This window comes from Oncorhynchus nerka, linkage group LG25, assembly GCF_034236695.1.
Source record: "Oncorhynchus nerka isolate Pitt River linkage group LG25, Oner_Uvic_2.0, whole genome shotgun sequence".
Taxonomy (NCBI): domain Eukaryota; kingdom Metazoa; phylum Chordata; class Actinopteri; order Salmoniformes; family Salmonidae; genus Oncorhynchus; species Oncorhynchus nerka.
The window spans coordinates 53551567-53623655 of NC_088420.1; the positions used below are offsets into that span (position 1 = coordinate 53551567).

The window sequence follows — 72089 nt, forward strand, 5'->3', positions numbered from 1 at the left end:
GCCAAAGTCAGGCTGGGACAGGATGTGGACTGCATCCTGCGTTTTTGGGCACCATCTTTTGGACACCTTGTGGTGGGGAAGAGTTTATCCTCTTGGATTAACTTCCTATTTGAGTCGATGAGGATGGCCACCTCAGTGAGTTTTACCAGAGGGACTGGGTACACAGGGTGGGGCGTGTGGGGCTATGTCGGGGAGGCTAGACAGCTTCTCTCTGTAGTAGGTGTCCCCATGTGAACCTCCTTGTTGACTGGGGGTGTGGATAAAGGGTGGTCGGTATGGGGGGGTAGTGGGTGAGGGTGGGTCAGTGGGGAGGGGGGGTCGTGGTGAGGGGCTGCAGCTTCTCTCTAGGAGTCTCTACAGTCTGTTCTCTATACTGCAGCACCCTCTTGATGACAGACAACTCCTTTGCCATCTCCTCCTTTACCTGCACTAGCTCTCTCCTCATGGTGGCCTTTACCTCCTCAAGTGCTGTGGCAACTCATTCAGCTGTGGCTTCTCATTCAGCTCAATAACCCATACCTCTAACAGAGCCTGCCTGTCTCTCAGCAGGCTGATGGTGGTGTGGTCATGGCTCTGGAGGTCGTAGGCAGGCAGAGGGGAGGGTAAACCTGTTGCGTGCCTGGGCTCCTGTTATTGGAGTGCCTGAGGTGAGGGGAGAGGTCGGGGTGCTGTCCTTGCCCTTTTTGGTATATTCCCTAGGGTGGGGAAGTCCTGCACAAAAGAGCGAAAATGGATTCTTTCCTTCTCTGATTTGATTTCTGCTGGGGGCAGTCTCTGTTGCTGCTGGTGCTGCTGGCGCTGCCTCAGTGGCCATGTTGCTATGGTTACCGCTATGGTTACCACAAGTAAATAGTTGGAGCTAATACATTTGAATTTAGCTTGCTAGCACAAGTCAGGAGCTGTTCGTCTGTGTGACTGCCTTTCTCTCTCTCTCTCTCTCTCTCTCTCTCTCTCTCTCTCTCTCTCTCTCTCGCTCTCGCTCTCTCTCGCTCTCTCTCTCTCTCTCTCTCTCTCTCTCTCTCTCTCTCTCTCTCTCTCTCTCTCTCTCTCTCTCGCTCTCTCTCTCTCGCGCTCTCGATCTCGCTCTCGCTCTCTCGATCTCGCTCTCTCTCTCGCTCTCTCGCTTTCTCTCACTCTCTCTCGCTCTCTCTGCAAGTTGATGGTACAGTAGGGGGCCAACAGCACAGACAGCAACCTACTGTACCACTCCAACAATATACACTTTCTTCATGACATTTCTGATGACAAAGGAAAGGAACCATTCCCACATGGAGAAAGTCCAGTGCTTGTAGTCCTTCTCTCTGAGAAGATTCCAGAGCGGCCCACACAGTTTTCCCACACCCATTCCTTGGGGCTCTCAGAACTTAAGAACATTAGAACTTCTGCCACCTTGTTCAGTGATTCAATGGATAACATTGTGTCCTCGCCTTTTTGTGTTCGGACTCGGAGGCAATTGAGTCCTACTCTCATGATTTGCCAGAATTAAAGAACAGCACCAATGGCTAAATGGCAACAGATGAGACATATTCATATTCCCTCAAAAGATCAACACCAAATTCTGTAGACCCAACCCCCCAAATAATATGACAACACCGTCTATATGTATACTGCATGCACTCTGAAATGTCAACAAACAGTGACACCGCCAAACGTATCTGTTTGTATACGTGCTTTGCAAAGGTCACTACAGGTCACGGCACCACTTCACAGTCCCAGCCTTTGACAGGGAGGGTTTTCAGCAGGTCCTGTTGTTGAAGTCAAACTGCCTGTCCCTCTTTTCCATCAGGTCCCCCTAAGAAGCATTGATCAATATTAATTGCTCAAAAAGACCCCATCAGCAAGCCTTGTCCACTCTGATTAGGCACCGGCAACGTGCACCCCTTTGTCAGTGGAGCAAGGTGTCCAGCGCTTTTGTCTGGGAGCACAGAACCCAGACAGAAACCAGACAAGCCCAAGCTGCAGATTTACACAGCAGATTACGCCTGTCAATGGCGGCTCCGGCCCAAATGGAGCGCCGGTTTGGATAGTTTGGATAGTCGCTGTGTGTTTACTCTGTCCAGGGTTTTCTGTTACTCGTCTGTAGCCATTATCTGAGCCTCTGGGTCCCAGCCGGGCACTTTAAGCCTATCATTTCCATGTGGGGAGAGGGGACTGCTGGGAGAAATGAAAAACGTGACAACAAAGTTCTCACGCATTGTATCTCTGGTGCTTCTCATACTGTTCATTCGATTAGACAAAGTGTGTGAGATGCAACCAATAAAAAATGTTGTCTCACAATACCTAGACTAGGGATGTACTGTATTCATTGTAGAATAGGTAGGTGGCCTAGAGGTAAGAGAGGCAGCCCTGTATAGCCAGAGTGTTGCCAGTTTGAATCCCAGTCCAGGCACTTAAAGAATGGGAGGCTGAACATTCAGCTGGAGGACTGCCGGTTTATGATCTCCTACCCTTATGCTTTGGAGCAAGGAACTTAACATAAAACTACAGTACCTCTAGGGCAGTGCAGTGTACCAATGCTGGCCCTGTGCTCCTATGGAACGGAGGATGATAAGAGGTTACTTCTGGCTAGTGGTCATTTAAAGATATTCGACTCACGTGAGAGGCAAATATTTGACACAGATAATCCCTGTTGGAAGGCACTGGATGTACATTTGAAGCATAATCACTCTTAAATTGCATTCTTGTGCTTCACGGCCATCACATTTGATTCACACACAACACATTCCACTTCTGGGTCACTCCCTGTTGAGCCTCAAAATGAGCCCTCCCAAATCTCCACGAGTCACCTACTGTAAGTCTTTAAGGGGAAAGTTCAGATATGAGATGATTATTATTATCCATTCCTAATGTAATACTAACAACAGTGGGTTGTAAGAGATGAGACATTCCCGAAAGTGAGATTTGGGTTGGCTTTCAAAGTTATGATTATGACCTTACCATTTCAAGGGTTTGTTCATTATGGGGTTATCTTCTAAAAGTCTAAACCGTGGTACTAAGATAACATATGGAATTGTTTCAAAGTGGTTTGAAAAAAATATTGAATTTGGCCTTTACTACTAAAGAAACGCATTGAAAAACACATTCAAAAATGGAAAAAAGACAGTTACAAAATAAATCATAAGGAATAACGTTTGGAAGTGTCTGTTCTATATCTAGGATAAATATTTAATTGAGAAATATTATCAGGAAATATTTTTGGGACACATATTTAATCCCTTATTTTTGTTGGAACAAATCTACCTCCATACTTCTGTTTGTTTGTATGGGTTACCTTCAGACGAGTCCCGCAGTGGTGGAGCAAAACTCCGAATTTGAGGGGTCATAATAGTTTGTACACTACAGACATTTTCGTGAGAAGACCAATTTTCAGGAAGTCTCATGGTCTGACAAACACAGCTGCAGCTCTGCCACCTTCCACCGCAGATGCGGAAGGCCACCGTCGGCAGATGTGGTGGATTGAGACTCAGCCCATGCAAAAAAAAAAGAAGATATCTCTAGTTTAAACTGAGCGTGAGGTTAGAATGGGCCTCCAGGATGCTGATGTCATCGAGGAAATATAATGTGGTGGTGATCAGAACAATGTGCCGAACAAGGGACGGTAAGGATAACAATGTATCTGTATGACAATATTATGACACTGTTATGACGTAGGGCCTATCTTACAGTTCAAATAATGTGCTACCCAATGTTCTTATGGCAATGCATTGGCGCCATACAGTCGATTTCATCCCTTTAAATACAGTCGATTTCAGCCCTTCAAAGTCGAAGAAGAAAATAAAGACGAAGATGGATGGATGATAGATGGATGGATGGTCTTTGTCTGACTATTCAGCAAATTCCACTGGTGCAGTGTATTGTAACTACTACGATATTTCCATTACAAATAGGTCAGCTACAGCTGAAGGGAACTATCTGGCTCTCTGCTTCCAGGAGCTGTCGGAATCCCTCAAAGAATCCCAGCTCTGAGTCTGTACACCCTGGATCCCATGACTTGGATGAGCCCCGTGACACAGGGCAGTTCCCAGTGAAAGGAGGCTTTAATAAGTCCTACACTGTAATTAATCCTCTCTTTGTCAAAGAAACATTCATTTAAAATAACTTGTCGGCAATTCACTAGTCCATCCCCCACATTAGTCCCATTATCTATTTCTAAATCAACTGTGTAGGAGGAGGGTGGAATGGGGTGGGGGGGTGGGGAGAATGGGTTTAAAGAAAATTGCGTGTGTGTGTGCGCATGCGTGCGTGCGTGTGTGTGCAGGGACATCATGCACCCGGAAAATCTGAGGCACAAAGTACATGAGAATGGCTGGGAGTGGTCCAGAGGCCTTGTCCCTAAATTGGAGAATTGTGCATTTTTTTCAAACACCCCGAAACACATTTTTTTCCTGCAATCTAGAGCCATAATAATTATGCTTAATTCTATGTAAGAAATATATGTTTATTTTCTACATATCTAAGCATACCTCTTGAGCTGTCTGTATCATCCTGACTGGGGGTTAGGGGGACTGTAGGCAGCAGTCACATGTTTTTAAACTGTGATGAACATCAGAACATTAGACATACTGCGGTGAGGGGATTTAAAAGGCACGTGACTCCATTGATCTCATGTGGGTATCAGAATTAGGACCAGAGAGGAAGTCAATCTGTAATCTTAACCTTAACCCTAACCCATAATTCAGTGTTTTGCATTGATTCATCAAAAATGTTATTTCTTTAATGGGCGATCTATGATTTATTCATTCAGTTTGTCACTATAGTTCACACATTGTCCACTCTATGGGATTTACATTTACATTACATTTAAGTCATTTAGCAGACGCTCTTATCCAGAGCGACTTACAAATTGGTGCATTCACCTTATGACATCCAGTGGAACAGCCACTTTACAATAGTGCATCTAAATCTTTTAAGGGGGGGGGTGAGAAGGATTACTTTATCCTATCCTAGGTATTCCTTAAAGAGGTGGGGTTTCAGGTGTCTCCGGAAGGTGGTGATTGACTCCGCTGTCCTGGCGTCGTGAGGGAGTTTGTTCCACCATTGGGGGGCCAGAGCAGCGAACAGTTTTGACTGGGCTGAGCGGGAACTGTACTTCCTCAGTGGTAGGGAGGCGAGCAGGCCAGAGGTGGATGAACGCAGTGCCCTTGTTTGGGTGTAGGGCCTGATCAGAGCCTGGAGGTACTGAGGTGCCGTTCCCCTCACAGCTCCGTAGGCAAGCACCATGGTCTTGTAGCGGATGCGAGCTTCAACTGGAAGCCAGTGGAGAGAGCGGAGGAGCGGGGTGAGTGAGAGAACTTGGGAAGGTTGAACACCAGACGGGCTGCGGCGTTCTGGATGAGTTGTAGGGGTTTAATGGCACAGGCAGGGAGCCCAGCCAACAGCGAGTTGCAGTAATCCAGACGGGAGATGACAAGTGCCTGGATTAGGACCTGCGCCGCTTCCTGTGTGAGGCAGGGTCGTACTCTGCGGATGTTGTAGAGCATGAACCTACAGGAACGGGCCACCGCCTTGATGTTATTTGAGAACGACAGGGTGTTGTCCAGGATCACGCCAAGGTTCTTAGCGCTCTGGGAGGAGGACACAATGGAGTTGTCAACCGTGATGGCGAGATCATGGAACGGGCAGTCCTTCCCCGGGAGGAAGAGCAGCTCCGTCTTGCCGAGGTTCAGCTTGAGGTGGTGATCCGTCATCCACACTGATATGTCCAACCAATCACTTGGCTCAATGGAACAGAATGTAAAGCGAGGACACATGATCAGAAGGGCAAGCAACAGATGGGTTGTGTCCCAATTATCTCTCCTTCCTCCCAAAGTTTGCCCTCGTTCACTTCACTTCCCTTCACTGATTTGAAAGGAAATGACTGGTATAAGAAATATGGTGGAAACTCCCACTAGGAGATATTATTGTCCAGCAATGAACTCTATTAACATCATCTGAGGTTAGAAGGGCCAGATTCCTGGATGTACATTATCTCCAGTAATGAACACTGTGACGTAAGGAGCGAGACACAACATGATTTGCAGACACGCATAATGCTCCCTCGAGAGTCAACATGTCTTCTCAAGTCCCAAATATTATAATTGTTTCTGTTCCAAAAAAAATTGGTGTCAAGGCTGAGCAGGCTAACGTCATCGTTTTAACAGTTGAGTGTGTTCTTTTACTGTTTTATCTCAACACGTTTGAACTGCATGTGGCCTAGGGAGGCTTGCGACCTGACTGGGCGTACAAAGGGTTAGTGTTCGTTAAAGTACAGTGGGTACCAACTGTTTTGCTCCAGGAAAGAGTCGGAAGAATGGCTTTTGTATAGGCTTTTTTTCAATTCAGTTTCTGACCTATAATGGAAGTCAAATGTAAAAGATTACGAATGTGATTGATGATAGATAGTACAATGTGGGGAAAACTGACTGTCTAAGAGTAACCTATTCACATGATTAATTTATCGTTGTTGCTTTTCTTCTCAATGAGAATGCTACTAAGGTAAACAAAAGAGCATGTGGGTTATGAAAATGACATTGTGAAAGCCAATGCCTAAACTTTCCAATGGCTGTCGGGCATTCACACTCGTGACGGCCTCATGGAATCGGGTTCCTTTGTTAGGTTAATTAGTTATCCCATGAAGAATTCAACAGGTAAGGTTCACGGCAAACCACCAACTGTGACCGGCCCTGTGTTTACCATCCCAAGATCACAATAGATCAGTTTAGAGAAAGGTGTATAGGTGATGTTATAAAGTCATCAGATAAATGGGTAATATTTTACTTAAAGACAACAGGTGTGATCCATTCTGATCTGGTTATGATGCATTGTAAGAAAATGCCATAAGAATAAAGCCTATGAGCCCTTTTTAATGTATGATCTCCAGTGTAGACCTGTCATTCAGGGCAAGTGGGGCAAAAAAATGTTTTTGCAAAATGTAGAGCCCCACATTTTTTGGGGGGGTGGGGGGCTTGCCTGTTTTGCATGTTATTTTGACATTAATATTTGTAACATATCAGTTTGCAAACAATGTAAAATAAAAAAAATAATAAAAAAAGATATATATCATTGAGTTAATAATAAAGCCGCATGCAAACATGGTCTCTAAAACAGCAACTCCCAAACGCAGGTGTTTCAGCCTAGCTCAGTGCTTTCTGTCGTGGTGGGGCAAGCCAGCAGAAAATACTGAGCTTTGCGTCGTGATTGGCTCAGTGTTCTGACACTACGTCACCTCCAAGTCTAAGGGTAGACTTTGAAAATTCGAGCCCTTTGGGTGCTGCCATAGAGTTACATTAGAAGAGCCCATCCAAGAAGGCTCAAGGTCATTAGCCAGAGATAAAATGATGTCAAATCACATTATATCTACAGATGCTTTGATTGGACTGATAATGTCGACATCATACTTTCAAAATCGTAGCTAGCAGTCGTCATCATGAACAAAGTCGACAATCTACTGGCAAATCCTTTTTAATCCTTGTCATATGAAGAGAAATAATGAAGAAAATTATAGATAAAATGTATCGGTGCTCATGAGTTCAACAATGAGTGGTTTGGAAGAAATCAGTGACAGTGGCTGTGTGGTCCCAAATCTGGGATTAAAGGGCTCTTTTCCAAGTTTAAAATGATAAACATTCAAAATTGGCCACGCTGTCAATGAAGCATGATTTGTGCCGCGCTCAAAACAACTGTTAACTCGTAACTGCGAAAACTTGACTTCAGTGAGTTCAAGACAACTGGGAAGTCGGGAATAAATTGGCTCCGACTGGGAAAATACGTTTTGAACGGTCCTCCAACACGCAATTGTAAAATCGGCCTTTTTCTAGAGCTACGACCTGAAGATCAATGTTTTTGTTTTTTTCAGAGTTCCCAGTTGTTTTGAAAGCACCAGAAATCCAGAGAATGCCAGACTTTGACAAAATTTGCCCACCAAGGACCGCCACCTTCCTGTTCAAATGAGCACAGCACAACAAGGTGAGTCCGAAAATGTCTTTTATGCTGCTGCATAAATGATCTAATATGCCAGGGAGATATATATACTGTAGCTAAGAAAGTAATACTAAGTGTATGTTGTGTAGTAAGATGTTAGTAGCCCATGTGCCTCACCCTTATAATTTGGCCTATTTACTCTTCTTAATTTTGCCTACTGTTCTGACTTGGTGGTGCACATGTAGCCTATAACCTGTAATCATCGAATATTGTAAGAGCTTTCATTGTCTGCTTATACGCCCCCTTTATTTATCCTACGGTTCTGACTTGGTGTACAGGGAGAACACTGTAAGAACGGTCCATATTCTGAATTCTGTCGTTGTACATTTCAAAAGTGCTAAACAAACAGTTATATTGACTACATCCAACCTAGCTCGCTCATTAATGTCTTAATCAAAATTATGGACTGCCTCTCATCTGCCTGTTGTCCCCTTATGCCATAGTTTGTACATCTCAATTGTAATTATAAACCACATTTGTTTAAGCAAGTCAGCCATATGAGGTATGTTTTTTTAAAGGCTGTGAATGAGGCTGATAATATCAGTTAAATTGGTACAGCACTCTCACCGCACACAGGTGTAACAAATATGGTAGTATTGCCCCAGTTATTAAATGTGCATAGGGGACAGATAGGAGTGGCAGAAAGCTGCAAACCTTTAATGGCTGAGAATTTGCTAGTGATGGAGAAAGGAGGCTTGTGACTACTTTATTTATGAGAATCTTCAGGGGTGTCAATAATTTTGACCCCTACCTTTTTAAGAAAAAAAAGTATTACTTGTTAATCAAAATCACTTTCATACAATATAGGTCAGTATTTTTGTTATTTATTTTATACAGTATAGAAGGTTGCCAGGTGACTTATGACCCCTCCTGGCGGCCATGTTGGAAAACCACTGCATCAATTCTTAAGACAATAACAGTGGCTACTCCAAGCTGCATGATATAACAATGCCAAAAATAGTTGGTCAATTTCTGTGCTGTATTTGGCTGCTCTAACAAGGCAGGAAAGACAACGGAAATGTTTTTATTCAAGTTTTGGGGGAGCTATTTTTTCCCCATAAAAATGCACCTCATAATAAAGCATTGCATTCATCTATCATCACATTTTCAGACTAATGTAAGACTACTATTCCTAATGTGATGAGTAGATTGGATAGTCATCATTTATTAGGCTAATAATATAACTCAATCTAATCACTGTGTATGGCTGAGCGCGTAGTGGTATAGGCCTATAGGCTACAGTATATTAGAGACATTTCTTTTCTTTCCTTTGCACTGAAAAAATGTGGCCTTCGATAAACACATTTAATGCAATTCTACTACACTTTATATGACAGGAGACATTGGTAGAATATTTTTTTATATGACAAATCACAGGGTTGCCTAGGCCTACTCTGCTGACACTGACAAACAGATTAATAAAAAATGATGTTGTCTTGAACACAACCATCTAATAATATAGGCCTATGAAAAGGGGAGACACACATTTTACAATATGACATCCATCTATCCTGGAGAAGGACATTATTGTTCCAACTCCAGTGGCACTGAACCGATGATAAATTGCTGAGAACTTTATCCATAAGAGAAGGGAAAATGTATGGACATTACAGCGTAGGACAAAGGCCTCAATGGGATAAGACAACCTGGGATAAGACAACCTGGGATAAGACAACCTGACTATTGGTTGTTCCAGCCCAACAATAGATTTCATCTTTATATGACACTAAAACACCTGAGTGAATTAAATACAACCAAACAATCAAGAGCCCTGGTGGTATAGGTGACCGGAAGAAGTGAACATTCCCAATGCTGACATTAGCAAATAGCTTGCCCACATGACGCATGGCCTGTGGTTTTGAGGCCGGTTAGATGTGCAGCCAAATTCTCTAAAACGATGTTGGGGGGTGGCTTATGGTAGAGAAATGAACATTTAATTCTCTGGCAACAGCTCGGGTGGACATTGCTGCAGTCAACATCGCTTTTGCACGCTCCCTCAAAACTTGAGACATTAGTGGCATTCTGTTGTGTGACAGAACTGCACATTTTAGAGTGGCCTTTTATTGTTCCCAGCACAAGTTGCACCTGTCTAATGATCATGCTTTTTAATCAGCTTCTTGATATGCCACACCAGTCAGGTGGATGGATTATCTTGGCAAATAAGAAATGCTCTCTAACAGGGTTGTAAACAAATTTGTGCACAACATTTTAGAGAAATAAGCTTTTTGTGCATATGGAACATTTCTGGGATCTTTTATTTTAGCTCATAAAACATGGGACCAAGACTTTGTTGCGTTTATATTTACAACTCTGCTGCCAGTATAATGGTGTAAATGTGCAGGGGAACGTTTCACAGTGTGTATACTGTCACCCCCTCACCCCCTACCCTCAGATGACTTTATGTGACCATTTACGATGTCATCGTTACCTTGTTCTCAAAGATCCCTTGGGGCATTACCACTGTTTTCAGTTGACTACTAGCTGACATCATAGTGGTTCTGGGGTTGTCTAATGAGTGAAGTCCCCATCCTATTCCAAGAACAAAGGGTTATTTTTTTCAGTCAGTACCACAACAATCTGCCTGAAACACACACACACACATGTACACACACACACATACACACTCACACACACACACAAACCCAAACAATTCCAACTTCCAAGAATGGTGCGCCTTTGACATATCTGACATAGCCTGTGTCTGTTTGTGTCGATGTGTGGTTATCGAAAGCTCACTGTTATGGAAAATATGATCCTCAGAACGACATGTAGGGTTCCTCTCAAACAGACGAACAGACAGCTGACGCTACCCTGACTCTCTTGCCTAAAGATTCGCTCCTCTTATGAGCTTGAACACCGACACGGAGTCGAGCAGTTCCAGAGCTTCGGGTTAGTGGTCAATTGCGGAGAAGAATGCAAATATGATTCATACATGTTTCAATTCGCTTTTTTGAATTGAGAATGTTCTCATTTGATTGACCCTAACCATGACAATAACTAAAGTGAATGGAGTCAAATATATCCCTATCTTGGTCTCTTGTAGAGATAGAACACAGTATCCACGTACGTTTATCAAACAGCTTGTGAGCCTGCAGGACCTTCACTTGCTAAAGCTAGTGGATGCTGTGAACAGAAGGCTGCCCGACATATCACACAAACTCTATTAGGAACAATCAATAAGACTGTCTGCTTAGGCTGCAGTCGCTGGGCTCTAGCAGAGGGGCGGGAGAGTGTGTGTGTGTGTGTGTGTGTGTGTGTGTGTGTGTGTGTGTGTGTGTGTGTGTGTGTGTGTGTGTGTGTGTGTGTGTGTGTGTGTATGGGGGGGTGGGGGGGGGGGTGCTTGTGCGTACACTGCTTTGTCATTTATTCAGACAGGCAAGTCAAACTGTGGCAGAAGGGGATAGGGACACAATGCACTGTGAGCATGAGTTAAACCTTGTACCACAAACTGAGACATGAAGGTAGGAGTATAACAATAGAGAATGTTGAACTGAAAAGGATGTTTGAGAAATAAACACACACACACAAGCACAATCTAACTCATTCTTGTTCACTATAATCCAGTTAAAAGCATACAGTACACAAAACACTCTGCCTCGATCTTGATCTCTCTCTCTCTCTCTCTCGATCTCTCTTTTTCTCCTCCCACAGACACAAACAGACACACAGACAGACACACACGTACACACAGCACCCTGCCTGTTTCAGAGCGCACATGACACCTACTGTGAGAAAGAGCTATTGTATGTCCTTGAGGCACCTGACAGTGCATGGTCATCAGAGCAGGTGCTGAGGTCACATGGGGACAGGGAGGATGGGAAGGGGGCTGGGAGGGAGGCAGTGTAGGACAGCCTTGGGGCATGCTACCAGGCTCAACACACTGATGTGTGGGATAGCTCTAGGTCTCTTTCAATGGTCGGGAGAGGTCACTGGGCCTCAGCTTTGTTTAGGTTACCTAATTGTACATTTGGTACTTTGTGCCCTTAATTGCCCGTATGCCAAATAGATCAAAGGCTGAGAGTGGTACATAAACAGAGGCTTCTCCATTTAAGACTTTCAAAGGGAAAAGGGAAAGGAGATGCCCAGTCAGTTGCACAACTGATTACATTCATGTGTCTTCCGCATTTAATGTGGAAATGTGTCTTCCGCATTTAACCCAACCCCTCTATAGGCTTATATTTAATGTGAATAGGGATTTCCACTTCTTTATTTTTTTTAGGGGGGGGATTTAAGCACAATCAGTCACTAATTATTGATTAATAAGTTAGACTAGCTGTAATATCCATGAGGGTTTGTATTTGTATTTTAGGGATCCCCTTTAGCTGATACTCTTCATGGGGAACAAACACATTAATCTACAAAAAGCTACAAAACAAAACAGTACATCATATAACATCACTACATCACGACATATCTGCAACACAAAATGTATGATACCACCATACACAAATATTACAATGTATGTTTGTGTAGAGTGCATGTGCGATCATGTGCCTGTGCGTGTTTGTGCATGTGTCTCTTCATATCCGCGTTGTTCCATAAGGTGTGGTTTTATCTGTTTTTCAAATCTGATTTTACTGCTTGCACGAGTTACTTGATGTGGAATAGAGTTTCATGTCGCCATGGCTCTTAGGTCTGTTAATTTCCCAGAGTCTGTTCTGGAATGTCTTGTGAGGTATGTATGAATGTCTGAAGAGTCCCCTGGTGGCATGTCTTGTGGGGTATGTATGAATGTCTGAAGAGACCCCTGGTTGCATGTCTTGTGGGGTATGCATGAATGTCTGAAGAGACCCCTGGTGGCATGTCTTGTGGGGTATGCATTGGTGTCTGAACTGTGAGCTAGTCATTTGAACAGTAGCGATGCAGTCAATCTCTCCTCTACTTTGAGCCAGGAGAGATTGACATGCATGTACATTTAAGGGCCAGGCATGCTGCTCTGTTCTGGACCCACTGTAATTTCCCTATGTCTCTCTGTGGATTTAGAACATAAAGTGAAATGGAACAAAAAGTACAACCTTTAATTCAGTGAAAATATACATTTAGTGTCAGGCGATGATGCTACCGTAGGATATATCTCTACGACAAACATAAATATATTTTTTTGACATATGCCTAGGCCTACACGCAATATGCATCATTGAAACAGCTTGCCCAAGTCAAATAGCCTTCCAAAATAATAAAATGTTTGTGGCTGATCATATAGACCTGTTGTAGGCTATAAACTACTACTATGTTAAAGTGCATTCGGAAAGTATTCAGACACCTTGACTTTTTCCACATTTTGTTACATGACAGCTTTATTCTAAAATGTATTAAATTGTTTCTTTCCCGCATCAATCTACACACAATGCCCCATGACAAATTATGTCCAATCAATTGAATGAATCACAGGTGGACTCAAACGAAGTTGGAGAAACATCTCAAGGATGATCAATGAAAACAGCATGCACCAGAGCTGAAAGTCTTTTATTTTTATACATTTGCTAAATTTTCTAAAAACCTTTTTTCGCTTTGTCATAATGGGGTATTGTATGTCGATTGATGAGGGGAAAAAATAATTTTAGAATAAGGCTGTAACATAACAAAATGTGGAAAAAGTGAAGGGGTCTGAATACTTTCCGAATACACTGTATATACCCCTTCAAATGAGTGGATTCGGCTATTTCAGTCACACCCGTTGCTGACAGGTGTATAAAATCGGGCACACAGCTATGCAATCTCCATAGACAAACATTAACAGTAGAATGGTCTTACTGAAGAGCTCAGTGACTTTCAACATGTTACCCTCATAGGATGCCAATTTTCCAACAAGTCAGCTTGTCAAATTTCTGCCCTTCTAGAGCTGCCCCGGTCAACTGTATATGCTGTTATTGTGATGTGGAAACATCTAGGAGCAACACTGGCTCAGCTACGAATTGGTAGGCCACAAAAGCTCACAGAACGGGACTGCCGAGTGCCGAAGCGTGTAAGCTCGTAACAATCGTTTGTCCTCGGTTGCAACACTCACTACCAAGTTCCAAACTGCCTCTGGAAGCAATGACAGCACAAGAACTGTTTGTCTGGAACTTCATGAAATGGGTTTCTATGGCCGAGCAGCTGCACACAAGCCTAAGATCACCATGCGCAATGCCAAGTGTCAGCTGGAGTGGTATAACACTTGCGCCATTGGACTCGAGAGAAGTAGAAACGTGTTCTCTGGAGTGATGAATCACGCTTCACCAACTGGTAGTCCGACGTACAAATCTGGGTTTGGCAGATGCAAGGAAAACGCTACCTGCCCCAATGCATAGTACATGTAAAGTTTGAGACATCTGTGGCATTGCGTTGTGTGACAAAACTACACATTTTAGAGTGGACTTTTATTGTCCCCAGCACAAGGTTTACCTGTGTAATGATCATGAGTTTAATCAACTTCTTGATATGCCACAACTGTCAGTTGGATGGATTATCTTGGCAAATGAGAAATGTCCACTAACAGGGATGTAAACAAATTCTGCACAAAATTTGAGTGAAATAAGCTTTTTATACATATTTTATTTCAGCTCATGAAACATGCGATCAACACTTCATGTTGTGTATTTTTTTGTTCAGTGTATTGTAAGAGGTTAGTAGTGGATCATACCAAGTGCAAATAGGGGAGATTAGACATTTTAAAAACGAGTATTTAGCTTATCGTGCGCATTCACGAGGGGTTTGAATATAAGTATACCATGTTAAATCGACCTAAATATATAGGGATAAATTGAGCAAAAAATAATGGGCTTTTGGATCAAATATTGACAAAGAGAGAAGCCGAGCACTCCTATCACCGCTCTGCCTGTAGCCTATTACTAAAAGATCTTGAGTTTGTTTCGCACAACACTACACCGGCAGTATAGGACCAGAGACGCAACACGAGTGATGATGTCTCCCCCGTGCATGTGCTTCTGTCACAATTTCATTCCTTGAGACGCTTCTTTCCGAAAAAGACCAACATCTGAATTTGACAGAAGACGAATCTATACTAAAGGTAAACATCATTTATAATAAATATATGTTTTGAGCTGAATAGAATGTTGTTGCATTGCGCAGGATGTGGGCAGTGAGCGTATGATGAAATACCGCACATGGATGGCACTACAGAGGAGATGCGGCTGGGCGGGGAGGGAGGAATTAATTTATGTTCATTCCTTCAACAAATTGTCTCTTGAATAAACAACATGGCGCCAGGTATTCCTCTCATCCATTACTTTTTTGACATGTAGGCTATGTATTTAATCATGCATTTTTTTTGTATCCACATACACATGCATGTCTTGCCTTTTTAATGGCTTTATGTAGCCCGTTATAGTGGAATATGCCATACGGCGAGGTATTAATTAGGAACATGGAACGATTTCTTATTTCATCATAAATAGAAATGCACATGTACATTTCATACAGTAGTCAAATGTTATTAACAAGACAATATGAATAGGTTTCAATCTTTCTGTATATAGGCTACAGCCTAGTCTACTACTCCACCTACACCCTAAAATGTACGTTTATTTGCTGATGAAATGAAGCCCATACTTAATGAATGAACAATGCTAATCTGGAAGTGGTCAAAGGAAATCATTTTGGGGTTTCATTTATGCACAATGGGGATTTTAAGAACTATCGGCCGAAGCATGATCACATCACAACTATTATACTAATACCTTAATAGGGGCTATATTCGGGGTCATTTTTTGTTACATTTTACGTCTGTTGGTTTTCTCTGCGCTCATGTTGAGTTGCGAGGACAATGCGTGTTTGGGTTGGTATGCAAATTGCCTCGTGCTTGGCGTTGGGGATGAATTATTTAGAGGCGAGGATACATGATCGTCTCGATATCAGACCTGTCATAGCAAAAGTCCAATCCATGTTTCAATAAATGTAAACAATAAATAGACAATGGCACATTCGTCGATTTTGGTCACATTTGTCATATGATTTCCTTGTGCGGAATTGATTATTCTAAGATATTCAGTAAATTAAAAACAGGAACACAAATCATTTATGTTATAATTATTTGTCCTCAACAATTGCCCAAGGCAAGTTTTCTAACATGTGCACACACCAGGTTGGACACCATCCAGACTACCATGTCTGGCTGATGAAGTATGAGGGTGATTCTATTCAAATCAAGTGTGGTCACAGACTGTGGATAGGAAGGAAATTACATTAATATTAATAGTTTTGGTTTAATTGATAAAAAGAATGGAAACTTTTTGTTTTTGACAGACCCAGACCCCACCCCCCCTTACTTCCTCTCTCCTCCGCTCCCTTCTTTGAGTAAATACAGTAAATATTTCTATGTGCATTGTTGTGATGTCATACACAGACTGTATCTGATTTCTTTAAAACATGAGTTCTGTGTCACCATCAGGGAGTGGTGATATCACCAATACACACTCTCATTCTGCCTTTACTGGAGTTGTGGATGTTGTACCCTAGTATTTTGTTTGATTTCCTTTTGCCATATGCTGATGAGGAAAGGTTCAATATTGTAGTCTGATTTTCATAAAACATGGGTCCTGTGTTAACATCTAACAGTTATTGCATCGCCATGAATCATACACCCTCATGCTGTTTTCCCCTCAGGCATTTTGTGACGATGAAGAAATAAACAACTCCTCAACCCTCCATCACAAACCTCCAAGACAGATACTTTATCCAACCCCTGACAGACCATCTCTTAGCCCTTGCCTTGTACAGACACTACCCGGATCTCAGAATAACTACCAGAACTGCACTGCTCCCACACCCCTCCCGCAACTAGCCCAAAGACATTCCACCCCTCGCCCTGGTCTGCTTTATCAAATGCCCAAAAACAGCAAGGCCGTCAAGAGAGAGCTTGACGATGATGTCAGGGAGTCCGTCAAAGACCTGCTATCCAACGAGGACACTTGTGATGATTCCTTTAAGAAGAGCTCGCTGATCGTGAGAGGCGGCAGAGGTGATGGGGAAGGGAAGGAGCTTAGCCTCAACGGAGACATGGACGTGGAGGACGAAGGCTCGGACACAGAAGATGATGCAGCGAGGCCAGCCTGGAACAGCAAGCTGCAGTACATCCTGGCCCAGGTGGGCTACTCTGTAGGCCTGGGCAATGTCTGGAGGTTCCCCTACCTGTGTCAGAAGAACGGAGGAGGTGAGTGGCTGTTGTTCTTATTGGTTTGAGTGTAGAAGTCGCCTGCCCATGGCGTTAGGATTTGGAGAGGTTAGCCTGCCACATTTTGTGTTTGTGTGTGTTGCTCTTAAGGGTAAACCTCCTGCTGATCAACATCACAGTGGTCACATGACTGTCTGAGTGTCTCTGTCTCTCCTCTTTTAATAGCTAACAGCTTACCTAGTAACAATCACCAAATGGCACAATGAACCACACCGAAATAGGTAACAATAACAGTAACCCCCCAAATAAGTTATTTTAACCTCTCTGGGATATGTGGGGCGCTAGCGTCCCACCTGGCCAAAAGCCAGTGAAAAAGCAGAGCAGAGCGCCAAATTCAAATAAATTACTATAAAAATCAAACTTTCATGAAATCACACATGCAAGATAGCAAATTAAAGCTACACGTGTTGTGAATCCAGCCAACATGTCAGATTGCTTGCTGTCAAATGCTTTTCAGCGAAAGCAAACGATGCTATTATCTGAGGCTAGCACCTCCGTAAACAAAGAGAGAAACCATATTTCAACCCTGCAGGCGCGACACAAAACGCAGAAATAGATATATAATTCATGCCTTACCTTTGACGAGCTTCTTTTGTTGGCACTCCAATATGTCCCATGAACATCACAAATGGTCCTTTTGTTCGGTTAATTAGCAGCCAGTTGAATTTGGGCATTTCATCCAGACATGAAAATACTGCCCCCTGTCACCAAGAAGTTAATGACTCCATCCTAAGTGTATGTAAACTTCCGACTGTATATATATATATATATTTATATATACATGTGGATGTATTTCAAGGCCTACTTTCAAACTCAGTGCCTCTTTGCTTGTCATCATGGGAAAATCAAAAGAAATCAGCCAAGACCTTAGAAAAAGAATTGTAGACCTCCACAAGTCTGGTTCATCCTTGGGAGCAATTTCCAAACACCTGAGGGTACGACGTTCATCTGTACAAACAATAGTACGCAAGTATAAACACCATGGGACCACGCAGCCGTCATACCGCTCAGAAAGGAGACTCATTCTGACTCCTAGAGATGAACGTACTTTGGTGCGAAAAGTGCAAATCAATCCCAGAACAACAGGACATTGTGAAAATGCTGGAGGAAACAGGTACAAAAGTATCTATATCCACATTAAAACGAGTCCTATATCGACATAACCTAAAAGGCCGCTCAGCAAGGAAGAAGACACTGCTCCAAAACCGCCATAAAAAAGCCAGACTATGGTTTGCAACTGCACATGGGGACAAAGATCGTACTTTTTGGAGAAATGTCCTCTGGTCTGATGAAGCAAAAATAGAACTGTTTGGCCATAATGGCAATCGTTATGTTTGGAGGAAAAAGAGGGAGGCTTGCAAGCTGACAAACACCATCCCAACCGTGAGGCACGGGGGTGGAAGCATCATGTTGTGGGGTGCTTTGCTGCAGGAGGGCCTGGTGCACTTCACAAAATAGATGGCGTCATGAGGCAGGAAAATTATGTGGATATATTGAAGCAACATCTCAACACATCAGTCAGGAAGTTAAAGCTTGGTCGCAAATGCGTCTTCCAAGTGGACAATGACCCCAAGCATACTTCTAAAGTCGTGGCAAAATGGCTTAAGGACAACAAAGTCAAGGTATTGGAGTGGCCATCACAAAGCTCTGACCTCAAACCTATAGAAAATTTGTCGGCAGAACTGAAAAAGCATGTGCGAGCAAGGAGGCCTACAAACCTGACTCAGTTACACCAACTTTGTCAGGAGGAATGGGCCAAAATTCACCCAACATATTGTGGGAAGCTTGTGGAAGGCTACCCGAAACGTTTGACCCAAGTTAAACAATTTATAGGCAATGCTACCAAATACTAATTGAGTGTATGTAAAGTTCTGAACCACTGGGAATGTGATGAAAGAAATAAAAGCTGAAATAAATCATTCTCTCTACTATTATTCTGACATTCTTAAAATTAAGTGGTGATCCTAACTGACCTAAGACAGGACATTTTTACTAGGATTTAATGTCAGGAATGATTTAAAACTGAGTTTAAATGTATTTGGCTAAGGTGTATGTAAACTTCCGACTTCATCTGTATATACATATTTTATTTTGATTGAATATTTAAACGTACAATCTACCTGCAGTGAAACCACTCAACATTTACATTTACATTACATTTAAGTCATTTAGCAGACGCTCTTATCCAGAGCGACTTACAAATTGATGCGTTCACCTTAAGACATCCAGTGGAACAGCCACTTTACAATAGTGCATCTAAATCTTCTAAGGGGGGAGGGGGTGAGAAGGATTACTTTATCCTATCCTAGGTATTCCTGAAAGAGGTGGGGTTTCAGGTGTCTCCGGAAGGTGGTGATTGACTCCGCTGTCCTGGCGTCGTGAGGGAGTTTGTTCCACCATTGGGGGGCCAGAGCAGCGAACAGTTTTGACTGGGCTGCGCGGGAACTGTACTTCCTCAGTGGTAGGGAGGCGAGCAGGCCAGAGGTGGATGAACGCAGTGCCCTTGTTTGGGTGTAGGGCCTGATCAGAGCCTGGAGGTACTGAGGTGCCGTTCCCCTCACAGCTCCGTAGGCAAGCACCATGGTCTTGTAGCGGATGCGAGCTTCAACTGGAAGCCAGTGGAGAGAGCGGAGGAGCGGGGTGACGTGAGAGAACTTGGGAAGGTTGAACACCAGATGGGCTGCGGCGTTCTGGATGAGTTGTAGGGGTTTAATGGCACAGGCAGGGAGCCCAGCCAACAGCGAGTTGCAGTAATCCAGACGGGAGATGACAAGTGCCTGGATTAGGACCTGCGCTGCTTCCTGTGTGAGGCAGGGTCGTACTCTGCGGATGTTGTAGAGCATGAACCTACAAGAACGGGCCACCGCGTTGATGTTAGTTGAGAACGACAGGGTGTTGTCCAGGATCACGCCAAGGTTCTTAGCGCTCTGGGAGGAGGACACAATGGAGTTGTCAACCGTGATGGCGAGATCATGGAACGGGCAGTCCTTCCCCGGGAGGAAGAGCAGCCCTCCCACCAAGTCATTTCGGGACACGAACCCTCCTTGATTCTTGCATTGTTTTATATATCAACTCATACACCCTATTCCATGGAATCGGTACATCAAAAATCTCTTCCTAGCTATTTTGTAATCTGTATGGCACAGTTGTCAACATCCCGGTCCTCAAATGAAACTTGTATCCTTTATATTGGACAGACATACCAGTTCTCTACCACTGCCACCTGCCTACTCCAGTTTTGCTGTAATGCTGTGATCAATTGGTTGTAGTCTTGGATTGAGCAGACCATTCCATACAATTCCGATAGCTCCATGAAAGACATAAATCTACAATTCCAATTTACAATATCATTTAAAAATCAAAAGGCCCCTTTCAAACATAAATACAGGTCTTTTATCAACTTGCACATTTGAGTTTAACCATAATATTTTTTGTAATATTTGTTATATATCTTTTCTGTGGGATAAAATTGAAATTGTAACCAGCTCTGCAATGCTTGTTTTAAATCTGTGCAATCTGCACAAAGGCAATACGGCCATTTTTAAACAAGGGATGAGCTTTTCTTCATAATCTACTTGAGAACCATTTTGGGTTCAAGTAAAACGTTTGTATAAGTGAAGCTTTTATAGAAAGGTTTAGTGCTTTTATATTTAATAGTCTCAGCCCAACCAGTTCATATTCATTATATAGATAGGCACACCTTATCCCAGATAAAGCAAAATATTTTTGCTCATATTTTTTTTAAATTAACGAATCATCAGGAGTAGGCAGCGCCATAAGTGAGTTAACTGAGATATGACTAAGGAGTTAATCAGTGTAATTTTTTCCCCATAAATAGACAGGTATTTACCTCTCCATGGTTGCAGGATCTTGTCTGTTATTACTAGTTTTCTCATGAAATTCATTGTGGGGAGCTCTTTGATATATTTCGCGATATGAATACTGAGTAGGTCTACTTCATCGTCAGCCCATTTTAAAGGTAAACTGCAGGGTAATGTCAAAGTTGTATTTTTTAAAGATCCAGTACGTAATATGTTACACTTGTCATAATTAGAGAGTACAGAAAAGTTATCTAGATCTTCAATGAGACATTGCAGGGATCTAGCTTGCAGACTTAAAGCTTGAGTCATCGGCATACATGGACATCTTTGTATTTAAGCCTTGCATTTGTAATCCTCTAATGTTGTTATTTGACAGCAGACCCCCCTTTTTTAATGCCTCTTTACAGTTCAAATCTCTCTGAGAAGTAGCTGCTATTTACTATTTTACACCTGGGGTTGCTATACATTACTTTTACCCATTGAATAAGATATTTCTTTTTAAATTCAGGCATTTATACTGTATATAAAATCCAGTCTTACTTCATCAAAGGCCTTTTCAAAATATGCTATAAATACCAGGCCTGGCTTCTTTAGAAGTTTCATGTTGTTCTATTATTTCTAGTAGTTGTCGTATATTATCTCCAATGTATTGTCCATGTAAAAAACCTGTCTGATCAGGATAAAACAGTACCTGGAAAACCTTTTTAATTCTGAATGCTATGCATTTCGCTAGTATTGTTTTGTGTAAGAGGCATCCAGTTTTCTAGCTGGACTGGATCTTTATATTTGCCATCATGGTCTTGTTTTAATAATAGTGAAATCAGACCTTCCTGCTGAGTACCTGAAAGACTACCATTTCTATAGAAGTAGTTAAAACAAGCTAATAATGGAGATTACCGGTAAGCTATCAAGCCCTGGTTTCTTTTTCCAGACTGAAAGGATTTAGTAGCCTCAAAAAGTTATTCCTGGCCTTCGCACTGATATTTTGTTAATTCCCCCCCCCAAAATATATTATTTGGAAATAATTCCTTACATCATTCAGAGGGTGCGGAGAAAAAGAAAAAGAAAACATGTTTCTAAAATATTTAGCTTCCTCCTTTAAAATGTCATTCGGAGACTCATGGATGACTCCGTCTTTAGTAACGAGTTTCTGCAAGTCATTTTTGAAAGCGTTCCTGTGTTGAAGATTCAGGAATAATTTGGTACATTTTTCTCCATATTCCATCCAGTTTGATTTATTTTTTGTAATAGATTGCATTAGATCATTCTTGAAGAAGATCCTCCACTTCTTTTTTGTTTTTCCTCTAACTTGATTTATATCTCTGTAGTACCATATTTATTGATATCTACCTGCACTATTAGTTCCTGTATTTCCCTTGTTAGTCTTGTCTCTTTAGACAAACTGAATTAAATAACATCTGAAGGTACATTTTAAACGTATCCCAATCAATAAAGGGATTTGCTGAACTTATGTTGCACGTGGAAATTCTGTTATGTTATGTGAAGGCCAATTCGATGATGGCCGATCGCATTCTGTCTCCTATCAATACTTTTTAACATTTGATGCAAAGTGAGAAAAAGACAAGAAAGTAATCAAGATGACTAGCTTGATTAAGTCTGCATGTATATCTCACAATGTCAGGGTTGTAGGGATTTCCTTTACGGACCATTGATGTACTTAGCACTGTGTTATAGTCTCCCACCATAATGATTGGATCGTTTGTTACCTGTAAGTTCAATAGATTGGTATAAATATTTTTGAAAAAGTATGGATCATCCTGATCTGGACTATATAGACAAGTTTGACATCAGCAAACTGCTCACCCACACGATGCCATAAATGCTGACTGCCATCTGCCCGGTACAATTGAAACCGGGATTCATCTGTGAGCATGCAGAGAACTTTTATGAAAGTTTTTGCCGATATTCTTTGGTTATGCAAACCCACAGTTTAACATTTTCGGTGGCTGGTCTCAGATGATCCCGCGGGTGAAGAAACCAGATGTGGAGGGCCGGCGTGGTTACACCTGGTCTGCAGTTGTGAGGTCGGTTGGACATACTGCCAAATTCTCTAAAATGGCATTATGTTAGAGAAATTAACATTCAATTATCTGGTAACAGCTCTGGTGGACATTCCTGCAGTCAGCATGCCAATTGCACAATCTCTCAAAACTTGAGACATTTGTGGCATTGTGTTGTGTAACAAAACTGCACATTTTAGAGTGGCCTTCTACTGTCACCAGCACAAGGTGCACCTGTGTAATGATTATGCTGTTCAATCAGCTTCCTGATATGCCACACCTGTCAGGTGGATGGATTATCTTGACAAAGGAGAATTGCTTTCTAACAGGGATGTAAACTAATTCGTGACCGATTGTCTCGATTCGGTCCTATGTAGCAACATTTTAAATTGTGTTTTTTTTACATTGAATTAGCTCAAGCTCATCCTCCCCAATTAAGGTACCACCAATCTCCTGTGGTCTACAACCATTCAGCATCTTAAGCCTTCACCCCAATCATCTCTTTAAGAATTCACATGTGAGGCCATGTGCTAAACAGAGTGAGTAAGGTAGTGTAGTAAGCATCCAAAGATTTCAAGGCTAAAAGTGGTGAAAGTAGTAGCAAAAATACACTTTATCTAGTCCTTGGCCTGTATCCTAATCTAACTTTGGTACAGGTCATGTTGTTCTTCACATTACCGTCTCTGATAAATACACACTATATCAATTAAAATCAATGTTTATCACATGCACAGGATACAGAAAGTGCATATTTGCATAGTAGCAATATAACAATTTGAAAGTGTCCAGATAAATATTGTGTTCATATTTTACCATTATTAGATGATTCTTACCCAGACAAATGTTGCACAATCCAGGTGTGAAAGACTCACAGCTATAAATGCTGCCAAAGGTGATTCTAACATGTATTGACTCGGGGGGTTGAATACTTATCTAATCAAGATACAATGCCTTCAGAAAGTATTAATACCCATTGAATTATTACACATTTTGTGTTACAGCCTGAATTTAAAAAATTCAGGCTGGATTGTACAATATTTGCATTATTCTTCTACAAAATCTTCAAGCTCTGTCAAATTTGTTGTTGATCATTGCTAAACAACCATTCAAGTCTTGCTTAAGTAGATTAGGGTCAAAACTCGGCCGTTCACAAACTCCAGTGTAGATTTGGCCTTGTGTTTTAGGTTATTTTCCTGCTGAAAGGTTAATTCAGCTTCACATGTCAGGTGGAAAGCAGACTGAACCAGGTTTTCCTCTAGGATTTTGCCTGTGCTCATCTCCATTTCATTTTTTTTTATCCTGAAAAACTCCTGCACAGTCATCCTATTTCCCAAGTAAAAATAGCCAAAACATCACCCATAATATTTTTACACAAATAAAATGCTCAGAATTGAAGAAATTGTACCCTCTCTCATCTCTAACTATCAGGGAGCCTGAAAGAACAGAATGAGTGGGCGGGGATCTTTTATTAATGAGTTTGCCTTGACTGACAGCTCTTTGAAACACTCATGTGGTTGTTGCCAGGTAAACATGCACATGTAAACAAGGTAAACATGCACGTCATTGAGGACCATGTAAATAATGGGCCACATGTCATTCCGAACAGAAATAGTGTACCTCACCCCATTGCCTCAGCAAAATGCTAACATGGCCAACAGAGCTGATCGTGGACTTTTGATATCAGACAAACAGCAGCAATACACAATTGCATAACTATTGTTTTCTAACTAATTATAGAATACAGTTCACTGAATACACTTCTTCACAATAATTAGTAAACCCTGTGTCACTTTAGAAGCTCAGATATAAGGGAGTGTACTTGAAAAGAGCATACAATAAGTGAGCTGGACAATTTATTGGTGCCTCTATTAGCATTATAAATTACAATATGTATTGCTCAGATATTTATTTGATGAGCTACAATAGGCAAGCATAGCGGAAATATTGATCAACATGAAATAAATGCGAGAAATAATGGTGAGACGTCATTTGACAAAAGATTCAAACCATAAGCCTAATAGTATAGCCACACAGCCGACCAACAGTGTGCAGGACCCATTGATTCATACAATTTGTATCACTCATGTCCCATCTGAATGCTTGAAAATAACAATGCAAATTAACAAAATGTGATGTCACGTAAAAGTGAATTACTTAGGCTTTAGGAAATGCAACCAACGACAGAGATTGATTAACATTTGTACATTTTATTCATTTAGCAGACGTTCTTATCCAGAGGGACTTACAATTAGTCCATTCATCTTTAGATAGCTAGGTGGGACAAACATATCACAGTCATATTAAGTAAAACATTATTTTTTGGGGGGGAGGGGGTGCAGGCGGGTGCTGTGGGATTATTTAAGATACTCTTTTGAAGAGGTAGGGTTTCAGACGTTTTCAGAAGATGGGCAGGGACTCTGCTGTCCTAGCTTCAGAGGGAAGGGGAGAGGGTTTTCTGTTATTTGTGAATAACCATTTCAATTATGAAATATTTGGTTTGGCACTTTTTGGTGAAGCTTTTCTGTGTTTGTATTTGGAGTGTGTGCCTGAAATGCTCAATTGATTTGAAACGAATAACTATGACTTACAGCATGTTGAGTCTGTCTTCAAATGAAATGTATTTGTATAACCCTTCTTACATCAGCTGATATATCAAAAGTGCTGTACAGAAACCCAGCCTAAAACTCCAAACAGCAAGCAATGCAGGTGTAGAAGAACGGTGGCTACGAAAAACTCCCTAGAAAGGACAAAACCTAGAGAGGAACCAGGCTATGAGGGGTGGCCAGTCCTCTTCTGGCTGTGCCGGGTGGAGATTATAACAGAACATGGCCAAGATGTTCAAATGTTCATAAATGACCAGCATGGTCAAATAATAATAATCACAGTAGTTGTCAAGGGTGCAACAAGTCAGCACCTCAGGAGTAAATGTCAGTTGGCTTTTCATAGCCGATCATCGAGAGTATCTCTACCACTCCTGCTGTCTCTAGAGAGTTGAAAACTGCAGGTCTAGGACAGGTAGCACATCCGGTGAACAGGTCAGGGTTCCATAGCCGCAGGCAGAACAGTTGAAACTGGAGTAGCAGGACGGCCAGGTGGACTGTGGACAGCAATGAGTCATCATGCTGAAAGAAAGAAAGAAAGAAAGAAAGAAAGAAAGAAAGAAAGAAAGAAAGAAAGAAAGAAAAAGAGAAAGAAAGAAAGAAAAAAGAAAGAAAGAAAGAAAGAAAGAAAGAAAGAAAAAAGAAAAAGAAAAAGAAAGAAAAAGAGAAAGAAAGAAAAAGAGAATTAGAGAGAGCATACTTAAATTCACACAGGACACCAGATAAGACAGGAGAAATACTCCACATATAACAGACTGACCCTAGCCCCACGACACAAACTACTGCAGAATAAATACTGGAGGCTGAGACAGGAAGGGTCAGGAGACACTGTGGCCCCATCCGATGATACCCCCCGACAGGGCCAAACAGGCAGGATATAACCCCACCCACTTTGCCAAAGCACATCCCCCACACCATTAGAGGAATATCTTCAACCACCAACTTACCATCCTGAGACAAGGCCGAGTATAGTCCACAAAAATCTCTGCCACGGCACAACCCAAAGGGGGGGGGTCAACCCAGGCAAGAAGACCACGTCAGCGACTCAACCCACTCAAGTGGCGCACCCCTCCTAGGGACGGCATGGAAGAGCACCAGTAATCCAGTGACTCAGTCTTCACAGTATATCCTCCCTTCTTTGCCTTGGGAAAGCTATATCACCGCATTCATGCAGCTGTGGTTGCCAGGGAAGCTGTGCAGACAGAGTAGATGTTGAATTTCTTAAAATGTCCATCATTACAGATTGATGATAGTGGAAAGACAAAAGGAGATGGAAAGTGAAATAATAACCCACCTCCCCCACCCTCTAATCATCATGATTAGCCCCAATGACACAAGATACATCAACTAAGACAACCCACACAATGGAATGGCAAAATTTGATTTTCAAGGAATGTGGGCAACATTCCTTAATGTCAGCTGTGTGCTGGCAGTTCTCAGACTCAATGTAGGGAGCTTATGGATGGAATAACAAAAACCATAGTGACCATCAGGTGTGCTACAGAAAATATATTGTTCACAAGTTAAACCAGCCACCGTGTCAGACTCATCAAACTCTAATACCTACATTATGTGGAGTAACTGCAATATTGATCCATCCACAGCTTTTTTCCTATGACAGCCATTAACCCATAAGATAAGCCCTGTCTTAGCCGGGGGAGGGTGGGAGGCGAGGGCGGGAGGGACCTCCACAATTCTGGTTCATCCTTGGGAGCAATTTCCAAATGCCTGAAGGTACCACGTCCTGTGCACAAACAATAGTATGCAAGTATAAACACCATGGGACCGCGTAGCCGTCATACCGCTCAGGAACTGCACATGGGGACAAAGATCATAAGTTTTGGTGAAATGTCCTCTGGTCTGATGAAACATAAATATAACTGTTTGTTAGGAGGAAAAATGGGGAGGCTTGCAAGCAGAAGAACACCATCCCAACCGTGAAGCACGGGGTGGCAGCATCATGTTGTGGGGGTGCTTTGCTGCAGGAGAGACTGGTGCACGTCACAAAATAGATGGCATCATGAGGCAGGGAAATTATGTGGATATATTGAAGCAACATCTCAAGACCTCAGTCAGGAAGTTAATGCTTAGTTGCAAATGGGTCTTCCAAATGGACAATAACCCCAAGCATACTTCCAAAGTTGTGGCAAAATAGCTTACCCCAGCACATTAACTCAGTACCGGTACCCCTGTATTTAGCCTCATTATTGTTATGTAATCTTTTCTTTTACTTATTTAGCAAATATTTTATTAACTCTATTTATTGAACTGCATTGTTGGTTAAGGTCCACACCTGTTGTATTCGGCGCATGTGACAAATACAATTTGATTTGAAATAATTAGGTAACATTTTTGAAAAGCATCTGTTCACTTTGACATGATGGACTATTGTTTGTAGGCCAGTGAGCAAAACATGTAAATTTAATCCATTTTAAGTTCAGGCTGTAACACAACAAAATGTGGAAAAAGTCTAGGGCTGTAAATACTTTCTGAAGTCACTGTATATGAATGGAAAAGGTGTGTACAGCAGTAGTTACGTATATAGGATGAGCCATTAGTAGAATACAGTATATACATATACAGTCGGTAAAACAGCATGTAAACATTATTAAAGTGACCAGTGTTCAATGACTCCATATACTGTACATAGGGAAAAGCGGTCTCTAAGGTGCAAGGTATAGTACCGGTTGGTAGTCGGCTAGTAACAGGTTCAAGGAAGAGTACTGTGCGGAGGCCGGTTAGTGGTGAGTATTTAACTCTGATGGCCTGGAGATAAAAATCTGTTTATCAGTCTCTCGTCCCAACTTTGATGCACCTGTACTGTCTCCTAAGATGGTAGCGGGGTGAACAGGCTGTGGCTCCGGTGGCAGAGGTCTTTGATGATCTTCTTGGCCTTTCTGTGACACCGGGTACTGTAGATGTCCTGGAAGGCAAGCAGTGTGCCACTGATGTGTTGGGCTGACCACACAATCCCGGTTGCAGACGCTGCAATTGCCGTACCAGGCGGTGATACAGCCCGACAGGGTGCTCTCAATGATGCACCTGTAGAATTTTGTGAGGGTCTTAGGGGCCAAGACAAAATTCTTCAGCCTCCTGAGATTGAAGAGGTGCTGTTTGAGCCTTCTTCACCACACCGTCTGTGTGAAGGGACCATTTCAGGTCGTCAGTAATGTACTTGATGGTTTTGACTCTCCACTGCGGCCCCGTTGATGTGGATAGGGGCATGCTCTTTCTGCTGTCTCCTGTAAGTCCACGATCAGCTCCTTTGTTTTGTTTGAGGGAGTGGTTATTTTCCTGGCACCACTCCGCCAGGGTGATTGAGTTGGAGACGTGTGTGGCCATAAAAGGTTTTAAAAAAAGGTGAAAATTATCAGTGTGGTTGGAAACATGTTGAGCCAGTATGAGAGGAGATACAGTAGGTTTCGTGTAATAGATACATTTCCAACTTGCTTTGGTTCCTGGTTGACGAGTAGGCCTATCTGCCGTTCCGGGCCAGCTAATCTTGTTTTCAGGAGGCTGAAACCAGTGACCAAATTTTCCTCAACCAGTGACTTTTTTGTTTTCCAGACAAAAAAAACAACAACTTTGTTCTGAAACTATAGCTTATTGTCAGATGTGATATCCTTATTTCTGATTCACAATGAGTGACTTTGCAGTTAAATTAGTTAGAAGCAAAACAGTTAAAGGCTTGGAGGTTTGTTTTTATTCAAGTGATCTACTGACTATACATTGTATTCATCTCTTCCAGTTACTTGTGGCTATACGGCTCCTGCTGTAAAAACATTGAAAGATTATAGGACATGCTTAATGCCAACCACCATTTCCTTTGAACAAAGGTTTTTATGTGATCTCTATCTACCATGTGTCTTCCAGTTGCAGTCTCATGTCTTCTGAGTATGTTCTGATGCCCTGAGAGTATCTTCCTGAGAGACAGACAGACCCTGTGTTTTACGGAGCTGTGCTATTACGGGCTGTGTCTTAGTAATCCTCCCTATTAAGGAAATAAGGAATGTTATCTCTCTGATGTGGACTCAAGTAACCACAGCTCAATTTGGGTAAATTTGAGACCTGAGTAAATTCCAGCTTGATATACTATTTGGTGGCACCACACACCATGATGAGGGAAAATTACTTGAGTCGTGCGAGGACACAACGAGGCAGAAACTAGGACACAACGAGGCAGAAACTCACTACATGGTGTGTGTGTATGTGTGTGTGTGCGCGAGAGATACGGTTTCTGACCCTGGTGTGTTTCTTCTTCTCCACAGGGGCCTACCTGGTGCCCTACCTGATCCTTCTGATTGTGATTGGCATCCCCCTGTTCTTCCTGGAGCTGTCAGTGGGGCAGCGGATCCGCAGGGGCAGCATCGGGGTGTGGAACTACATCAGCCCTCGTCTGGGGGGCATCGGGTTTGCCAGCTGTGTGGTGAGTCAGCGGCACTGCCACTACGGGCACCACACCTTAGAAAAAGGGAAACACACACACACACACACACACACACACACACACACACACACACACACACACACACACACACACACACACACACACACACAGACAGAGACAGACAAAGGACAATAATTGAGAAAGGATAAGACAAGCTGCTTTAAAGAGTAACAGGTTTAGAGCAGAGGAAATTTGGGGTATTGAATAGGGCACAACACCTTTCTGCGAACTAACTGGCAGTGCGTGTCCAACATGACAACACGTGTTGGTTGAGCATGGTTTAATGTAGATCAGCATTCTGTATTCAGGATCCGTGTTGTTTAACTAGTGTGTTGCCTTGGCCTTGCTCCTCTGGGGTTTAGGTTTGGGTTGCTGTCACAATGTTTTTTTATTGATAAAAGCATTATAACGATAACTTTAGATGGATTTTATTGTGTTCAGGTTGTAATGATTTGGATTGTGCACAGCAAATGTGTGGTTAAAATCTCTGTGTTCAGAATTCCCTGATCGGTGATGTGGAGGTGGGGAGAGGGCATTCGTGGCAGGTGTGCCCCCTACCCAACTCTATGGTCACGTGAGGATGGAGGGCACTCGTTGAAGGTGTACCCGCTATATAACACTATGGCCAGGTATTTAAACGGGCAGGTTTGAGGGCGCCTCTTTTCAATCCGGGGTGCTTCACCCAGACAAAGTTGAGCAATTGGGCACGTCATACAACTCTCACACCAAGAAACAGTATGCGTCATTGAAATAGAAGCCATACAAACATACTCTACGGACCACAGGAGGTTGGTGGCACCCTAATTGGGGAGGACGGGCTCGTGGTAATTGCTGGAGCGGAATAGGTGGAATGGTGTCAAATACATTGCACATGGTTTCCTTGTGTTTGATGCCATTCCATTGGCTCCCTTCCAACCATTATTATGAGCTGTCCTCCCCTCAGCAGCCTTCACTGCTACAGACCCACCGGCTAGTCCATCCAATTCAAGACAAAGTCTCATGTCAGCAACTGTCAATCATTCCATGCCATGTATCATCACCTGAATATATAAAGACTCTTAAACCAAATTGCATCTCTGCCTCTGCCTGCTCTCTAACCATAGTCCGACAGTAGATGGGTATCACCATTACCTAGTTGTAAACCTCAATCATTTACACTCGGTGTGGAGGTAAAAGTGTTGTGAGCATTATATCTGAGTGATGATTCTAGTGGGGTTAACGCCATTTGGATTGAAATTGACGCCACCTGCAGTGAATAAATGAAGTGTTGATTGAATCACAGATGAAGCAACAGTTTGTGGTGTGGTTGTTACTCAACTATGTTGAGTTCATTTCCGTTAACTCTCTCAGAGTGAAAAAAATACTTGGGAGGGTTCTCAGGGTAGCCTAGTGGTTAGAGCGTTGGACTAGTAACCGGAAGGTTGCAAGTTCAAATCCCCGAGCTGACAAGTTACAAATCTGTCGTTCTGCCCCTGAACAGACAGTTAACCCAGTGTTCCTAGGCCGTCATTGAAAATAAGAATTTGTTCTTAACTGACTTGCCTAGTTAAATAAAGGTAAAATAAATATCCTATTTCCCAGCATGCTTTGTTGCAGGTATATTTTATAATAGTTTTTAATTTTTTAAATGTCTTTCTGCATGCACATTGATTGATTATTTGATCTAAGATAAATAACTGACAGTTTTCCAATCCAATCTGTAAGTGGTTGGGCCTATTGCCCCCATTACTGAGACTGTTCTTCCAGTTTAGATGGTTTAGGTAATCTTGTTTGACAAATTCCTCACCATAGCACTCATTCTGAATGCAGATTATGGGTGATGAGAAGTTTCAATATCCTCCCTATGTCTGGATTCCAATAGGAATTACAACATCCATGTCTCTGTCACAAGGCATTTGCCACACCCACAGTGTTATGGATCCAACCCTCTGGAGGTGTTAGTTTAACACTGTTTTGGTGGGTCAAATATAATTCCTAAGAAAGTGTTCAATTTCACATTGTTGGGTGTTAAAATTCTGATATGTGTGTATTCAACACTAACTTTTTGTTCTGCAGGTGTGCTTCTTTGTTTCCCTCTACTACAATGTGATCATTGGGTGGAGTCTCTTCTACTTCTCCCAGTCCTTCCAGCAGCCTCTGCCATGGCACGAGTGTCCCCTGGTCAAGAACAAAACCACAATGTGTAAGACACACACACTCACCTTCATCCAGCACACGCTCATATCTTCATTACACAAGAACTATACAGGTGGCTCTTCATAACTAGCATACAAGTTCATACAAAAACAGGTAATAAAGTCATAGTGCTTAGATACTTCCCAGTGAAAGCGATACAGTAAGCCATTAGCCATACTGTAGACACACAATCCATTATAAAGCGTGCTCTGGTCTAATCCGTGACAACCACCATTTTGTCTGTCCCTCCTCCCTCCAGTTGTGGTGCCTGAGTGTGAGAAGAGTTCGGCCACCACCTACTACTGGTACCGTGAGGCTTTGAACATCTCTGACTCCATCTCTGAGAGCGGAGGCCTCAACTGGAGGATGACCATTTGTCTCCTGGCCGCCTGGTCCATGGTCTGCCTCGCCATGATCAAGGGCATCCAGTCCTCCGGGAAGGTGAGAGAGAGAGTAAATGGGGGTGGGGAGCTTGGTGAGAAAGAGAGCTTGGTGTAAGGGAGCAAGTTTGAGAGAGAGAGAGAGAGAGAGAGAGAGCTAGATAGTTACGGTATTCCTGGTTTAGTCAGTTAGCCATTCAAATGGGAGTTGTGAGAGAAAGCTTGTTAGTTACTGTATACCTGATAGACCTTGACAGGTCTTCCTAATGGTAACTGACTGGAAAATCTGGAGCTCATTTGATCTGGGTTTGGATGTTACTGTAGCCAAGTTGAGAGTAGCGTGACTAGCATCCGGATGGATTAGCCGAACTGGCTAACAGTCGACATTGCTCTGCATCCGTTGCCATCTTCTTTAGCAGGTCATCTTGATCCTTTATCCATGTTCTCTCTTGTCATATGACTGCTATTAGCTGGCCAGTTACAAGGTCAGAGTCAAGGTCATTGGTTAAATAGCTAACACTTTTTTTTTCTTTCTAAGGCTTTAATCCCTATCGGAAAATTCTATGATGAAAACGTCGCTGTTGTTTTTAGCGTTAAGCCTTCATTCCGTGTCAGGCTGGAGGCAAGGCAGGAGAAACTGTGTCAGGTCTTTCTTAATCTACCCAGGGTGTGAAACATGTAAAGTTACTTGCATAACCATGGTTCTCTGATAATATGGGTGAGCTGTATCACATGTAGGGGTTCGCTGGGACTGCCTACTCTCTCAGAAGTACCGGTCAAAAGCATCTGTTGGAGACCGACAATTAAAGTGGCGAAGGATTGGAGACCCTCACTTCCATAAAGGAGCCAGTCTCCTGCCATCTGGATATTTTCAAGCATGCTTCTCTTCCTGACGCTCTGAATGTGGCGCTACATCTCACTCATGTTACCAGATAACCCGGGGTTACGCAAGTAGCCTTAAGTTCTCTTTCAAATACTCATTTTGATGTATCACGTGGGGATATGGCCAACTCCCGTTTTGCAAAATTAGACTCTCCGAAGCCAGGCAAGTCCCAACATCAGCCACCCTTAGAGGTCCCGAAGCTCTGAGAAGGTGCAGAGAGAACCCATTGGGAGAAACCTCATAACAAAGCGAGGGGAAGCACAAAATCTCAGTATAATGAGACGTCCCAAAAACAGTGTCCAAGAGGTAAACCCCCCTGTAGGAGAGGGCCCTTCCTGGCCCCACCGAAGGCTATCACCCTTGCACTATTATAAATAAATATTATGGTCCCATGATCCGGCAGGATATTGTCAAAAAGAGACGGGCCAACCCTCTAAGGGTGGTTGCCCAATGAGCGAAGAGCATGACACCCTTGCCCGACCTCACTTACAATCCAAGTAAATGTGAAACTTACAAACAGGACAACAGGGACGCCTTTCTAGGTAAAAGGCAACAGGCAAAAAGCCATAGGCTCCAAGGTGTGACAATGGGGAAAAAGTTGACCGGCTCAAAGATTGGTTAAGTACATTAACCTGAAAAATTCACCCATACACTTAGGGACGCCAAGGGCAGTAGTAAAGCAAAATGAGCAATATGCAGTCTCCATGCTTTTCAGTGGCTAATAGCTGCTGTGAAAGGATTTAAGCACACGTCCCACAAGCTAAAGGCTTAAGCGATGTGCCCCCCTTAGTCTACACTACAGTTATGGATAAACTATCACTGTCGGGTACTTGGCAGGCAGAGAAAGCGGCAAAATGAACTTAAGATGAACCTTATCTCAGTCCAAAAGGTCCTGCAAGGAGCATGGGACCATGGAAAACAGAGTGTAGGATAGAACAATCTGTATAGTCACAGCTTTTCCACAAGAAAAACACACCAACTGAGTGTGTATTAGGGGCTGACAGTCTTTAAGACTTACAGGCCTGTCTTTCCATTCAAATTAATTATATACTGGCTTTGTCCCGAATGCTAAATCATCTGTGTGAGGATGGAGAATTGTTTCATTGCTAGGGCATGTTCTCAATATTTTTGGGGCTGGGAAACCATTTTGTGATGGCACATTCATCAGGGACCCCCTCATAACTCGAGGGAGACAGAAATAGCATACAAGGAGTTTTACTATGACTTCAGCAGTGCATGGCCAGACAAACCAAGTCTCGGGCCCCGGGAAGGAACATTTTAAACGCCCCCTCCCCCCAGCTAGCACATTTGGTTCCTTAGAAGTTGTGTGAACGTTGGTTCTGAGAATGAAGCCATACGTTTCCTGACTGGTGAAACAGAAAGGTTTTTAAATGTTCTGAGAACAGAAGTGAAAATGTAACTTTTTATGGGAACGTTAATTTTTTGGTTGCAGGGAGGTTCTGAGACTGTTTTGCTATGGTTCCCTCAGTTTCTGGGAGGTTTTATTAATGTTCTGAGAACAGATATTATAGGTTATTTGAAGGTAATTATATATTTTTTTGTAATTATGTTTCAATAAGACTCTTAGTTCAACTGTTATGAACTCCAAGCACAGATAGGACACATCGTCATTAATTTGCTTAGGCATTAATCATGCAAACACTTCTTTTTTATTGTGGCATGGCAGTGAGGTTTAAATCTATGATTTTTTGCTCTCTATCCATGGAATTAGTCCACTAAGCCAACCAGGATGGAGCTAGCAAGCTGTGTTTTTTTTTAAGACTGTTAATTTTAGTCTATGCAAACAGGCCACATTTCAAAGGAAACAAGCTCTTGTAACAGTATAACTTTAGACCGTCCTCTCGCCCATACCCGGGCGCAAACCAGGGACCCACTGCACACATCAACAACAGTCACCCACAAAGCACCGTTACCCATCGCTCCACAAAAGCCGTGGCCCTTGCAGAGCAAGGGGAACCACTACTTCAAGGTCTCAGAGCAAGTGACGTCACCGATTGAAACACTATTTAGCGCGCACCACTGCTAACTAAGCTAGCGTTTCACATCCGTTACACTCTCATTAAGATCAGGTGTAGACAATTAGTCGGCGTGGCCAACACATGAGCACACTTAACAAGATAGAGGATAGAGAGAGTTTTGTTGACACTGAGAATGTAATGTATATGTTTTTAAATAACATTCTTAGAACGTTCTTTGAATGTTAATAACGTTTTCTTGTGTTTTTTTTAATGGAAAGTTCTCTTAATGTTCTGAGAATATGACTTTAAATAGAACCATGAGGAAACCTGTAGAAAACGTTATGCTGAAGTACTGAAACTCCCACAGAAAAACGTTGTTTGTTAACATTCTCGGAACAATTCGAGAACATGACTTTAAATAGAACCGTGAGGAAACCTGTAGGTAAGTACTGAAATTCCCACCTAAGAAACATGTTTCTCAGAACGTTATGTGCTAGCTGGGTATCCTGCACCGTTCCCAGAATGTTGTGGGAAGGTTATATGCAAAATAACCATTGGACAACCACGCTCTCACCAAGCAACATATGGTTCTCAGAACGTATCAAGAGAAAATATTCCAGTTTAAGCTCATTTCCTGCAATTCTACATAGGGATAGGCCTGGAGAAATGTAACCACTCTCAAATTCATAGACAGAGCTATGGATGCAATCACTGACCATCCATGGTATCAAAATGATAAATATATACAGTGTTTGTACATAAAACAAGCTTATATTTTGAGTTCTGATGGGGTATGACAGTTGAATTGCTCATGAGGCATTTGCAAGTTATATTCTTCAAGAATCAATAGGTATATCATGGTATTCCATACCAAAAATGGATGTAGCAACTAAGGATTATAGCTTTAAATGACAGTGCATTTATGTAAATTTTGTTTTACATAATATTAAGTTGAATAAATGGTGGCGCACTGGATACCAATATCCCTCTGAGCCAGGCCCATGTTGTCCAGGGTTAAGAACATCAATTGTAGATTAATAGTATGACATTGTGTTGTAATTGCATTGTATTTTATAACACCCTTGGCCAAAATGTGTTTCATCTGTTGTTGCTATAAATATTCATAATTTTTTGTTTTGTTTTTACAAAATATATTTTGAGATCTGCCTGTGGACCTCCTGCTGTACATCTGCGGACCCCACTTTGAGAACCTCTAGCGCTAGAGTATAAACCTTGCATGACGATAGCTGCAAGGACTGGTCATAAGCAGCGTTGTAAAACTGCCAACCGGGGGAAGAAAAAAAAATCACTGGTCATCAAGGGTCTCAAAGATTAGGAGGGAAAGCATACGGCATCATCCACCTTTTGGTTTTGTCAGCTCTTCCGCCCCAAACGGCATGGTCACCATGTTATGGGATGGGGACTCCCCTGGCCCTGTAGGATTGTTGCTTCTACAGGCTGGATTGATACAGAAAGCAAGCTCTTAGGACAGAGTATCCAGCGACTTAACATAAGACCTCGGGAAAAAGGAAGAAGGAAACTGGGCAGTAGGATAGCTACATAACTGTTGTCTTGACCCTGCTCCATGGAGAAGGGTTGTCAAGAGCAAAGAGTTCCTCAGCCTCTCGCTCCCATCAGATCGGTAGGCATAGTAGGCAGCGGCCCGATTGGGTGAACCAATCGCAGTTAAAACGTGACGAGGAAAAGCCAAAGCTTTGTTGACTCAGGAGTACCAGATAAACCCCCCCCCCCTTTTCCCGGAGATCCAGAAAGTAAAGTAAGGAATAACTATACAGACTGATCTCTAGTTCAATGGGGAGTGTTTTCCATAACAGAGCCAAGTTGTCTTTGCCATGTAGAGGAACAAAACGCCCCTCAGAATAGTAAAACGGGCTGAGAGGGTTTCCCAATGAACCCTGGAAACCTGTCCTCCCGTAGAATGGGGAGCAGAGTGGTTAGGGTTTCCCTGCCTTGTACAGAGTAGTACAGCCCTGTAGTGGGAAAACCAGCATGGCGCATACCCTGAATGGCTTGACTGGGATTGCTCGCGCCATAGCAGTTAGAGGCAAAAGGCCATAGGCATGGGGTTAACAGGGCGACAGTTCGCCATCCTGCGCCTCGTGTGACAGTGAGACTGGAGGAAAGGCTGACATGCTGACTGCTGCCCTTGGCTGAAAACCTAAGAAGGCTCCTGGGGTGTGGATATGCTCAGCCAAAGTGCCCTTTCTCCCTCCACCTCTAGGTTCATGGTATGACCACAGCCTTGGATGGCACTATGGGGGGCAAGGAGGCTCACGTCTGTAATCATACAGATCTCCTCCCAAACATCTGGCTCTAGGGTCTGAGTCCAGTTGCTTCCCCACCTCCTCCAAGTAGCCTGATATGCCAACAATAAAGAGGTCACATTGAGAGCTCTAATTGCTTGGGCTGATGCCTTGTGCATTTTTCTGAGAAACAGAGGCAGTTAGGCACTCTACCTTCCCAGGGAGTGAGTCATTAATAACAACACGGCGTGAGGGGCTGAGGTGGTGAGCCAGTGATGGCTACACCATGGGAGGGTTGCCAAACCCAGATTTCTCCATGATGTGTATGTGCAGACTCAGGGTACCTTTATCAATAATCCTGCTAGTGAGTTTTTTTCCCCCCACACACTCTTAGCTTCCCTGAGGCAAGCTGGTACTACAAGTCTAAAGTCATTTTGTCAAAAGTTACTAATAAAAACGTACAGTTATTTACCCATGCAATCATATAAAATAGTCATTTCCGTTTTTTTCTTTGTAGCTATAATGGATATTTACATTTAGTTTAATGTTACACACGTCTGTACTGTACAGTTCCTTGATTGGGGCTGTATGGGGACTGGAGTCTCTTCCCATCGTATATGTTCCTTGCCAGCCCTGAGCCCCTACAGAAGACTTGATGTCGAGTCTGGCCGTGGCCCACTTGCAGACATGAAGGAGGCCAAACTCCACTGAAGGAGGGGCAGCTCCACTGCACTCAGGTCTGCATGCGTGAGTGGGCGGGAGACGTCAGTCCCCAATTCCTGCGCAATCTCTTTTATCTTTGTGAGATTAATCATCCTTGTCATGCCCTAACTCGCCTTCCCGTGACACTACATCGTCAGATAGTGGGGGGAGGGAGTCAAGGCTATCAATGACTCACCCCAACAGGGCTCCGTTGCGGAGAGCTGAGCCTCCGCTGTTGGCTCTGAGGCAAGAAGGGCTAGCGAGATAGAAGCACGTTTCAGCCTCTTCTTCAGACCTGCTCTCGTAAGCTGTCTGCAGTGCTCACTGGTCCTCCTGACCATGTTCCCTATGTATAGAGGATGGGAATCTTTCTCCGCTATCATGGAGCCGCAAGCACAAGAACATGCTGCTGATTGTGGTGCCGATCCAGTTTCTGCGGTTCTGCCTGCGGCTATGGACCCCTGACCTGTTCAGACGTACCACCTTGTTGTGCTGCTGATCCAGTTTCTGCTGTCCTGCCTGTGGCTATGGAATCCTAACCTGTTCACTGGTCGTGCTACCTTGTCCCACACCTGCTGTCTCAACCTCTGAATGCTCGGCTATGAAAAGCCAATTGACATTTACTACTGAGATGCTGACCTGTTGCACCCTCTATAATTACTGTGATTATTATTTGACCCTGCTGGTCATCTATGAACGTTTGAAAATCTTGGAGAACGATCTAGCCTTAATGGCCTTGTACTCTTATAATCTCTACCGGGCACAGCCAGAAGAGGACAGGCCACCCCTCAGAGCCTGGTTCCTCTCTAGGTTTCTTCCTAGGCTCCAGCCTTTCTAGGGAGTTTTTCCTAGCCACCATGCTTCTACATCTGCATTCTTGCTCTCTGTGGTTTTTGGCTCGGTTTCTGTATAAGCACTTTGTGACAACTGCCTATGTAAAAATTAGTGATTGGTTGATAGGGATCGTCCTTGGACAGGATAACAGTGGTCATTATGAGGGACAAGGCTTGCTAGGTGGACCGAGCAACTCCTGTTGTAAGAACAGCATAGTTAGACGGCATAGTTATAATCCCTGATGCTGGTGGCTAGCAAATAGTAGCTTGTGTAAACGGTGTACCAAGATATATACAGTTCATTCTGAAAGTATTTAGACCCCTTGACTTTTTCTATAATTTATTTCCCCCCTCAATCTACACACAATACCCCATAATGATGAAGCAAAAACAGGTTTTTAGAAATGTTTGCTAATTTATTAAGTACATATTTTAAAAATATCACATTTATGTAATTATTCAGAACCTTTACTCAGTACTTTGTTAAAACCCCTTTGGCAGCAGTTACAGCCTCGATTCGTCTTGGGTATGACGCTACAAGCTTGGCACACCAGTATTTGGTGAGTTTCTCCCATTCTTCTCTGCAGATCCTCTCAAACTCTGTCAGGTCGGATGGGGAGTGTCGCTGCACAGCTATTTTCAGGTCTCTCCACAAATGTTCGATCGGGTTCAAGTTTGGGCTCTGGCTGGGCCACTCAAGGACTCTTGCATTGTCTTGGCTGTTTGCTTAGGGTCGTTGTCATGTTGGAAGATGAACTTTAGCCCCAGTCTGAGGTGCTGAGGTCTCTGTACTTTGCTCCGTTCATCCTTTCCTCGATCCTGAATAGTCTCCCAGTCCCTGCCGCTGAAAATTACACCCATAGCATGATGCTACCATCACCATGCTTCATGGTTACAGATGTCCTCCATATGTGACGCTTGGCATTCATGCCAATGAGTTCAATCTTGGTTTCATCAGACCAGAGGATCTTGTTTCTCATGATCTGAGAGTCCATTGGTTGCCTTTTGGCCTCCTGATTGGTGGAGTGCTGCAGAGATGGTTGTCCTTCTGGAAGGTTCTCCCATCTCCACAGAGTAACTCTGGAGCTTTGTCAGAGTGACCATCGGGTTATTTGTCAGCTCCCTGACCAAGGCCATTCTCCTCCGATTGCTGAGTTTGGCCAGGCAGCCAGCTTTAGGACGTGTCTTGGTGGTTCCAAACCTCTTCCATTTAAGAAGGATGGAGGCTACTGTGTTCTTGGGGACCTTCAATGCTGCATAACTGTCGTCTTACCCTTCCCCAGATCTGTGCCTCAACACAATCCTGTCTCAGAGCTCTACAGACAATTCCTTCGACCTCATGGCTTGGTTTTTGCTCTGACATGCACTGTCAACTGTGGGACCTTATTATAGACAGATGTGTGCATTTCCAAATCATGTCCAATCAAATGAATTTACCACTGGTGGACTCCTATCAAGTTGTAGAAACATTTCAAGGGTGAACAATGGAAACAGGATGCACCTGAGCTCAATTTCGATTGTCATAGCAAAGGGTCTGAATACTTAAATTAAATAAATACTTTATTACGTTTGCAAAAATGTCTAAAACCTGTTTTCACTTTGTCGTTATGGGGTATTGTGTTTAGATTGATATTGAAACATTTTTATTTCATCCATTTTAGAATAAGGCTGTAATGTAACAAAATGTGGAAAATGGGAAGGGTTCTTGTAATTAGGAGCCTTGTGGCCAACTGCTAGCAATATTGATCACCGTATAATGCTATAGCCATGAGGCTAGTGGGGCGTTAGTTAGCTAGCAGCTACCTTGTGGTGAAGGTGTGCCGTGGCTAGCTCAGTGCTGGCTGAAGGAAACCGACTGACTGAGAAGTAGAAATGTAATTTCTACTCGTAAACATAAACCTTACGGTTACTACTCAACCTCTCGATAGGGTCTGAAGACCTACGCTCATCAGCAATATCCTTCACGGTTTGATGGTGAGCAGATTAAGCAGGCAAACAGGTATACAGTCGATATGAGGAGAGCTAGAGTAATGACACTCTTCATGAGGAAGAGAAGCGAGAACAACTGGAGGCCTGGAGAGTGGCTTCTTTTATGGAAGTGAGGGTCTCACCTGTCTGTCTCTGTAACATTCGTTGTTGGAATGATTGGACCAAGGTGCAGCATGGAAGGCTTTCATCATTTTTATTAATGTGAACCAGCAACAAAACAAATAACGAGTAACAAAACGAACGTGCAGCTTTGTAGTGCAAAAGGCTACAATACAAAAACATGATCCCACAAACAACAGGTGGGAAAAGGCTGCCTAAATATCAGAGACAACGATAGACAGCTGTTCCTGATTGGGAACCATACCAGGCCAACATAGAAAATAAAAAACTAGACTCCCCACCCTAGTCACACCCTGACCTAACCAACATAGAGAAATAAAAGGTTCTCTAAGGTCAGGGCGTGACAGTCTCCGACAGATGCTTTTGTTAGGTGTTTCCGAGAGAGTAGGTGGTCCTTGCAAACCCCCACATGTGATACATCGAAACAAGTATTTGAAAGAGAACACCATTGAGAACACCATTGGGTCCTTATCATCGCTTGTGCGTCTTAGCAAAGAAAGTTTCTACTCCTTTTAGAGTATTGTTCCTTGAGCATTTTAGCAAAGACCATTTTCACTCGCTTTAGAGTATTTCTGGTCTTATAGGAACATGGCCCTATCCTGTGCTATCTTAATGCAGCATTTGATCCAGCCTTTGTCCCTCTCCCTGGTCTTATCCCAACAGCTGTCTGGTGTTTGCTTGGTTCTATTCAAGCCCCTGTCTCCACAACAAACACAGACAAAAACAGTCTCCACAACACACAGACAAAACAAGATGGATGCCCTGGCCTCTCAGACAGAAGTGCTTTAATCTTGGTCCTCTGCCATGGTGATGGCATGACAACAGGGAAACCGTCTGTAGTGTCCCGATCTTCCACGTCCTGTTCGTCTGGCACCGAGGGTGAGGTCATGAAAATGGCCATGCACTTTCCATTCCCCTCCTGGTGAAGGGGCCAGAGTGAGAGACCCTTTGAAGCTTAATCAGGGCTTTACCACACAAAAGAATATTAATGTCGCATTTGCCCCTTGTTCACAAAAGCCTATTCCTAGGCTGTGAACTACAGTTTCTTTTTGATTTCTGTGTGTGGGTGTGAGGGTGCAAGAGAGACCGAGGGGGAGCGTGGTTGCCATGGTTATACGCGCTCTTTTACTTTGTGTGATTGTTAGGGGTGTACTCACAAAAAAAGGAAAGAAAAAAAACTTCAATCATGTGTATTAAATGGCTTATTAATTTTCCACTCAATCTAATTTGGGCTTGCATTCTGTGCAGCTACAAAAGAACACCTCAAAGTTAAAGCACTTACAGTACACACAATTAAGATTATGTTTTTATCATGACCTGACAAGGTATAATTTGAGTTTTGAGTTGCATAGCAACAACTTGATGATACATAGCCATAATGATAGATGGCGCCTATGATCTGTGACTGACATCACCTCTCCTTATATAAATTACATACTATCTAATGGGATAAAGATACAAACTTTGATAGGTGAGGCAGATATACAATATTTAGATATGGGTGGCAGGTACAGTAGTCACTGCACCTATCCGGTGTATGAGACAAAACCTTTTGTATTTTTTTTATTTATTTTTTATTTATTTTTTTAGACTCTCTGAGCAGAAAGGAGCTTCTTTATATACATGGTGACCATGGTTTTCCTATTTTATGAATGGTTGATACAATGTGAATAAGATGTTCAAGAGCAGCTCAGCTGCATAGTGACATGGTTAGGCAAATGGAGCTTCAACCCATCCATACAGCAGGGGTAGGCAACTAGATTCAGCCCCGGGCATATTTTTGTCGGAGTGAATGGTCGGGAGGCCGGAAAATAATTTTAATCATTTGTAGACCACAACTAAGTCCAAAAAGAGATTGCAGTGAAAAATAACAATCATTTCATACCTTGATTACTTTGAGGCACGATCACATAAACGTCCTCTCAATGTCAACTGCGTTTATTTTCAGCAAACTTAACATGCATAAACTGAACAAGTTCCACAGACATGTGACTAACAGAAATGCAATATAGTGTTCCTGAAAAAAGGAGGGGGTCAAAATCAAAAGTAACAGTCAGTGTCTGGTGTGGCCACCAGCTGCATTAAGTACTGCTGTGCATCTCCTCCTCATCGACTGCACCAGATTTGCCAGTTCTTGCTGTGAGATGTTACCCCACTCTTCCACCAAGGCACCTGCAAGTTCCCAGACATTTCTGGGGGGAATGGACCTAGACCTCACCCTCCGATCCAACAGGTCCAAGACGTGCTCAATGGAATTGAGATCCGTGCTCTTCGCTGGCCATAGCAGAACACTGACATTCCTGTCTTGCAGGAAATCATGCACAAAACAAGCAGTATGGCTGGTGGCATTGTCATGCTGGAGAGTCATGTCAGGATGAGACTGCAGGAAGGGTACCACATGATGAGGTAGGAGGATTTCTTCCCTGTAACGCACAGCGTTGAGATTGCCTGCAATGACAACAAGCTCAGTTCCGATGATGCTGTTACACACCACCCAAGACCATGACGGACCATCCACCTCCAAATTGATCCCGCTCCAGAGTACAGACCTCGGTGTAACGCTCATTCGTTCGACAATAAACTTGAATCCAACCATCATCTCTGGTGAGAAAACCGCGACACTTCAGTGAAGAGCACTTTTTGCCAGGCCTTTCTGGTCCAGCGACGGTGGGTTTGTGCCCATAGTCGACGTTATTGCCGGTGATGTCTGGTGAGGACCTGCCTTACAACATGCCTACAAACCCTCAGTCCAGCCTCTCTCAACCTATTGAGGACAGTCTGAGCACTGATGGTGGGATTGTGCATTCCTGGTGTAACTCGGGAAGTTGTTGCCATCCTTTATCTGTCCCACGGGTGTGACATTCGGATGTACCAATCCTGTGCAGGTGTTTTTACATGTGGTCTGCCACTGCGTGGACGATCAGCTGTCCGTCCTGTCTCCCTGTAGCACTGTCTTAGGCATCTCACATTACAGACATTGCAATGTATTACCCTGGCCACATCTGCAGTCCTCATGCCTCCTTGTAGCATGCCTAAGGCACGTTCACGCAGATGAGCAGGGACCCTGGGCATCTTTCTTCTAGTGTTTTTCAGAGTCAGTAGAAATGCCTCATGTCCTAAGTTTTCATAACTGTGACCTTAATTGTGACCTTAATTGCCTACCGTCTGTAAGCTGTGTCTTAAAACTTCTCTGAGATATGTGGGACGGTAGCGTCCCACCTCGCCAACAGCCAGTGAAAGTGCAGGGCACCAAATTCAAAACAACAAAAATCTCATAATTAAAATTCCTCAAGCATACAATTATTTTATACCATTTCAAAGATACAATTCTCATTAATCCAGCCACAGTGTCTGATTTAAAAATGCTTTACAGCGAAAGCACCACAAACGATTGTTAGGTCACCACCAACTCACAGAAAAACACAGCCATTTTTCCAACCAAAGAGAGGAGTCACAAAAAGCACAGAGGTAAAATTATTCACTAACCTTTGATGATCTTCATCAGATGACACTCATAGGACTTCATGTTATACAATACATGTATGTTTTGTTCGCTAAAGTGCATATTTACAGTGGGGAGAACAAGTATTTGATACACTGCTGATTTGGCAGGTTTCCCTACTAACAAAGCATGTAGAGGTCTGTAGTTTTTATCATAGGTACACGTCAACTGTGAGAGACGGAATCTAAAACAAAAATCCAGAAAATCACATTGTATTATTTTTAAGTAATTAATTAACATTATTTTGCATGACATAAGTATTTGATACATCAGAAAAGCAGAACTTAATATTTGGTACAGAAACCTTTGGGTTTGCGACCGGGAGGTCCGTGGGGTAACGCACAATTGGCCTAGCGTCAACCAGGTTAGGGAGGGTTTGGCCGGTAGGGATATCCTTGTCTCATCGCACACCAGCGACCCCTGTGGCGGGCCGGGCGCAGTGTGCGCTAACCAAGGTTGCCAGGTGCACAGTGTTTCCTCCGACACATTGGTGCGGCTGGCTTCCGGGTTGGATGCGCGCTGTGTTAAGAAGCAGTGTGGCTTGGTTGGGTTGTGTATCGGAGGACGCATGACTTTCAACCTTCGACTCTCCCGAGCCCGTACGGGAGTTGTAGCGATGAGACAAGATAGTAGCTACTAAACAATTGGATACCACGAAAAAGGGGTCAAATTAAAACATTTAAAAAAGAGAGAGAGAGTTGAGACAGCAGGTCCGAGACAAGATAGCACAACCGGTGAACAGATCAAGGTTCGATAGCACAGGCAAAACAGCTTAAACTGCATCAGCAGCACGACAAGGAATCACGTCCGATGAACAGGTCAGGGTTCCATAGCCACAGGCTTAACAGTAGAAACTGAATCAGCAGTACGACCAGGTGGACTGGGGACGTGGACAGCTAGTAGTCGTCAAGCCAGGTAGTCCTGAGGCATGGCCATAGGGCTCAGGTAATCTGGGAGAGGAGGGAGAGATGGGAGCATTAGATGGAGCATGCCTAAGATTACACAGGACAGACTGACCCTAGACCCTTGGCACATAAACTATTGCAGCATAGTTACTGGACACTGAGACGGGGGGAGGTCGGGGGATACTGGGCCCATCCAAAGTTACACCCGGACAGTGCCAACCAGGCAGTATATAAACCCACCCACTTTGCCAATTACAGCCCCCACACCACTAATGGGATATCAACAGGCCACTAACTTACTACCCTGGGACAAGGCCGAGTATAGTCCAGGAAGATCTCCCCAACCACACAAGCCCAAGGACAGGAAGGATGGCTGAGCTTGAGCAAGCCATTGACTCAGCCCCCGTAATAGGGTCAGAAGCAAAGATTCCCAGTGGAGAGAGGGGAGCTGACCAAGCAGAGACAGCAAGGGTGGTTTGTCACTCCAGTGCCTTGCAGTTCACCTTTGCACCCCTGGGCCAGACTACACTCAAGAGATGAAGAAGTAATAAGTCTTCAGTAAAGACAGAGTTGAGACAGAGTATGTGTCTCTCACATGGATCAGCAGACCATTCCATAAAAATGGAGCTCTGTAGGAGAAAGCCCTGCCTCCAGCTGCTTGCTTAGAAATTCTAGGAACAATAAGAAGGCATGCATCTGTACGGCAGGACCAAATCGACTAGATTAGGTAGGAGCAAATCCATGTAATGCTTTGTAGGTTTGCAGTAAAACCTTGAAATCATCCCAAGCCTTAACAGGAAGCCAGTGTAATGAGGCTAGCACTGGAGTAATATGATCACGTTTTTGTGTTCTAGTCAAGAATCTTGCAGTCGTGTTAAGCGCTAGCTGAAATGTGTTTTGTGCCTTATCTGGGTAGCCGGAGAGTAGAGCATTGCAGTAGGTTCCATGTGGCTCAGTTGGTAGAGCATGGCACTTGCAATGTCAGGGTTTTGGGTCGATTCCCACGGGGGACCAGTACATGTGGAAAAAGTATGAAAATGTATGCACTCTACTGTCAATTGCTCTGGATAATACCTTCTAGTAAATTGTAAATCTAGTCTAATCTTGAAGTGACAAAAGCGTGGATTAGCATTTTTGCATTTTTTTTTTTGACAACATTTTTCAGATTTTTGAAATGTTACGAAGATGCAAAAAGGCTGCTCTTGAAATATTTTTTTATATGTTAGTCTATAATCTTGAACAATAAGACAATATTCTTCCACTTACTGTGGTCCGCACTCCGCAAGGCTGTGTATTTCTCTGTGTCCACAGGTCAGGAGTAGACAACAAGAGGCAGCCTCAGAGATCCATTTAGATAAAGCACAAAAGTCATCAGTGCACAGGATCTATCTCGGTATTAATCCCAAACTTTGGGTCTAAGCCGGACTTGTCAATAAATAACTTTAGGCAAGTCAAGTCTTTGACCATAAGTCCAAGAGTATTTTTTTTAACACGAGTCAGGGTCAAGTCTCAAGTTTTCCTCTCACTTTGTAATGTATGAGTTATAATAAGGTTGTTCTTATGTTGTTGTTTTACAGGTGATGTACTTCAGCTCGTTGTTCCCCTACGTAGTGCTGATCTGTTTCCTGGTCAGGGCTCTGCTCCTCAAGGGATCCGTGGATGGGATCCGACACATGTTCACACCCAAGGTACCGTATCCTAACCCTAATGCTTACCCAAGGTACAGTACAGTGCAGGGGTTGGAACCGGTTCAGGGAACAGAACAGAAAACTGGAAAATAACAACATTTTCAGAGGAACAGAATAAGAACCGGGAACGAAAGTGATCTATACTGTTCCGGAACAAAACAGTTATTTTAAAAGCATGGGAACTGGTTAATAACATTATTTTACATTCCAGCATTTTTTTGTCACTCAGAAACTTAAGCCCTGTTTCCATTGGCAATTTGAAGTCAAGCAAGGTTGGGCTGGCCTTGGTGGGCTAGCTCAAATTGTGTTTCCACTGCCCCCAGAAATTAGAAATGTTGCTAGGTTGCCAATATGTGACTGCAGCTGGCTTCGCTAATGTTGCTAGCTAAATTGGAAGATGTTGAATAATTTAATTCATCCTCACCATGCTGTAACTAACATTCCCCTATAGTACCAGCCAGACTCAGAGCAATGTATTTCGCTTGCTAACGTTAGCTAGCTAGCTAAACGGTTAGCGTCGTTGCTAGAATAACAGGCTAGCTAACTAAATTCCTACCTTGCTTGCCATGGCATTGGTTATTAGCTAGCTAACTAAGCAAACGAGACAACAGGTTTGATATGATGTAGCTAGCTAGCTTTCGATATGACTTGGCCAGCTAATATTCCTGCTAGCTAACCTTAGCTAGCTAGCTGGCTTGTTTCAACTCTGATTTGCTGGCTAACATTAGGTAGCTTGCATTCAAGGGCTAAATGTTCTCATAAACGTTTGTGTAGTGCAAAAATGTATGAAGGATCCAGCTATGGTGGTTATTATAATGGCGCCAGAGGGGATGGCTGCCGTTTTACGGGCTTTACCAACTGTGCTGTTTTGTTTTTTCGCATTGTTTGTAACTCATTTTGTACATAATGTTTCAGCAATTACTCACCTCGAACATTAGAAATCTTTTTTGTTTAACCTTTCTAGCGCAGGCGTGACGCTAGCAACCCACCTCAACAAAATCTGGTGAAATTGCAGGGCGCGAAATTCAAATTACAGAAATATAAATATTTAACATTCATGAAAATACAAGTGTTATACATCAAAATAAAGCTTAACTTCTTGTTAATCCAGCCGCTGTGTCAGATTTCAAACATGCTTTACGGCGAAAGCACACCATGCGATTATCTGAGGACAGCGCCCTGCATACAAAAGCATGGAGACATATTTCAACCAGGCAGGTGCGCCACAAAAGTCAGAAATAGCGATATAATAAATGCCTTACCTTTGAAGATCTTCTTCTGTTGGCACTCCAAAAGGTCCCAGCTACATCACAAATGATCCTTTTGTTCGATAATGTCCTTCTTTATATCCCCGAAAACTCAGTTTAGCTGGCGCACTTCATTCAATAATCCACCGGTTTCTCTCCTTCAAAATGAGTACAAAATTAATCCCAAGCGTTACCAATAAACTTATCCAAACAAGTCAAACAATCTAACCTAAGGTACCCTAATACGTAAATAAATTGTATTGTTTGAGATGGAGAATCGTTATTGTCTTTACCGGAGATAAACAACAAAGAACGCACTCTCATCCACGCGCATGAAAACACTACAGCCAAAACGGGAGCCACTTAGAAAAACTACAAATTCTAGCAAATTTTTCCAAAAACAAGCCTGAAACTCTTTCTATAGACTGTTGACATCTAGTGGAAGCCCTATGAACTGCAATCTGGGAGGTTTTGGCCTCATAATAAACATGAAAGCCATTGGAAACAGTGGTAGGCTGAATTTTAATTTGCAAGGGATGGTTAATCCTCTGTGTTTCGCCTGCCATATCAATTCTGTTATACTCACAGACATTATTTTAACAGTTTTAGAAACTTTAGAGTGTTTTCTATCCAGGTCTACCAATTATATGCATACCCTAGCTTCTGTGCCTGAGTAACAGGCAGTTTACTTTGGGCACGCTCTTCATCCGGACGTCAAAATAGCCCAAAGAGGTTTTAATGAGCAAAGGATATAGTGCTTTGTCAAGACAAGGCCCAAATCCACATCAACAACATGAAGAAAAGACAGTGTAAAAAGGGGAGGAGGGTGGGGTGTCTTGTAAGAATTTGCGGACAAGTAGGTAAACCACCACTTCCGAACATGCAATCATGGGAAAACAAACTGGCCGATCTATGATTAAGACTATCTGACCAATGGGACATTAAAAACTGTAGTATCTTGTGTTTCACCGAGACGTGACTGAACGACGACAAATAATATAGAGCTGGCTGGCTTCTCCGTGCATAGGCAGGACAGAGCAGCTACGTCTGGTGTCAGAGGACGGACCAAAAAAATGTCAGACTCCAGTCACCCAAGTTATAGACTGTTCTCTCTGCTGCCTCACGGTAAGCGGTACCAGAGTGCCCCCCCCCCCCTTTGTTTTTACACTGCTGCTACTCGCTGTTTATCATCTATGCATAGTCACTTTACAAATTACCTCGACTAACCTGTACCCCCACACATTGACTCGGTACCGGTACCCCCTATATATAGCCCCGCCTTATCTCAGCTCACTGGTCACCATAGCAGCACCCACTCTTAGCACGCAGGTATATCCAGCAGGTATATCTCACTGGTCACCCCCAAAGCCAATTCTTCCATTGGCCGCCTCTCCTTCCAGTTCTCTGCTGCCAATGACTGGAACGAACTGCAAAAATCACTGAAGCTGGAGACTCTTATATCCCTCACTAGCTTTAAGCACCAGCTGTTAGAGCAGCTCACAGATCACTGCACCTGTAAATAGCCCATCCAACTATCTCATCCCCATACTGTATTTATTTATCTTGCTCCTTTGCACCCTAGTATCTCTACTTGCACAATCATCTTCTGCACATCTACCATTCCAGTGTTTAATTGCTATATTGTAATTACTTCGCCATCATGGCCAATTTATTGCCTTACCTCCCTTAGCCTGCCTCATTTGCACATGCTGTATATAGACTTTTTGTACTGTATTATTGATTGTATGTTTGTTTATTCCATGTGTAACTCTGTGTTGTTGTATGTGTCGAACTGCTATGCTTTATCCTGGCCAGGTCGCAGTTGCAAATGAGAACTTGTTCTCAACTGGCCTACCTGGTTAAATAAAGGTGAAATAAAAAAAATATTTAAAAAATAATAATAAAAAAAAAAGTTATTTTTATGTAATTTTATTGTGTTACTTTTGGATTTAATTTCATTTAGTAAATATTTTCTTAACTCTATTTCTTGATTTATTTGTGCCTTGTCTAACAACTGCAGTACTGCTTGTCCATGTGATAGCTGCCAGCAACAAGCCCAGACGAGCTAGCTAAACGTTGTGTCAGCATCCAGCAGTGATCAACTTGGTGGTTGCATGGTAATGGCATCACCAGCCCAAATTCTAATTGAGCTGGCACCAGTTGTAAAACTGGGCTGTGCTGGCCCGGGTTTCCCTCGATCCAGCTCGAATGTGAGATTTCCATTCGAGCCACCTTGAATTTGGCCCTAATTTGAAGTGCCTGTGGAAATGGGGCTTTATTCCAGTGTCTGCCTGCCAGCTGGAAATCTTTGCCAGTGTGTGTGCATGTGTAGGCTACCTGCCCATCCCCCTCTGAAGCATAGGCTACTGTACCCTGCTGACATTACAAGCGTGATTCAGATATTGGGGAGAGAGATTTTTTATGAGAGAAGAATAGATTCACTTTTTCAATTCTAGTTTAGGATACTATAGTTATCACATTTCACATTGGATTTATTAACTACAAAAATATCATTTTGATGCTGCTCTGCACACACAAGATTGTTAGCTGACTAGCTAGCTCCGGTTCAACGTTAAGCCACCTCTCGGAAGTTCAAAGATATTCAAAGTTCCTCCATAGGAGCCGCTCATTCGTATGCATAATTCTGTGGGACTAATTCAGATAATGCATGTCATAACAAAATGCCCAGCGCTTCAGGCCAAGCACCTCCACCCTATCTCGCTCTCTCCCCACCCGCATAATTTAAGTTGCATCTCACGCCCCGTACTTGTCTGTCCAATGCATCGACACAACTATAGCTTGTCCGCACCATAGCACGCTGCTCTATCTCAAAAATATTTTTTTCTGTTCAGAACTAAACAATTGAAAATTATTTTGGTTCTAACCCCTGGTAGTCACCATAATGCTGCTCCTTGGTTATACCCAAGGTACAGTACCGTACAGTCAGCACAATTCTACTTCACACAGCCAACATACTGTACTAGACCCAGTCAAGGACTCAGACTTGTTTGATCCAATGCACTAGTTTTATCCAATGCATTTGTTTGATCCAGTTATGGATCAATGTTGCGTTGTTCACTTTACTGATCGAGGAAGGAAACCAAATTGACTGAAAATGTGCCAGAAATATATTTTTTTAATACTTTAGTCTTTGGCTACTCAGTTGCCGTGGACCAATAGCAATTGGAATCATTTCATTTGGTTGTTTCCACGACGGCGTGTTCCATTCATTTCACAACAAAGTCTCATGTGTCTGCTGATTCTCACACAGCTGACATCTTTCTACTTCAAAAGGCCTTTGCTGTGTCTCCTGTATGCAGGTAGAAAGACATCGAAAGCAGGGCTCATTGTGTGTTGTGTAGTGTGTGCCTTCTAACTGGGTTAAGCCTTCCACCACACACATATACTGTTGGCTATTTGAGAGCAGTAGCATGCTGGTTATGTTCTCCTTGTTGGGTCCTTGTTTGATCTTCTCCAGTTTTGACAAATGGAGGTAACTCTCAATCATGATTCACATGTCGACTGATCTGCTCCACTGGTCCAAACAATCGCTTGTCCATTACTAGAAGTTTAACAAAGACTATTGTACAATAAATGACGTAGTGTTGTCCTAAAGAGTCAAACATTGGTCAAATTAAATCCACATCGAGGAGAGATGTGTCTGGAACTATAGTTTATCTTCCTTTTCCTTCCACCTCACCTAAATGCAGTGGTGTAAAGTACTTCAGTAAAAAATATCTGTACATTACTTTGCTATTTATATTTTTGACAACTTTTACTTTTACTTCACGACATTCCTAAAGAAAATCATTTACTTTTTACTCCATACATTTTCCCGCACTCCCAATAGTACTCGTTACATTTTGAGTGCTTAGCAGGACAGGAAAATGGTCCAATTCACACGCTTATCAAGACAACATCCCTGGTCATCCCTACTGTATCTGATCTGGCGGACTCACATGCTTCGTTTGTAAATTATGTCTGAGTGTTGGAGTGTGCTCCTGGCTTTCCGTAAATAAAAAAAACAATAATATGGTTTGCTTATTGCTTATTATAAGGATTTTGAAATTATTTATTTTTGATACTTAAGTATATTTTAGAACCAAACACTTTTAGACTTTTACTCAGGTAGAATTTTACTGGCCGACTTTTCTATTAAGGTATCTACTTTTACCCAAGTATGACAATTTGTGTACTTTTTCCACCACTGTCTAAATGTGCATTCTTAATTTATTTTCTTTCCAGTTGGAGATCATGCTGGAGGCCAAAGTGTGGCGCGAAGCGGCCACACAGGTCTTCTTTGCCCTGGGCCTGGGCTTCGGAGGGGTCATAGCCTTCTCCAGCTACAACAAACGGGATAACAACTGTCACTTCGACGCAGTGCTGGTCTCCTTCATCAACTTCTTCACCTCTGTGCTGGCCACCCTGGTGGTATTCGCCGTGCTCGGCTTCAAGGCCAACATCATGAACGCCAAGTGTGTTGCACTGTGAGTAGTATACTATAAGCCACTCACTTTTAGAACTGTAGCCTAATCCCCCAACTGTAGCCTCATCCCCCAAATCGTAACTTTTGGTGATTATACTGTAGGCCAATATGCCTGTGACTTGAAGTTAAGCAGATGCTTTTATCGATCATACTTTTCATAGAGACACACAGTATATTCAATGCAATGTATGTGGCCAGTACTTGAATAATGCTGTAACCACTGAGCCACGTGACAAGGCCGATATTAGCGTGGTCTTGTATGATAGAGTATCCATTTTGATCTGGTCTTATATTATTTTCAATCTCTCAGGAACACAAAGAAGATCGTTGCTTTGCTAGGGAATGAGGTCAGCCATGACCTGATCCCCCACCACATCAACTTCAGCGCTACTGTGAGTGCTGAGGACTACCAACAGATGACGGAGATCCTCAGAGGGGTGACGGAGAAGGATTACCCGCGCCTGGGCCTGGACTCCTGCAGCATCGAGGAAGAGCTCAACAAGGTGAGGGTCCTTTGTCTTCCGACAGCTACATCATTCTAATGCAACGAGTTGGTCGGTGCAGAGGGCCATCACAACATCTGACATAAGGCAATGGGTGAGGGGGCTTGTAGAATGTAGAATGGTAATATTGTGTCTTTTCGCATCTTTCATGATCATGACAGTCACTTTTAGGTCATTGAAGAAAACACATAAACAGTCATAAAAACTGGTGTCGGACATGGTATCATCACAACAACTGACTTTTGCACCGTCATGTCACAAACCAGGATTAGCTACGCCCAGAGCAATATATTTAGAGAGGTGGGCCAAAATGTTGAATGGACGCCATGTTTGCGCCAGGTGAGCATTCCATTCATTCATACATGATGAGAATTTGGAATCTTGTACATAGCATTGTTTAAAAGTGAGTACAATGGTCAGAGTGAGGTGTTCTCTCATTTGTGTCTGGAAGTAGCTAGCAAACTAGTCAACTTTAGCCAGTTAGCTTGGGTGCTTGACTGCCGTTGTGAGGTCAGAAACCCCTTCTACCCGGCCAGAGCATCCAGTGTGCACTCTAAGTGCGAAACGCTCTGAATTTACAAAACGACCCAAAGCACACTCTGACACACTGGAGGCAATTTACGAACACACCCTAAATATATGGCTCTGGCTACGCCTATCGAATGAACATTCTTTGTGTCATAACAGTGCAATGTAAACTGTTACTGAATACTATTTTCCACAGACTGCGGTAGACTTGCCTCTAGATGTTGTCTACACACGTCAAGATTTGTCATTCCAATCATGTGAAACCTTAGGGCAAATAGTCTTACTAGAAGTGGATATTACTGACTAATTTACGTAAAATCTTCTTCTTCTTCCCTGTCATCCTTCTCCTCCCTGTCCTCCGCCTCCTCAGGCAGTGCAAGGTACAGGCCTGGCCTTCATCGCCTTCACAGAGGCCATGACCCACTTCCCTGCATCTCCCTTCTGGTCCGTCATGTTTTTCCTGATGCTGGTTAACCTGGGCATGGGCAGCATGTTTGGTACCATCGAGGGCATCATCACACCTTTGGTCGACACCTTCAAAGTCCGCAAGGAGTTCCTCACAGGTCAGTCCATGACGGGATGGAGGAATATATAGGTCATTATATCTCAATTCACCTTTCTGCGATTCCTCTTAGCTTATCTCCTTGTTTCCTTCTCAATCGTATTGGAGAAGGTCCCTATCGTATCTTCTTCCTCGATGCGTTGTGAAGGAGGACATAAGGAGAGAAGATACAAGGAATTGAGGAAAAATAAAAGAGAGTGTCAGTTTGTGGTAGACCTTTTTCCATAATGTATCCTCAGCTGAACTATACTGATGTGTATTTTCTATAGTAACAGGTCAATTAAGTATGAAATGTAGCTAGACTCTTACCCATATAAATGGATGAACACTTCATCCTCTCTGTCATGGATGCCATGGTTGCCCTTAGTTTGAAGATGTAATCCGGAGACAGGTGTTTTATTCAATAGCCTTCTGTGTTCTCTTTTTGACTCCCTGTGCATTTTCAATCATAGTCTGCTTCCACCGGCATTCCACTGATTTCAAAACTCGGTCAACTTCTTCCATGACAACAAATCAAATCCAAATCAAATCAAATTTATTTATATAGCCCTTCGTACATCAGCTGATATCTCAAAGTGCTGTACAGAAACCCAGCCTAAAACCCCAAACAGCAAGCAATGCAGGTGTAGAAGCACAGTGGCTAGGAAAAACTCCCTAGAAAGGCCAAAACCTAGGAAGAAACCTAGAGAGGAACCAGGCTATGTGGGGTGGCTAGTCCTCTTCTGGCTGTGCCGGGTGGAGATTATAACAGAACATTGCCAAGATGTTCAAATGTTCATAAATGACCAGCATGGTCATATAATAATAAGGCAGAACAGTTGAAACTGGAGCAGCAGCACGATCAGGTGGACTGGGGACAGCAAGGAGTCATCATGTCAGGTAGTCCTGGGGCATGGTCCTAGGGCTCAGGTCCTCCGAGAGAGAGAGAGAGAAAGAGAGAATTAGAGAACGCACACTTAGATTCACACAGGACACCGAATAGGACAGGAGAGGTACTCCAGATATAACAAACTGACCCTAGCCCCCCGACACATAAACTACTGCAGCATAAATACTGGAGGCTGAGACAGGAGGGGTCAGGAGACACTGTGGCCCCATCCGAGGACACCCCCGGACAGGGCCAAACAGGAAGGATATAACCCCACCCACTCTGCCAAAGCACAGCCCCCACACCACTAGAGGGATATCTTCAACCACCAACTTACCATCCTGAGACAAGGCCGAGTATAGCCCACAATGTTGATCTCCATTTCTTCCCCATCACTGTCATCAAAAGACTATACAATGTCTGGTTCAAGGAAAAATGTTGACCTAAATCAGGGATTCAGAGAGAGTCAGCATGGCATGATCGTCCTCCAGAAAGTAGTCCATCTCAACATTTCCCCACTGATCTTTGTCGATGACGCCTGATAAATTCAGGGCAGCAGTGGTGAGAGCAATAGCAACACTTTTGCAGTTCTTCATGTCTTTCCAAAAAGCTGCGGTAGAAAGGATTATTTACACACACTGAGCAGCTCATGTTATAGACACAAGCATTCCACATGGCAGACCAATCCGAACTCATCTCTCATCCAGCCCATCCATTATCTCAGCCAATCATGGCTTGCGGGAAGGTTCCTGTATTTTTCCATGGCCAAACCAACTAGGCTCGTAATTTAACAATTGTATTTGCATTTACAAATGGCTTACAAGTTTTTGATATTAAGGAACTTGAAAGTTCATGTTCCAGAAGGCTTTTCTGACAACAACAAAAAACACATTTTAATAAACAAAACAAAAGTTTACGTTCAAGTGCCTCTCCTGTGAAGTAGTGACGTGCGACATACGTCTAGCTTCATGAAACAGGTCACTTATGTATAAGTCCTTAATATTGCAAAATATCTAGTTGCAAGCATTGTAGGAACTACTTGAGGATAGCAAATTGTCCCGCTGGTAATGTGTGGAGGTGTAGTGACATGTTTTGGGTTTTTCGAGATCTTTCTATTATTTGGAATGCTAGAAAACAAAGAAGGCTATTCAAATACCTTCTTCTTTTTTTTACTAGTATAATGTGTCCCTCAGTTTTATGTCATTTGGTGTTACCACCTTGAAAATCACTGATTACGAAGGGATACAAGGATCCAGTGGCAAGCTGTTATTGAGGGAGGGGGTCTCTATTAAAGAAAAATATTAGCTAATCACACCCTTTTAATATGTCGAAGATTTTTCATTTATCATTTGGTGTGTCTAAATCCAAAGTGTCACTTGGTGTTAGAACATTTTAATGAAGGGAAATAACATTGTGAGTAAAAAACGTGCGATTACCTTAGATTTTAGCATTTGTGGCCTCCAGAAAATCCACATTTACCTCAAATGTATCATCGGTGGTGTTAGTACTCCTTGTGGTGGCATATTGTTATTATCATGGTACACATTTCATTAAGCTGCCATATTAGTTGATTTAGAAAGGGAAGATCAAATCAAATCTTTTTTTCCAAAATGCCATGCCCAAATGCCACCATAATTCAAGCACCACCCGGATGGCATTTATCCCCCTTGTCCCTTTTGACTAACGTCTGTGTATTCTCCCTCTTGTAACAGTGGGTGTCAGTCTGCTAGCCTTCTTCATCGGCCTGCTGTTCGTCCAACGATCTGGGAACTACTGGGTGGCCATGTTTGATGACTACTCCGCCACACTGCCCCTGCTCATAGTGGTCATCCTGGAGAATGTGGCTGTTGCTTGGGTCTACGGGACTGACAAGTATGTATATGTCAAATGATATACAGAATGTCAGTAATCTGTGGTTTTCTTGAGTATAATTCCAAATTCGAAGCTGTCCATCCAAATGCAATGACAAATATTCTTTAAATTCAGTATTCAGAATGAGTTAACCATGAATAGTGAATGAACAACACTTGACTTAAATAGTACCCGCTATCACCTCTGGTATCCTGTACAGGTACTGTATGTTAAACATAATTGCCAAACTCAACACAGTCTAAAGTGTGTACCATTATGTATCCTCACCTTCTGTGGGATCCTTTCCCTGCTTCTCCCCTGTTCCTCCACCCAGGTTCTTTGAGGACCTGAAGGACATGCTGGGCTTCACTCCGTTTCAGTTCTACTACTACATGTGGAAGTACGTGACCCCCCTGCTGCTCATCCTTCTGCTGGGCTCCAGTGTGATCCAGCTGGGAATGACCCCACCCAGCTACAGTGCCTGGCTAGAGGACATGGTGAGGTGTCTGTGGTCTCTGGTGCAGCTGTCAAATACAGTATTTTAGTTCAGTGGACCTTCGGTTCAGTTAATGGGATACACAGGCTTTTGTTATACTCCAGCACCAAAACAACAATTCAACTACACATCTATATCTCTTTTCTCTTTTTCTATAGTCCTATATTGCTTCCTGTACTTACCTTATTTCCTTTATCCACACTCATTTTAAAATACCTAGATACCTGGATGGTTACGTGATAGCCCTCTGCCATATTAGCTTCACCAATCCTCTTGGATTATGAGATCAGCACAGATTTGAGGAGTGGACGTTACACTTAAAACTGATTTAAGATGCAACCTATTGTCACATGGGCCCAACATGGTTTTAGTGTCAGTATCCGTTTCTGGCCAGTGAGAAGTAATATATAGTAGTAACTTCTTGCTCTCCTTCCCCCATGTGAATGAGGCCAGTGAGGAGTCTCTGAGCTATAATGATACACACTAGTAGTATCATTAGTAATACTATACAGTTCTAACCTCTCAATCCTTCCCTGTCTCTCCTAGGCCAGTGAGAAGTCCCTTAAATATCCCCCTTGGGGCCTGGCGGTTTGCATCTCCCTGGTGGTGATGGCCATCATGCCCGTGCCCGTGGTCTTCTTCCTCCGCTACTTCAACATCATCGACGAGAACGCGGGCGTGGTGTCCACCATCTCCTACAAAAAGGGCTGCATCATCAAGGAGAGCGTCAGGCCCGAGGAGGACGATGATGCCAGCCTCATCCATGCCAAGTCGCCCGGCAGCGAAGCGCCCTCTCCCATGCCTGGCAACAGCATCTACCGTAAGCAGAGTGGAGGGGTCCCCGATGCTGCACCCAACGGCCGCTACGGCATCGGCTACCTGATGGCTGACATGCCAGACATGCCCGAGTCAGACTTATAGAGCGACTTGTAGGGCGATGTCTATGGTCCTCCCACCCTACTGGCTGGCCAACCAATCCCTCTCCGTTGCGTTTAGTCATGGGAATCATCATCTGCATATTTTTATTTGTAGTGTTTCAGTATATTCTTTGTAGTTATCGTAGCTGCTCCCCTTCATGTTTTCCTCGTCCCCTTTTGCCGTGAAAACGATTAAAAAGGTGTGTCCACTGTACATATTATCTCCTTTTGTCTTCCCCACCCAGTTGCTCCTTGGCTCAGTCCCAAATATATCCTCTCTAGCTCCCAGTCCTGGAGACCTTGTTGACCCCCTAGTGGACAGAACAGGACAGTATTGGTGTAAGCAATAAGGTGGAATCAAACTCCACCAAGGCTACTAATAGTGCTAGGCAGGATAGGTGTGAATTCAATTCTGTAAATTCAGTAAGTAAACTCAAATTAAAATGGTCTTTATTGCTTCTCTATGAAAACAACAATGAATTTGAATTTCTGTCTAATGTCTGAATTGATTGAATTGAAATGGACTTAACCCAAACCTGATTCTAGGCTCTGCCAGGGAAAGTCAACAAGGGTCATAGGCTATGTATGGACCAGTGAGGGTTCCATTTGGGACTGGAGCTTCTGTCCACAGTATGTGTCCCCCCCCCCCACACACTGGCTGTGTACATTATGACTTCACCACTGGCCCAGAGTACTGAGATTAGTAGCAGTGTAGGCGCTTTGGATGACATACTTGTTGACAATGATGCTATGCTGACTACATTTCCTTGATGTAAGTACAATATAGTGCAAACAGCGAAAGGATGGCAATGAAACTGAACCCCCCCCAATGATTGATCTAAAAGAAAATGTGTGCCTAAACATGACTGGGGCGGCAGGTAGTCTAGTGGTTAGAGTTTTGGACTAGTAACTGAAAGGTTGCAAGTTCAAATCCCCGAGCTGACAAGAATCTGTTGTTCTGCCGCTGAACAAGGCAGGTAACCCACTGTTCCTAGGCAGTCATTGAAAATAAGAATTTGTTCTTAACTGACTTGCCTAGTAAAATAAATATGTTTATAGAATACATGGTGAACATTGTATATTTAAGGTATTCTGTAAATATAATATAGAAATATTATAAATATATTTATCTGAATAGTTTGGATATCAGAACACCTTGTTTTTTGGTAAGAAGTGCTACAAATCCTTAACTCTGGTCTCTTTTTTTGTTTACTGATGTGCTGTCGGTCTATGTAAAGAGTTTGACTCTTCTTGATAACTTGTAAATACTTTTTCCATGAAATGGCTTCAAAACACAATGTATTTTTTTCCCTTTCGAGATTAAAGATCAAACTTGGTCCATGCTTGGCACTGATGTCTATGTAGTTCAGTGTTGTCCTCATCTCACCGTTTGTCTGTCAGGGAAATGTCAACCATGAGTCAGATCAAAGAACAGATACAGACACACTCATATTATATTGAGTTAAGGCTACATCAATAGGCAGCCTATTTAACTGTGTTACACTGCTCTCTAGTGTGCATAAGGTAAACGTCTTTAGATCTTTTTAAGGTCTTTTGGGAGTCATGGGGTAACTGCATACATGGAATGTCTCTGGAAGTGGGCGTATCAACAGAAATGTAAGGATTGAACCAAATTGGGTGTTTGGAAAGCGAATCAGCTAATGGGCAGATTTTTTTGCCACTCAAGACCGTTTTGCGTGGCTGCTGTGTTTGAGCAGGCAAGGGATAGACCCCAATCCTCTCTGTCCCTTGCCTGCTGCTATTTCTTTTCGCTATGAAAAACGCTAGTGTGTGTTTCTTCTTCTGTATAGCCTACTCATTGATAGCCCCTAGTTTATTGAACTTGCTTGAGACATTGCAAGACAATAAATTGCGAAATGCAGCATTGCCATAGCCTATAACCTACATCTTTTGATTACCGATGCACAGTTCTACCTGCCTGGTGGGTGACATGCCACCCATCTCTGAATTCATTTCAAAGAGCTCTTTCTTTCCCTCCTTCTTGCGCATAGGCTATATCTTGGTAATCTGTGTCTAGCAATGCCTCGTAAATTCAACAAAAGTATATATTACAGTACCAGTCAGAAGTTTGGACACCTACTAATTTCAGACTTTTTTTTAATTTTTACTATTTTCTACATTGTAGAATAATAGTGAAGACATCAAAACTATGAAATAACACATATGGAATCATGTAGTAACCAAAAAAGTGTCAAACAAATCAAAATATATTTGACGCTCGTCAGGCATCAACGCCTCAGCCGGCTCATCGGGCTCCCATGCCTCAGCAGTAGCAATACAAGGATATAACATCTATTGAAGAAACAGAAATGCTTATGGGGGAGGTGTTGCTGTATATATTCAGAGCCATATCCCTGTAATGCTTAGAGAAGTTATTGTGTCAAGTGTTAGTGAAGTGTTGTGCAGGTTGGCACATTTCTTTTGGGGTGTCAGTATCTAAAAAACATATGTGTGAAATGCTTGATAGTGTATGTGATGTAAACAGAAGTCTACTTTCTTGGGGACCTGATTATTGACTGGTTTTCATCAAGCTGGCCGCTCAACAGATAGCTTCTCACTGTAACCAGTGCCTGTAATCTGGTTTAAATTATTAATCAACCTACCAGGGTGTTCACAAACACTACAGGGACAAGATCATATAATAATAAGGCAGAACAGTTGAAACTGGAGCAGCAGTTGGCCCTAGGACCATGCCCCAGGACTACCTGACATGATGACTCCTTGCTGTCCCCAGTCCACCTGACCGTGCTGCTGCTCCAGTTTCAACTGTTCTGCCTTATTATTATACGACCATGCTGGACATTTATGAACATTTGAACATCTTGGCCATGTTCTGTTACAATCTCCACCCGGCACAGCCAGAAGAGGACTGGCCACCCCACATAGCCTGGTTCCTCTCTAGGTTTCTTCCTAGGTTTTGGCCTTTCTAGGGAGTTTTTCCTAGCCACCGTGCTTCTACACCTGCATTGCTTGCTGTTTGGGGTTTTAGGCTGGGTTTCTGTACAGCACGTTGAGATATCAGCTGATGTACGAAGGGCTATATAAATAAATTTGATTTGATTTGATCATACACACGTATTAATCACATTTTTACTAATAATGTAGAACTTTGTTCTAAAGCTGTATCCGTACCCATTGGATGCAGTGATCACAATATTGTGGCTATATCCAGGAAAGCCTAAGTTCCAAGAGCTGGGCCTAAAATAGTGTATAAGAGATCATACAAAATATTTTTCTGTGACTTATGTGGATGATGTTAAGAATATTTGTTGGTCTGAATTGATTAATAAGGAGCATCCAGACACTGCACTTGATGAATTTATAAAATAGCTTCTTCCAATTATTGCTAAACATGCACCTGTTAAGTAACGAGCCTACTTGGTTTAGCCAAGGAAAAAGTCAGGAACCTTCCGCTAGCAGTAATTGGCTGAGATAATGGATGGGCTGGACATGCCAAGAAATGAGTTTGGATTGGTATGCCATGTAGCATGCAACTGTCTATAACATGAACCACTCAGTATCCTTGCTAATGCGGCATTTTGAAAGATATCACGAAGAACTGCAAATGTGTTGCTAATGCTCTCCAGTTTCTGAAAGAAGATCGTGCCATGCTGACTCTCTGACTCTGAAAATGAATCAGACTTTGAGGAAATCCCTGAATTAGGTAAAAACATTTTCATTGAATCAGACATTGTAGAGTCATCTGAAACGGTGATCAACAGTATAGTTGTAACTAAAGAAGTTGATCCAGTTTTGAAATCAGTGGAATGCCCGGTGGAAGGTGAGTATGATAGCTAATTAAGGTGATGGTGTAACGTCTTCTCCCGGTCACTCCCCAGCGCTTGAGAGCGCCAGGCTGCCCTGCATCACGCACTCCTGTCATCCATTACTCACACCTGCCTTCCCTCGTAACGCGCATCAGCGATATTGGACTCATCTGGACTCACTCATCACCTGTTATCACCCTATATTTGTCAGTTCTCCAACTCTGTTCCCCGCTTCTGCATTGATTGTCTTTTGTTTGTGTTACCTGTTTGCTGACGCTGTTCCTGTCTCGTTCCATGTCCGTTATTTATTAAATGTTTTACTCCTCGTACCTGCTTAGTCTCTCCAAACTCATTCCAAAGATAACACACTAGAGCTGACCCCAGTTAGTTGATTGGTCGATAGGCTGTTGGTCGACCGAGTTGGTTTTAGTCGAGCAGTAACAAATATATATTTTGTGCCCATCAGTGAACTAATCCAATGCAGAGGCCTAAACTAAAAGCTAATTTATGCTTGATCCAAAAATGTGGTCGGAGGCTCCATATGGAGGGTGTGATGCAATTGCGGAGCCTCCAGAGGCATGCAGAGGCCAAATCGAGCTCACAATTCACTACCCACATTTTGTAACAATGTGGAGGGCTCTGTTTAGCTCTGCATTGACATGATTGGTTGAAGGTACAGTAGGTGGGGTGGTACATCCTGTATAAATACAAACTCACTTTCTTGACAACAGCTCTGCACTGCTCCGCTAAGCGTAAGAAGTACCTATGAATGTCCTGACTTCTGCTGAGGCCATATCACCGTGAATGCTGCATGGGCCAATGCAGACATCCGATTGACCATGCGCCCAGATGAACAACGCACTTCTCTCTCCAGAATGCGCCCTCTCACGCCAATTTGTGCTCATTCAACTTTATTGTGTGAATTGTTTGCATTTGTTTGTCAGTGTGTATAAATTCCCCATTACATACTATATCACAGGTAGGTAGTACATTTACCATAAATTATTTCTATAATTTCTAATCTACAATGTTTGTTACTTTGGTTACGGTAATTTACTTTAATGCATTCAATATTATTATTCCAGTCTTCATTGTCGGCATGGACACATTGTTTGCACATTGTTTGTTATTTCAACCATCTAACAGCATAACTAAATTCCAGTGGAAAAACAATGTCTATCACTGTGATTTGAACCATTTTAAAGCGCAGCAAAATTCAAATGGGAATACATTGTCAGATATTTTGTTAATTTATACAACAGATCAATGTGCTTCATCTAATAGCAGAACCAAATAACCTGGATTGCAGTTGAGATCACATTAAAAATGCATGGTGAAATTGATCAATGAATTTTGAGATTATGCACAGATTATTGCAGTAATTGTGTTGATTTTTTTTATTTTACTAGGCAAGTCAGTTAAGAACAAATGAATTCTAATTTACAATGATGGTCTACCCCAGCCTCCCCTAACCCGGATGACGCTGGGCCAATTGTGCGCCACCCTATGGGACTCCCGATCACGGCCGGTTGTGATTCAGCCTGGGATCAAATCAGGGTCTGCAGTGACACCTCTAGCACTGAGATGCAGTGCCTTAGACCGCTGCGCCACTCAGGAGCCACAAGATCGACACAGACCTGTGATGCATGCTATCTTGAACATACAAGCTTTATATACATAAGAAGAAATGTATAGTTACAGTAATCTCAACATGTGGCCATGGATGTTTTAAGGTTGAATGTTATATTAGTTTGCAAGTTAGCCTTATTATTTTTTTGAAGTAGGCCTAATATTGAATTGTGCTTGTTTGACAATGCAACCAAATGTCAAAATTTAAAGGAGCTCTATCTACTGCTTGGATAGTTGCATCTGAGCCACTGGCTTAACTTCTTATGGCTGCCATCCCGTTAACGGGATAATTTTCATCAACAACCGCTGAATTGCATAGCGCCACATTCAAATAATATTACTAAAAATATTTATATTCATGAAATCACAAGTGTAATATAGCAAAACACAGCTTAGCCTTTTGTTAATCCACCTGTCGTGTCAGATTTTGAAAATATGCTTTATAGCGAAAGCAATCCAAGCGTTTGTTTGTGTAAGTTTATCGATCGCTCGACAAAACATTATGAACACCTAGCATCAAGTAGCTTGGTCACGAAAATCAGAAAAGCAATCAAATTAATAATTTACCTTTGATGATATTCGGATGTTTTCATTCACGAGACTCCCAGTTACACAATAAATGTTCCTTTTGTTCCATAAAGATTATTTTTTTATATCCAAAATACCTCCGTTTGTTTGGCGCATTATGTTCAGAAATCCACAGAAAAGAGCGGTCACGACAACGCAGACAAATTCCAAATAGTATCCGTAATGTCCACAGAAACATGTCAAACGTTTTTTATAATCAATCCTCAGGTTGTTTTAAAATATATAATCGATAATATTACAACCGCAACTCTCTTTTTCAGTAGGAGAGGGAAAGGCAATGGCTGCCCAAACCAGTTGCACATTCAAAACGCTACTGGCACCCGGCCATACAATGACGCAATGTTATCTTTCTCGCTCAGTTTTCAAAATCTAAGGCTGAAACTATGTCTAAAGACTGTTGACACCTTGAGGAAGCGATAGGAAAAGGAATCTGGTTGATATCCCTTTAAATGGATCAAAGGCAGGCTATGGAACATGAGGTTTTCAAAATAGAGGCCACTTCCTGGTTTGATTTTCCTCAGGGTTTCACCTGCAATATCAGTTCTGTTATACTCACATACAATATTTTGACAGTTTTGGAAACTTTAGAGTGTTTTCTATCCAATACTAATAATAATATGCATATATTAGCAACTGAGACTGAGGAGCAGGCCGTTTAGTTCGGGCAACTTATTCATCCAAGCTACTCAATACTGCCCCCCAGCCATAAGAAGTTCATTCCATTCTTTACCTTATATTTTTGGTTGAATTGGAGACATGAATCTAATATATCATTTTTGTAATATGTCGACAAGATAACATTTGAAGGAGATGTACCTTCTTCTTGGATAGTTCCATCTGTCCAGTCTAGCTTTAATTCCAGTTTTGTCCACCAAAAAAATGATATGTTGGATTCATGTCTTTAATCGAAATTATAGAATAGGACTAAATCATATCAAACTTTAAATGCACTTTAAATAAAGTTTGATTTCATTTCATTTAGTCCTATTGTTAAACCTAGATTTGTGAATCCAACATATAAATTTTTAATTTGTAGATAAACTGGAATTAAAGCCATGTTAAGTCAATGGCATAGATGGAACTCCCCAAGCAGAAGATACAGTGGGGCAAAAAAGTATTTAGTCAGCCACCAATTGTGCAAGTTCTCCTACTTAAAAAGATGTGATAGGCCTGTAATTTCGATCATAGGTACACTTCAACTATGACAGACAAAATGAGAAAATAAATCCAGAATATCACATTGTAGGATTTTTTATGAATTTATTTGCAAATTATGGTGGAAAATAAGTATTTGGTCAATAAGAAAAGTTTATCTCAATACTTTGTTATATACCCTTTGTTGGCAATGACAGAGGTCAAACGTTTTCTGTAAGTCTTCACAAGGTTTTCACACACTGTTGCTGGTATTTTGGCCCATTCCTCCATGCAGATCTCCTCTAGAGCAGTGATGTTTTGGGGCTGTTGCTGGGCAACACAGACTTTCAACTCCCTCCAAAGATTTTCTATGGTGTTGAGATCTGGAGACTGGCTAGGATTTTCTATGGGGTTGAGATCTGGAGACTGGCTAGGCCACTCCAGGACCTTGAAATGCTTCTTACAAAGCCACTACTTCGTTGCCCAGGCGGTGTGTTTGGGATCATTGTCATGCTGAAAGACCCAGCCACGTTTCATCTTCAATGCCCTTGCTGATGGAAGGAGGTTTTCACTCAAAATCTCACAATACATGGCCCCATTCATTCTTTCCTTTACACGGATCAGTCGTCCTGGTCCCTTTGCAGAAAAACAGCCCCAAAGCATGATGTTTCCACCCCCATGCTTCACAGTAGGTATGGTGTTCTTTGGATGCAACTCAGCATTATTTGTCCTCCAAACACGACGAGTTGAGTTTTTACCTAAAAGTTATATTTTGGTTTCATCTGACCATATGACATTCTCCCAATCTTCTTCTGGATCATCCAAATGCTCTCTAGCAAACTTCAGATGGGCCTGGACATGTACTGGCTTAAGCAGGGGGACCCGTCTGGCACTGCAGAATTTGAGTCCCTGGCGGCGTAGTGTGTTACTGATGGTAGGCTTTGTTACTTTGGTCCCAGATCTCTGCAGGTCATTCACCAGGTCCCCCCGTGTGGTTCTGGGATTTTTGCTCACCGTTCTTGTGATAATTTTGACCCCACGGGGTGAGATCTTGCGTGGAGCCCCAGATCAAGATTATCAGTGGTCTTGTATGTCTTCCATTTCCTAAAAATTGCTCCCACAGTTGATTTCTTCAAACCAAGCTGCTTACCTATTGCAGATTCAGTCTTCCCAGCATGGTGCAGGTCTACAATTCTGTTTCTGGTGTCCTTTGACAGCTGTTTGGTTTTGGCCATAGTAGAGTTTGGAGTGTGACTGTTTGAGATTGTGGACAGGTGTCTTTTATACTGATAACAAGTTCAAACAGGTGTCATTAATACTGGTAACGAGTGGAGGACAGAGGAGCCTCTTAAAGAAGAAGTTACAGGTCTGTGAGAGCCAGAAATCTTGCTTGTTTGTAGGTGACCAAATACTTATTTTCCACTATAATTTGCAAATAAATTCATAAAAAATCCTGCAATGTGATTTTCTGGATTTTTGTTCTCTCATTTCGTCTGTCATAGTTGAAGAGTACCTATGATGAAAATTACAGGCCTCTCTCATCTTTTTAAGTGGGAGAACTTGCACAATTGGTGGCTGACTAAATACCTTTTTGCCCCACTGTACATATCCTTCAAATGTTGATATTTGGTTGCGTAATATAGTTGTATTTGAAATCAACCAGAGTTGAAACGCTAGGCCTACTGTATTGTCCATTTTTAGTTGAATTCTGGGTTAAATTCAAACAATTGCTGTTGATGACTGCAAATGCTAAATAAGCCTAAATATCATCATTGATGATTGATAAAGTATGGTCACATTGAATTTTCTATGTTAAACACATTTCATTTTCTCTGTTGTACCTTTGGAACAACTTTGTCAGTCGATTTAGTTTTTAAGTAGAGATCTCTCAACAATCATTCTCATGATAGCACATTGTCAGTAACAAATATCATAGCTGGGCTGGGTAGAACTTTGAATGGGAGACCCAAGCGTAGCTACAGTACAAATAAATAGATACATTTTCCAGTAGGATGTGCTGCCCAGACAATGTTTTTATGATGATATTGGATACAACATTAATCTGATCTTGTTTTAAAGGTACAAATTCCACATATTTTATAAACGTTTTGTCTATGTTGAAATGACATAATCCTGTGGTTTAAGTCTAATGTATTTTCCATGTAGATTATAAAAATTAAAAATAAATAATATATTGCCACCCTTGCACTTTTCTTGAATCATTTCATATTTTCCTCTGGTTGAAAATCCAATAAAAAGGTCTCTTCACCTCTTTATTGCATTTTCAACACTGCAGAACCAATTTGACATGTTAGTCATTTAGCAGACAAGAGCGACTTACTGTACAGTAGTGAATGCAGAAGTTTTCACACTTTATTTCCCAACTGGTCTCCCATGGCGTTTCAAAAACCTTGCTCTACCTACTGAGCCACAAGGCATTCTAATTGTAATATCTTTAATTAGATGATTGGCACGCCAGAGCTAGTACTTGTTCGCACAGCCTTTGGCCAAGATAACTGCCAACAAACGCTTCTTGTAGCCGTCATTAATGAGCTTGCTGCACCTTTCAACTGGCAATTTGGCACACTCTTCAACAGCAAACGTCTCTAATCCTTCATTGTCTGAGGGATGCCCTTCACCAACTGCTGTTCCCACATGAAACAAATATAACAGTTTACTACTACAGTCCTTACTATATAATTGTAAAGTTAACTGTCGAACACTGTGTAATACTATACTACACACTGTGACTGTTGTAGTATACTATAAAATACTGCAGTATTACCCACAAAAAACAATGTATTAAATACTACAGTAATGTCCGCAAAAACACTACAGTCTGCAAAAACACTACACTTTTTAAAACTATAGTAAATACTGCAGTTTCTTATTTGCATATACCCTGCTCATTTCTATCTCCCATTATGCAATTTGGGCTACCCATAAGTAAGAAACCGACATGCCAAGTATAGACCATATATTGTGTTTCCTATAGGTTATAGAAAACAGCAGAAGCTCTGAACAATCCATTCAGACCCCAGTTGAAAATGTGCTCTTCTAGAATTTCGTCAGCAGGTTTCCTGAAGTAGAAAGTCTCCGTTAATAAAACAAAAACGCTATAATAAATACTACAGTATTTGGTCACTCTGACAGAGCTCTAGCGTTCCTCTGTGGAGATGGGAGAACCTTCCAGAAGGACAACCATCTCTGCAGCACTCCACCAATCAGGCCTTTATGGTAGAGTGGCCAGACGGAAGCCACTCGTCAGTAAAAGGCACATGACAGCCCGCTTGGAGTTTGCCAAAAGGCACCTAAAGACTCTAAGACCATGAGAAACAAGATTCTTTGGTCTGATGAAACCAAGATTTAACTCTTTGGCCTGAATGCCAAGCGTCACGTCTGGAGGAAACCTGGCACCCTCCCTACGGTGAAGCATGGTCGTGGCAGGATCATGCTGTGGGGATGTTTTTCAGCGGACTGGGAGACTAGTCAGGATCGAGGTAAAGATGAACAGAGCAAAGTACAGAGAGATCCTTGATGAAAACCTATTCCAGAGATCTCAGGACCTCAGACTGGGGCAAAGGTTCACCTTCAAACAGGACAACATATTCCAGTCTGTGCTAGCAAAACAGTCCTGTAGTGTAGCCTCCTCGTCATTTGACCATTTCCGTATTGAGCGAGTCGCTGGTACTTCCTGCTTTAGTTTTTGCTTTTAAGCAGGAATCAGGAGGATATAATAATGGTCAGATTTGCCAAATGGAGGACGGGGGAGAGCTTTGTATGCATCACTGTGTGTGGAGTAAAAGTGGTCTAGGATTTTTTCTCTCTGTTTTTTTCTCTGCTGGTAGAAATGAGGTAAAATGGATTTAAGTTTGCCTGCAGTAAAGTCCACGGCCACTAGGAGTGCTGCTTTTGGGTGAGCATTTTCTTCTTTGCATATGGCCTTACAGAGTTGGTTGAGAGCGGTTGTAGTGCCAGCTTCGTTCTGTGGTGGTAAATAGATGGATATGAATAATATAGATGACAACTCTCTTGGTAGATAGTGTTGTCTTCAGCAAATCATAAGGTACTCTACCTCAAGAGAGCAATACCTCAAGACTTCTTTAATATTAGACATCGTCCACCAGCTTTTATTGACAAATAGACACACATCAATACATGATGTAGTCATCAATTTTGTTTTCCAATGATTGCACGTTTGCAAGAAGAACGGATGGCAGTGGGAGTTTACTCGCTTGCCTACGGATTCTCAGAAGACTGCCTGATCTGCGGCCCCTTTTCCTACTTCCTTTTTTCACAAAAAAAGGCGTGGATCTGCGCCTGTTCCAGTGAAAGCAGGATATCCTTCTCGTCGGACTCGTTAAAGGATGAGTCTGATGTCCGGGAGTTATTTTCGGTCATAAGAGACGTTAGCAGCAACATTATGTACACAATAAGTTTTTTTTTAAGTTACACAAAACGATAACTTAAAAAAAATATAGCACAATTGGTTGGGAGAATGTAAAACGTCAGCCATGTTCTTCGGCGTCATCCTATCTACCACGTCCATCAATAGACTTACCTGCTGTACTATTAGTCAACCAGGAGATGGAGCTATTTGTCAACCTGAGGTACCTGAGAACTCTGAGAGAACCACATTCTGTACAGAACAGAACCATTTACCTCCCCCAAATGCAATGCTTCCATAGAAACATTCTACGGCATATTTGAAAAGTATGTAGGTGAGCTATTGAAAGACAAACATAATAATCTGAGTAGAGATGAGAGAATGTCTCTTAAGGACTTAGAATCAGATCTCTCAATTATCCACAAAAAAAATGACAAAGGAGGAGGAATTTGTTTACAAAACAAATGTGACTATGTGAATGAATGTCGCTGACATTGTATCCCCATAAGCTTTTAAAGAAGCAGCAGCTACTCTTCCTGTGGTCCATAAAACAACACAAAACATGACAAGTAAAACACTCATACACTGATAGACAAAGGACAGTGACACACATTTAAAATACAACAAAATACAACCAATACAAACAATACAACTAAAACTAATACAAACCTGACGACAACAATAATGTATTTGTTAGTTTGTGTGTCCCCTCAGGACAAATTAGCTAGCAACAGCAAGCTAGCTAAATAGGACAAATTAGCTAGCAAGTGCAAGCTAACTAGCTAAATTGCCATACATGTTTAATGCTTTTCGACCTGTCCCCAAATTAATGTCATTGGTTCAGAGTTTGTTTTGATATTTTAACCTGCGTGTCATGATTGCGTTTGGGTTCCGTGTAATTCTGGTGACTTGATCGTCGATGCTTGGCTGCTCTTTTATCCACAATAGGAATCTCTTCATGTAGGTAGCCTACCCACACTCTATCTGTGAGCTGTTGGCTAGAGTGCATGTGTGAAAACCAGAGTGGGCACATTCGCTATATAAAGCTATTTCATTGTGAAAAATCTCATAGTTGAATATACAATGGCAACCTATTTTTTATTTGGTACATCGGAATTAACATTTTAGTCATGTAGCGGACGTTCTTATCCAGAAGATCTTATCTAGTTAGTGCATTCATCTTGAGATAGCTAGGTGAGACAAAGTCAGTGCTATTATAGGGCAAGACAAGTGCAAGGTTGTTTGTGTGTGTGTGGGGGTGGGGGGGATAATAAGACTGAGATGTCTTACTTAAGATACTCTTTGAAGAGGTAGGGTTTCAGACGTTTTTGGGAAGATGGGCAGCGACTCTGCTGCCCTAGCATGAGAGGGAAGCTGGTCCCACCATTGGGGTCCCAGGACTGGATTGAGCAGGAGCTAACCTACAGTAGAGGTGGGATGGCCAAGAGATCAGAGGGGATATGACGAGTGCCTTTATTAGGACCTGCACCGCTTCCTGTGTGAGGAAAGGTTGTACTCTACGGATGTTGTAGAGCATGAACCTGCAGGAGCGAGTCACTGCTTTGATGTTTGATGAGAACGACAGGGTGTTGTCCAGGGTCCCGCCAAGGTTCTTTGCACTCTGGGAAGGGAAACGGTGGAGTTGTCGACCGTGATGGAGAGGTC

The 72089-nt window shown here is 42.6% G+C and overlaps 1 protein-coding gene across 1 annotated transcript; it reads left to right on the plus strand.

Annotated features, from left to right (window-relative positions):
- Positions 1-14800: 14800 nt before the first annotated feature.
- LOC115109673 (sodium-dependent neutral amino acid transporter B(0)AT2-like) lies at positions 14801-59718 on the plus strand. Its single transcript, XM_029634879.2, has 12 exons — positions 14801-14968; positions 16564-17110; positions 29842-29999; positions 32076-32202; positions 32455-32636; positions 47330-47440; positions 52933-53174; positions 53484-53676; positions 54575-54767; positions 57347-57506; positions 57820-57982; positions 58528-59718. The coding sequence occupies exons 2-12, from the start codon at positions 16783-16785 to the stop codon at positions 58900-58902; spliced, it is 2232 nt and encodes a 743-aa protein (XP_029490739.2). The 5' UTR covers positions 14801-14968; positions 16564-16782; the 3' UTR covers positions 58903-59718.
- The last annotated feature ends 12371 nt before the right edge of the window (positions 59719-72089 follow it).

Coding starts and splice junctions, on each gene's coding strand:
- LOC115109673 (XM_029634879.2), top strand. CDS start 16,783: ATGCCCAAAAACAGCAAGGCCGTCAAGAGAGAGCTTGACGATGATGTC. Junction 32,203..32,454: donor CAAGAACAAAACCACAATGT/GTAAGACACACA, acceptor TCCTCCCTCCAG/TTGTGGTGCCTGAGTGTGAG. Junction 47,441..52,932: donor GACACATGTTCACACCCAAG/GTACCGTATCCT, acceptor TTTTCTTTCCAG/TTGGAGATCATGCTGGAGGC.